The sequence below is a fragment of the Gallinula chloropus genome (genome assembly GCF_964237585.1).
Source record: "Gallinula chloropus genome assembly, chromosome: 1".
In the NCBI taxonomy this organism is placed as follows: domain Eukaryota; kingdom Metazoa; phylum Chordata; class Aves; order Gruiformes; family Rallidae; genus Gallinula; species Gallinula chloropus.
The window spans coordinates 88336546-88406956 of record NC_140085.1 but is presented as its reverse complement, the minus strand read 5'-3'; the positions used below and the strand labels follow the sequence as shown (position 1 = coordinate 88406956).

The 70411-nt window shown below is 48.8% G+C and overlaps 3 protein-coding genes across 3 annotated transcripts; 2 read left to right on the top strand and 1 right to left on the bottom strand.

Moving 5' to 3' along the window:
* Window positions 1-20216: 20216 nt before the first annotated feature.
* On the top strand, window positions 20217-23390 carry LOC311191132 (galactosylgalactosylxylosylprotein 3-beta-glucuronosyltransferase 1-like; the record flags this gene model as incomplete). Its single annotated transcript, XM_084263230.1, has 4 exons — window positions 20217-20328; window positions 20658-21196; window positions 22513-22809; window positions 23304-23390. 4 exons carry the CDS (start codon window positions 20217-20219, stop codon window positions 23388-23390), a joined length of 1035 nt encoding a protein of 344 aa, XP_084119356.1.
* Window positions 23391-35572: 12182 nt separating this feature from the next.
* On the top strand, window positions 35573-49465 carry LOC311205054 (beta-1,4-galactosyltransferase 3-like; the record flags this gene model as incomplete). The annotated part of the gene is made up of 6 exons (XM_084279343.1): window positions 35573-35810; window positions 42488-42723; window positions 44185-44375; window positions 44937-45059; window positions 47791-47895; window positions 48825-49465. 6 exons carry the CDS (start codon window positions 35573-35575, stop codon window positions 48964-48966), a joined length of 1035 nt encoding a protein of 344 aa, XP_084135469.1. The 3' UTR covers window positions 48967-49465.
* A 1196-nt stretch (window positions 49466-50661) lies between these two features.
* Window positions 50662-66737, bottom strand: B4GALT4 (beta-1,4-galactosyltransferase 4). Its single transcript, XM_084263463.1, has 6 exons — window positions 66420-66737; window positions 64613-64845; window positions 60342-60529; window positions 54251-54373; window positions 51828-51932; window positions 50662-51444 (listed from the first exon to the last, which is right to left on the bottom strand). The coding sequence occupies exons 1-6, from the start codon at window positions 66685-66687 to the stop codon at window positions 51303-51305; spliced, it is 1059 nt and encodes a 352-aa protein (XP_084119589.1). The 5' UTR covers window positions 66688-66737; the 3' UTR covers window positions 50662-51302.
* Between the last annotated feature and the right edge of the window lie 3674 nt (window positions 66738-70411).

The following is a 70411-nucleotide window of genomic DNA, read 5'->3' as shown; positions in this document are numbered from 1 at the left end:
AGCCCGTCTCCTGCTCCCACATGCCCTGCTCCTAGCCAAGGGCTGCTGGAGAGGTGCTGGCTGCGGCTGCTCGTGTGGCCGCTGCAGCGGGAAGCGGTTGCACTGACACCCCTCGCCTACCTCAGAGCTAGAGGGGAAACTGAGGCACGCGGCAGCGATGGAAGCCCTCCAGCAGCGAGTAGGGAGACCAAAGCCCGGAGAGAGGCACTGTGCCCCGCAGGTTGCCTCACGGTTAGTCAACCAGCCCTCACGGTCTGGGGCGATGGCAGGTGTCTGCTCCTCGGAGCCTCGGTGGGGGTAGAGGGGAATCAACCCGCACCCGGTAATCAGCCAAACGAGACCCCCACCCCTCTCCCCGGGACGAAGCCAAACATCGGAACCGCTTCGCCTTCAGCGGGGGAAACGTCCCCCTTCGAGAGAAAGGGCCCCGCGCCCGGCCCCTGCTCGGCCGCCGACCCCGGCTCCGCGTTGGGCGGCGCGGCGCTCCGGGCAGCGGAGCCACCGCTGCGGCGGTGCCCGGGGGGCCCCGCTCGCCGCCTCCTCCCTCGCCGGCCCGGGTCGCCTTCTCGCCACTCCTTTCCCCCCCTCCTCGCCGGCTCCAGCTCTCGCCCCTTCCCCTCTTAAGGTGGCCCCGCAGGATGCGCGGCGCGCAGGAATCGACTGCGGGCGGCCCTCGGCGCTCCCCCCACCCCCGGCACAGGGTGGCCTTAAATCGGCTCCGCGCCGCGCGTAGCCGCATCGCAGGCGCCGTCTGAAGGCGGTCACGGCCATCCGCCGGCAGCGCCGACGGGCCGGTCCCGGTCGCAGCCCCAGTCCCGCGGCGGCAGGGCCGGCGGGCAGGACCCACCTCCGCCCGGCAGGACCCACCTCCGCCCGGCGGCGGGCGATGCTTCCCCGTCAGCCCCCGGCGCGGTGCCGCCCCGCGCTCGGCGCTCCGGCATCTCCGCCGTGACCGGCGCATCTCTCCAGGTAAGCGGGACCCCTCTACGTCCCGGGGTTTTGGGGGGTGAGGGGGGGGAGGAGAGAAGCGCCGGAGGTGTAGGGGTGACCTTGCGGTCCCCCGGGTGCCCAGCGCTTGGCGCCGGGAGGGGTGCCCTGCCCCGCCGCCGGTAGCCGGGTCCTCAGACTTCACCCGTGCTCAGCACCCGAACCGGCTCCGCGCTTCACGGGGAGCCCCTCTCCTTGTACCCTCTCTCCCTCCGGGACGCGCACCTTCCTGGGGAACAACATCCCCCTCCCAGATTGGAATTTTCCAGCTGTGGGGAGATGCCCCCAGCCCTGGTGTTTGCCCGCCCGGGGATGCGGCAGCTGCCGAGTCAGTGCCGGGGGGATTTCTGACCCGGCTGTACAAACGCGGGTCCCGGGCACGCCGCTGCCCACCGGGGAGGTTTTGTTGCGCCTCTTCCTGGCAGGTACCGGGGAAGCAGGAAGACATAGGGGCGAGAGGGGGTCTGTCACACGCAGCCCCAGTGGGAAGCAACCCCAAGCGCACATCCCGGTGAGGAGCTGGGGGCTCCTCTCTGCAGAAAGGTGGACTGGGATGGGGCAAGAGCAGGAGGGCCAGAAAAGGTCTCTGCCCCTTTTCACCCCTGCCTGGCACACGGGTGTCTGTCAAGGGATGCACCTGCTGGGTTTCTGGAGCAGAGTTTGGGGTAGATGTTCCTAGGTGAGTTGGAAAGAACTTTTTTTCACCCTCCTGCTCCTGCTGCTTGCCCATCCAGCCTGGGGACAGGGAAGGAGGAGGATAAGGCTCCTCAGCTAGTGCCCAAGAGGGAGAAACTCCCAGGTGCTGCAGATCTGGAGAGAAGCATCTGGTTCCTCAGTAACTCCTTAGGCAAGCCTGCCAAAGGGCAATTTCTGTGCCTGCTTGGGGGAAGGGGTGTTCAGAACAGCGGGGCAGCATCAAGCATCTCTGTAGCAGAGCAGTAGTGACAAGCAATAAATACCCATCCAGCACCTCAGAGCCTGCTCAGAGCATGAGTGGGGGAGCCTGAACGATGCAGCCTCTGCAGGTGCTTCCAGAGCCTTTCCTGGACCCAGAGGAGGCCTCCCTGTGCAAGGCACGTATGCGAGAGTGCAGCAGGGCACCGTGGCTTCTCACACAAGTCTGATCACCCACCTCTGCTCGGGTTTAAATCTCTTCTGGTGCACAGAGGGAAAAATGGATGGTGCTGTTCGTACCTTGCAGCCCTGGACCACCGGACAGCCTCTGACAGGGCTAGGAACAGGGGCCGTGCAGCAAGTTGGGAGGTGGGTGCAGAGAGACAGCAGGACGGGATCCTCACAGGAGGGAGGCCATTGTAACTCCAAAACAAGATACGGAGGTATCTCATTAAGATGAGGTAGGAGATTATGGGGTTCATCGGTCTCAGGTAATTAGAGAGCTGGCTGCAGAGCAGGAGGGCAGAGCTGCGTGTGACAGCCTGTGTCACATCTGTCTGCAGCTGCGCTGCTGCCAATCCCCTTTTCCCTGTGCCTGGAAGCAGGGTGCGGGGGCCGGGATGGCGTTCGGTCGGTGCCTGCTCCGTGGTTTCCTGGAAGCTGTCTGTTATTGGGCACAGACCCTACGTGAGCGCCCGCAGCCAAGCACGTACGGTGCCAGCTCAGTGCGAGGCCAGGGGCTCCGTGGCTGTGATTCCTCTCCTCCCACCCCCACCCAACACACACGGTCCCAGGAGCCACTCCAGTATTGCTTTTAGGGCACTCCAGTCTGCACTGAATTAAGGCTCCACAGGGCAGCTGGCGCATGGAGGTAGATGTGCTGAGCTGCTGCCGCGTAGTATCGGGTATTTCAGGAATGGGATGAGGTCAAGTTAAACCTCTTGGCTTCTCTGGCACTTCCAGTGCAGTAGTAATAATAATAATAATAACTAGAATAATTGATAAACCATTTAGGCAACTTTGCAATCCCAAAGCAATTAAACCAGCTGCCGTGGAGATGCAGCCACCTTTACAGCAAAGGGCCTCAGCCTGACTTGCAAGGCGTCCAGCAGCTGCGGGATGGGAAGTGAAGCAGGTGGGCTGAGGACGCTTGCTCCCACAGCAAGGATTTTTAGTGAGCAAGGCTCCCGCACCTTCGGGCTTTGTTATGGTGTCATTTGGGAAGACTGTTGCCTAGGGAGCTGTACAGAGCTATAGAACAGCCAAATGCATGCAAGAGAGAATATACTACTCCAGTGCACAGCCCTTAAATTCGTGTTTTCTCCACGTCTCGGGAGTGTTTTGTGATCAGCACGTGTGTCATCTAATGGGTTCTTCCCTACAGACTGTCCAAGCTGGTACTGGACAGCTCAAGGCTGTGTCTCCTGTGTACCCAGCATCCTTTCTTCTTGCCTGTTAAGCATGGGTAGAGGTGCTTTCCAGCAGGGAACTTCCCTCTGTTTCAGCAGCAGGCCAGGAGATGTCCTTAGTATCTGTGAGCAAAATCATACCTAGCAGGCAGCCTGCTGGCAGGAACTTGGAATGGATTCACGGCATCCCTACCCCTGGATGGCTTTCATTTCCTCTTTGTCACAGTGATCACCTGCCAGTGCACTGTCCTGCACACCCCCTTGTTCCTCAGTGCCTTCATAGCTCGAGCCTCTGCTGCCCCTCTTGGGGTGCCAATGCTGCAGGCACAGTTGCCTCCAGCTTCCCACCGATGCATTGGGAGGCAATACTGCTGCCCGGGCCATGAGGAGCCACCCTACAACCTCATCCACCTCCTGGAGCTTCTTCTGAGGCCTCCTCTTCAGTGCTCCCAGTTGCCTTTCCTATTCCAGCTGGGCAATATTTGGGAGCAATAAAGAGATCTCTTGTTGTATGCTGCGAGCTTTCCTGTATATTCCTATGAGGAATGAGATATTCGATAGGCTCCAAAGATGCCCTTTACTGAGCATGCAAAATTGCTCTGAGAAAGCTCTGCAATTATTCTGCAGGATGTACACAGGAAAGATGATATCTGTCCCCTTCCTCCTTGCATTTAATTGTTCCTAATAAAAGAAGAAGCCTAAAAAGGTGGCAATAAGCTAGACTGGAAACTGGGTCCCATACACCTGCAGAGCCCTGGAGGAGTCTGGAACTGCTCTGCCCTTTTTGCTCCTGGCCTTTCTGTCTAATAATAAGCATTATCCTCGTCCGCACCGCTTCCCATCCAGTGATCTCAAAGTACTCTGCATACGTGATTAAGAGCACTCCCTGCCCACATACAGAGCTGTTTGTCAGGATGACTACCCCCCCCTTTAACAAGGGAGACACTGCAGCTGATAGCGTCAGAGCTGAGACAGCCCCAGATCGTCTGTCTCCCAGACAAGGCCCCTGCAATCTCTGGGAAGCAGCTCAGCCTAACCAGGCTGCGATGTGGAACTTGCCAGTACCATAAGAGACCAATAAATACAGTGCATGGATGAGACCTGTGGCTGTCGCCACCCTCCTCTCGGGTGCAGGCTCTTCAAAAAGGGAACACTTGGTCAGACCCCACTGAATTCTCCAGACTGGGCTCTATCTCCAAACTGCACCCTGACCCACGGTCAGCACGCTTACAAGAGTCCTTTATGTGTTCATGCTGTTTTAAGCTGTGCAGGCTCATAATTAAGAGCTTGAAGTCTCTTCTAGCTCACTCTCATGTGACATTAGTGCTCCCGAAGGTCTTTCCTTAAGAGCTCGAATTTATCTACTTTGCCAACGTTCCCAAATGCTCAATCAGCTGCCTTGTTGGCTCCTACCACCGCACAGTGCGGAGGGCTGAGGTCCTTCTCCCCGAGATAAAAACATTGCACTCTGCAAATTCCTCAGATTTATAAAAGGCTGGCGACGTGTCCTCTGGAGACATGGTTTCCCGGGGCTGTGACACAGAGCTGGGATCCGGAGCTCCAGCACAGGGACCTTTAGGTTTTGCTTGCTGTTCATCCCTCCCTTGAGCAGGTAACCTCACTAATGCGTGCATCAGGCACACAAGAGATTGAGATTTGTTAAAATGGGGCTAGTTAGCTCAGGGAGACAAGCGAGGAGGGACATCAGGGTGAAAGCCAAAGCCACCAGCAGCGTGCAAGAGGGAGAAAAAGTGCTTTTCTGCATTGCTTTTCTTAGTAGAGGAACTGGATTGCATTCAGAACGTGTGAAAGGTAGCAACTTGACAATAAAAGTAAGTATTTTCCTGTGCTGTGCATAGTGATATATGGAACTCACTGCTACGAGATGCTGCTGGTGCCAAGTGTAGGATTTGGGAAGAGAGGAGTCATTTTGATGGATAGTCGATCATTCATCGCTGGACAGGACAGTCCATTTGAAACAGATGTAAATCTTCAGGCTTCAACCTCTCACAGTTGTCTGCCATAGGATTTCTTGTACCTCCTGAAACCCACAACACTGATCAATGCACAGACAAAGGACGGAAGGGGACAGGCATGCTCAAGTGAAGATCACCGGGGCGTATTTTCATTTCCCCACCAGGGCAAAATAGATACGTGTTTTCCAACCTGCATGCTGACACTTGGCTCCCAAGGGTTTTTGTCAGCAGCAGCGGGTTCAGGTTAGGTTCTGCTGCGATTTGAGCTGGTCCAGCGGTGCTCAGGCTGCCGCTTCCCCTGCCTGTGCAGCGGGTTTGAGCAGACTGCCAGCATCCTGGAAGCTCGGTGTGGCGCTGGTTCGGGCATGTTGTTGCATTGCAGAAGAAAATGGCATCGTCCTGTTCTTCAGACGTTGCCCCTAGGCAGGGAAGGCCAGGGCATTTATTCCCAGTGTGGCCAGCCTCTAGCCAAGCGAAGCACTGGGGTTACTGGGAGCTGAACAGGGTTAGCAGTCGGACAGCCTCGGCCCCGGATGAAAGACTTGAGAAGCTGTAGGTTCTGTAAGTTCACAGCGGGTTGGCGTGTGGGAGTGCGGGGCGCACGGGAACCGCATTTCGCTAGCAAAGCAGGATTGCTCCTAGGCAGTCCCTGCGTGGGAGAACTTGGGGGAAAAGCCAAGGACCAGGCAGGCAGCAGTAGCTCGTGGACCCTGCTTCCCCAGAGGTGAAGCTGCCCGTGTGCCCTTGCAGGGCAGCCTGGCTCCTGAAGGCACAGCCTCCAAGGGCAGGGGCAGAGATGCGGTTTTAGCAAGGTCCTCCGTGCCTGTCAGAAATCCCCTGGTACCCCTTACCCCAGCCACTCCTGGTTGATCGTTGCCTGGCAGTAGAGGTTCTTGGCTCCTTTCCCTCTCTGTGCCCAGTCATTAAAAGGGTATAGTTAATATTCCTCTTGCCCTGAGCCTTCCTTGTTCTGAAAGCACGCTCAAAAAACAGCTGTTAGGGGTTATTTCTCCTACGATTGGCAGATTTAATTTATTACTATGGTTATGTCCATAGTTACAAGTCAGGCAGCAGCGCTGGGTTTCCTGAATGGGAGACTCCTTGGCTCCCTGGAGCCCTGGCTGTGGCCAGGACAATTTGAGTGCTAGTCATCAGGGGAAGGACCGGACAGAGTGCCACTGTGGAGGCCAGGGCTGGGTGAGCCTGGGTGGCAGCGAGGGGTCTTGTCCTCTCTGCTGTGCTGGGATGCCTTCCTCGCTAGAGGAAGCCCAGAGTGTTCATTGGGCCCTCCCCTCTGCTTTCTCCTGCACAGATCGCCAGGGTGATCTTGGCTTTCTCCCTCCTGATTCTCCATCCTCTGGACCCTTCCCTCCTGCAGCCCTTCCCCCAGCCCAGACCCACACAAAGGTGAAAAGGAAGGAGGCGCAGATGACTTTCCTGTATCTGCCAGCTTCCCTGTCCACCTCTGACGTGAATGAGGCCCTTCATGTGCTCCTCTTGAGCAAACACAGATGCTTTTGTTTTATGGGCTGGTGGGACGGGATGGAATTAATAAATCAGAGCGCCAGTGCTGTGCTGCCACATTCCTGCAATTTTAAGGCAAGATCACACACACAAAAAAAGGCAGAACTGAAATAGGCAATCTCTTCAGAGAGATCTCAGATGCTTTGACTGTGCCTCCTGCTTGCTGTACCACTTGGTCTCCTGCTCCCTCACCCTTGTTCATTCCTCCTCTTTTCTCCTGCTCTCTGTGTCCCTTTAACCTCCTCTCTTCTCCTGTTCCCCCTCTTTCCCTCAGGAACCACTTAATAACTCACTTAGACCCATTTTTTCCCCTCACCTTCCTTTTGTCTGTGCTTCCCTCGCACCCCTTATGCTGCCAAGGTCTGCCCAAGGCTTATGCATTCAGGTATGGAGCTCCATGGCCCTCGTGCAAGCTCAGGAGGCAGGAACACCTTGGCTCTTACTCTGTGAACTGAGTGTATACCGGCTTTTTTTGTGCCTGCTTCCTCTTCCCTGCCTCAGTTTCTCCTCATAAGGAGAATGGTGCTGTGTAGTTCAATGAATATCTCTGGGGATAAAAAAAAACAAGCACTGAGTATTACTGTCCTCCTCTCAGACATGGTATTTAACAGCATTCCCATGAGCAAAATTAGACCCTGCCCCAGAACTGGCGGGCCCTCTTCCTCCTTGGAGGATAACCAGAAATACTTTGCCAGGCTTTGCCTGAAATTAATTCTTTTGAGCCAAATGACAAGTTTTTAACATCTCTACCTTGCTACCATCAGGTGGTGAGGGGCTAGAGAAAATATGTATTTTTTTTCTGCCCTGTAGTTAGCTAATTGTATGCAGGCTTCAAGGAGGGCAGTGCTAACCCTGTGGTTAGTATCAGCTACTGTCAGGGGCTGAGACGCTTTTTACTTACTGCAAGGGTTGCTTTTGGTTGGTTGGTTGGTTGGTTGGTTGGTTGGTTGGGTTTTTCTCTTTTCTAATGAGCTTAGGCCCTTGCAAGGCCCCAGAGTGATTATACATTGTTGTGCTTATCTTACCTGTGGGGAACTGAGGCACTGGAGCAGGTGACATGATTTGCCCGGATCTGCGGAGTTGAAGCCAGAAAAAGAACTGAGAAATCTCGTTTCACAGTTGAGTGCTTTATCCTCTGACCTCAGATGAGGCCAGCAAAGACTTTTATCTTGTTTAGATGAGTGGATAGTCATTCCAAGAGGACGCTGGGGCAAGGGTATCTTTCTGTACTAACATGTGTCTAACACCAAGACTCCTGTTGCTAAGCGGCTTCAATGATAGATCATGCATCTTCTTGACTAAGCATTGAAATAATTTTTTAATCATTAAAGCTAATATAGAATCCTCAGAAACATCCAAATCTCACAGCAGGGGCTCAAATTAGCAAGCAAACAGAAACCAAATCCTCATTATCCCTCTGCACCTCTACAAAGCCCACAGGCAGCATCTGCTGAAGCCAAACACGAGCCCAGCTGAGCTGGATCTCAGGACTGCGCAGGGTGGTCAGGCAAGCTGACAAGTCCTACTGCTCCAAGGTCTACAGCAAGTTTCCTCCCTTCACCCTGGGATACCAATACCACTCGTGCTGTAGCAGCACCCAGCTTTCTCCATAGCTCCTCCAGTAATCCCAGTGCATTTCCCGTTCTGGTTAGCAGTTCCCATGCGGCTTCCTGTTTTCCTCAAGCCCACAGCATGCAGCAGCATGTCACCAAACGATAGCAAGGGCTTTCTTTACACCTGAAGTGATGTTCCCAACTTCCCTGTTAAGAACAGGACTCTGGGAGCTCTGAGGCAAGCACACCTAATCGCTCATGCCTCGGTACGCGTCAGCGGCCCCGTTACAAGGGAAGGCACGGGCTGCTGCTGCTAAGCACTTTGCTAAGATCCAGTCACCACTGCTGACCCGGCTGCTAAGAAGACTTTTGTGAGCAAGTATAGTGTACCCCAAAGGAATCTTTGGGAAAGGATAATTAAAACTTATCCTACCACCCTCCACGTGCCTTCGTGCGTGGCTCTCCCTTCTCTCATCACCCTCTGGAGAACACATCCTGCTGCTGTTGGTGTACCGTGGCCGGCATCCCCGCTTGCGTTCGCCTGCTGGGCAAAGGCTGCACGCTTCATCCCACCTCTTCTAGAGGTGCTGCAGAGGACACCCCGGAGCTTTCCTGTCAACACCTGCTGCCTTTCAGTGTTAGCTGAACTGCAAGCCACACATTAAGTTTTGTTCAGGGTCTAGCAAGCTGAGCCACACGTGGAACTGGAGCTCCCTGGAAGTCAAACCAAGCCTTGTAGCCATTAGACACTGGTGTGAAATAGTCACCGCACGTGATTTCTGCTCTTCTGTACTGGCACAGTCAGCTACAGTCTGAGAGTGAGTATTTCTCTCCTAAGCCCTGACCTGAGCATCAAATGGCAAACACAAATGGCCTGGAAATTAATCACAGCAGCAGAATCGGGAGGCTGGTTTCTTCCTTCTTCCTCCCCAAGAAGTTTTGGGATGTTTCACAGAATCACGGGCTCGTAGGGACCTTGGAAGGGACCTCAAGAGATCATCGAGTCCAACCCCCCTGCAAAAGCAGGTTCCCTAGAACAGGTGTCACAGATATCCATTCAGACAGGTCTTGAATATCTCCAGAGGAGGAGACTCCACAACCCCCCTGGGCAGCCTGTCCCAGGGCTCTGTCCCCTGCCTAGGAACTGTTGCTGACCCTTCAGGTGTAGTTTTTGCAGAGCTGGTTAGGGATGGAAGTAGGAGCACCCACACATGTGTGTGGGAAGCAGGGAATGCCTCACCGGGGTTGTTGACATCCTCAGAGAGGACTCACCCTGCTGTGGCTCAGGAACACCACAGTGTCTGTCGCACTGAGGATGCACTTACAAGCTAAAGTTGACAGCAGACCTGGCGTGCCAGCAAGAGAAGCAGGGTGTGTGCGTGCCTGTGGGGCTTTGGGAAGGGATGGGGGTAGGATCATCCTTACTAACATCATCCTAAGTATAGCCCATTTTGGGTAACACCCAGCATCCCTCTGCTAGGAGAGAGCGAGTTGAGGAAGGAGTGTTTACTGCAGAGAGAAAGAAAAAGAAAAGACTGTTCACCAGTCACATGCAGGATCCGGCTAAGGACAAAGACTGTGAAAAACAACCAGAAGTGTGTTCCGGGGGCAGGAGTTCATTGTCCAGCAAGGACAAACCAGGCCCCTGTTTTAAGACATTCCTGAGTTTTCTAGAGCTCTGGTTTCCAGTTCTGCAGCTGCCCCTGTCACCAGCATCGCTGTCTGCGGGGAGCCTATGCAACAACATGATGCTCACAAAGCTTTTAGATAACCAGAGCTCGTTTTCCTCCTCCTTGACAGGAGGAGAGAGATGGATCCACATCTAAGAGTTAGAGCAGCAGCCCATTTCTTGTTTTCACGAGAGAGACTACGCTTTGTCTGCCCTGATGTTTCAGGCCAACCTGATCTGCCTTTGAAGTGAGCTCAAAGGGCTCTCAAAGTGCAGACAAGGGTTCAAAAAAAAAAAAGAGCTTAGTCCATCCCTCTGCTCCAACCAGAAGTCTCTGTCCCTCAGCTGTTCTGCCCAAGGCCAACCGGCAGCCCGTGCAGGTGGAGGGGAGGTAGGAAGGACAGCACTCCCCAGCAGCAGCCCCAAGGGTGGAGACATGAGGGCTGGGGAGAAGGGTCTCATAGGATATTCTTGCTGGTATTTGTGCAGAGGTGCAGAGATCACACTCCCAAGCTTGAGGGGCAGGCAGGGCAGACAGAGCAAATAACTTACCAGCTTGGAGGGCAGCATCAGTCCAGGTCTCGAGCAGCTTGAAGCACACAAATTCACAGATAAGCCAACGAGTGCAATACAGCATAGACTGATGTGCCTCCCAGGAGAAGAAGGTTTGTAGGCACCATGTGCAAAGACTGCTTTCAGCCCAGGTTAGTTTTGACGTGCAGTGAAGGATGCCTATACAAGCAAGCCCTATAGCCAGCCCTATGCACTCTGAGAAGGACAGCAGAGTTTGTGTCTTGTGCTGCGTGCTCATCTGCCCTTAACTCTCCCCCAGCCTTCCTTGTCTTCCCAACAGACAAGCGTCTTCCAGTTTAACAGCACAAGACCTGGAAAAACAGAAACCAAAGCCCACACCTTTTCTTTCTGGTAGGACTGGATTGTCATCAGAAAGGGGCATTTGGCTTTTGCCGCTCCTCAGCTCTATCTGTTTGCCCAAATGCACCCACAGCATATTTTTTCTATAAGGAAAACCTTCTTTCTCTCATGATAGAGGATCTTCTGCCAGTGCTTGAGTGATGCTTTGACTACTGCACGAACTGCTCCCCTGGCATTCCCAGAAGGTGGGAATCACGTATGGGTCTCTCAATCTTAGACACTGTGACACCTAAATTGGATGTGCCTGCTTCTGGTCCAGAGTCAACAACTTCCCTGTTAAGAAAGGGAAGGACAGCAGGACAGCCTCAGCAGGAAACTGGCCATCAGAGAAGGAGACTCCACAACCTCTCTGGGCATCCTGTGCCAGTGCTTTCCTTCGCTCTCTTCCTCTCTTAATTTCACACACGGGGCGCAGGAGAACCCTGTTGTTTTCTGACTCTCTAATTTTCATTCTGGTGTCTCTTTTAATTGAATCCAAGCCACACAGATCTGCTGTGACATTCAAGGTACAAATCAAACAGCAGACCATAGCATATATCTGTTGCAAAAGACAATTCTCCAGGTGCCACTTTATTTCTCCAGCCTATGTTTGTTTTGAAAAGTGTCTGCACGACATTTGGACGCCGCACAGCGAGCGGCAGATCTAATGAGTGCTGATGATTTATTTGGAGGAAGAGGTCAGAATCAGCATTTGGGACATTCTCAGGTAGTTATGGAGCAAGTCTGTTTCACACAGCTCAGAGAGCTGCCACAGCAAAAATGTCCATCAAGGAGACCAAAGCAATATTTCTCCTCTTTTCACTTCTTTCTTAACCAGCACCTGCATGACGTGGTGGCAACTCAGCAGCGCTGGCCAGCATCCATTTGCTGTTAATCTGTGGAGCAGCCACCCATGAAAATGCTCTGCCTGAATTTGCTGTTTGTAGGATGCTTCACATTCCTAAACAAAAATTCCAGGGGCTTGTTGTTGCCTGGCCTGGCCAGAACCAGGACAGTTGTCCATACACCACACACATCCTCTGCTCACATTACCTTCTGTGCAGTAAGGAGTCTGGACTCTGATTCTTCAGGGTGCTGGCATGCACGTGTAGCCATTAAAAAGGCAGCATTTCTGCAAGTTTTGGGGAGACAGCAGACACCTTCAGCTATGTCTGTGTTTAAAAGGACGTAATTGCTGTTCCACTCCTTTGCAGTGTGATTTCATCCAGAGCAGCTTCTCCTTCTGTTTCTTTTGCCCGCTCTAAGAGTAACTGGGAAGGCCAGCAGGGAAGAGCATTTCAGCATTGCCTTTGAAAGTCAGGAGGAAAACAAGCTGTCTAAATCAATCAAGAGTGTGTATTAGTGATAGCATGTTCCTCTGGAGGTCTGCATTTGATGTCATATTGACACATAGCTAAGATCAAAGCCCATCTCTGCCTCCTGGCTGCTACCAGAGGAACAGCATTGGCCTTTGGGCCCCGTATCTTTACACGGAGCTTGTGATCAATGTGATTTTCAACCCGCCCCCCCTCCAAACGAGCACCTGTGAAATGTAATTATCCATCAAATGATGCCTAATGCACCTTCTCCTCTGAAAAAGTAATGCCTGTCTTTGAAAATGTTCTGGAAGCAAATACTATGGGTTTTTCCTTTCTGCTTTTGTAAGAAACCTGGAAAATGACAGCTCCCACTCCTACTGAACAGGCATCAGCTGTTAACTCGGTAGGGAAAGCTCTGGATGAAATGTACAGATACTTCAGAACATGCCGGTATTGTTTTTGCTGCCTTAGAATTATTTTGCCTCCTTGGGAAACAGAAAGCTTTTTCTTTTTTTTTTTAACTTTTCTTTTTCTTCTTTTTTTTTTCTTGGATAATGCAGATATGGGGCTGATTCATGCTGATACTTTTGGAATGATCATCCTGTAATAGTCATCAGCGCCTAAAAAGGACCTCAGTTCTGCCAGAGCTTGGCAGCTGGGGAGAGAAGTCGATGACTGAATAAGCCCCCGACTTCCTTTTCAATAGAGGATAACTCCAAGCAGAGAGGTCTCTCAGGAGAGAGCCGGCTTTCTCGGGAGACATTTGGGACCTCCCGCGTCTGTTTGGCTCTGAGCTGCCAATCTTTCTCTGGGTATTTCTGGCACCCCTGGATTATGGCTCTGCAGCACAGGTTCAGAGAAATTGGGACGGGGTGGAAAGCTGCGTCCCTCTGAGTCACAGCCCACCCAGTGCCAAAGCTCAGGGGGATGTAAAGGCGGTGACAGGTCGCATGGGTCGATCATGAAGGTCGTTTGGGTCTGCGCTGATTAAAAATAACCTGGTTCAGACCTCCTTTTGCAGGCCCTGGAAGGCTTCCTGCATAGCTGGGCTTTGCAGCCAAGTTCAAGGTCTAGTCTATATCCGAACTGGGTTATCTATGTTACTGCTGATATCCTGAATACCCTTGATGTACCTGGGGATAGCAGCCTGAGCCACGCGCTGTATCAAAAGTATTGGCTCCCATGGGACCTAGCCAGCAGATTTAATTAGTTTCATCAACATTTCTTTTTTGTTTTCCTTTGGGGATTTTTTTTGTTTTTTTTTTTTCTTTTTTTTTGTTCCTTTTTTTTTTTCCCCCCTAGCTTGGGAACAAAGCCCTGTATAAAACATCACCCTCCCCCACTCCATGCTGCTCACATCTGGGATAAGGATGCTCTCAGGAAAGGCACTGTGCTGAGCTGTTTACGAACCAAGGTTGGAGGAAGATGCTTGACTTGGGTTCGTGCGGGCGGTAGAGGGATGTGGGGGTTGCACAGCGCGTTCTCCCAAGGACAAGCTTGGTTTCTGGGCTGAAGTAAGTGCAGTCCCATATGGCAAAGGGATCAGAGCTGGCAGGGAGAGGATAAAGCCTTTCTTTACATCTGAGGAAGAAGCATGGGGGCTTGGGAAGGGCAGCTGTTTCACTGGGAGTGACTCACTTCCCAGGGAAGTTGTCCCCGCAGGAGCCCGCGCACCAAGTGACAAAGTGTGGATGGGGCTGAACCTTGAAACCCCACAGCTGCTGGTAGCTCCACTGTTCCTGCCCTGGGGAAGGACACAGCCATTCTTCCCCATATTGCTTTATTATTTGTAGTTCTCTCTGCAGTTTTTTCTCTCTCCAGGGGGCTCGCTTAATTTTGCGTCCCCACAAGCGGTAGGGAAGTACTCATCTCATTCAGATGGCTGGTGCTGCCTGCCCAGAGCCACTCATGAGGTCTGCAGCAGAGAGATGGTTAAGACCCCCATCAGAAGAGTACCCTTCCACCTTTGGAGAGGACCCCAGTGGCCTGAGTTGCCCATGCTACCGGGAAGTCATGATCCCAGTTCTGGGTTTAGGAAAGAGCCTTTCCCTTCCCTGTTCCATCATTGGCAGTTACCTTCCTAGGAAAAAAAATCTATTTTTTTTCCTTTGCTTTTCAGCCACCCAGTTCCAGCAGAGTTTAGGGGAAGAACTGCTGCTTATTGAGCAGAAACCCAAATCTCCCTTTTTCCCTTCCATTTCCCACCCCCACAAGCAGTACAGCTGGACATGAACCCTCAGGCACTGTCCTTTAGATCTAGCCTGTCCTTTCTGTCCTACATCGATGCTGTTCCTGCAGACCTGTCTCAGGGTCAGCGGAGTCCCGCTGATGAGAAATGTCCTGTTGTGGCTGTGTTTGCACAGTAATTACCCCTGCTTATCCCAGAGCAATAACCCATTCCACCCACTTCTGTGATTCCTTGAATCCATCCTCCCACTTTATTGTGCACATCTCAAACAGGCAGGAGACTGCCCGATGAGGGGAAGCGCTGCAGCATCTTTGGCGTGTCTCAATTTTAAACAGTATTGAAGTTTTGGCTGAAGGCTCTGATGGCCCCAAGGGAATTGGGGGAGGGAGGGAAGAGGGGACAGCAGCTTCCTGTGGATTTCAGCAAAGCAGAGACAGAGCTGTTGCTGATCACCACAAATACCAGCACTGCCATGAATTATGCATTCCTTGTTTAAAGAGAGGTCGTTCTCATCAATAATTGAAAGCTCCCTGTTCTGCCTTCAGCATCACGTCTCCCACACCGGGAGTTAGGGAACTTGCAAAATCTGCATGGACTTCCTCAAGGTGGCTAGGGGCTGATGGGGAGAGGCAGCAAAACGCAGGCAAAACAAACCAAAAACCCTGCCAACAGTTTTGGTGTGTGAAATCAAGAGTCACCTGCACCAGCTGGCAGCTCTGCTCCAGTCCTGCCCCTCACATCACTCTCTCCTCCCTTCTCCACGCCTCTCTCCTCCCAGGGTACGCACTGAAGGTTAGGCTTTGCAAACATGGTACAAAACAGGATGACAGGGTGTTTCTTGAAGCTTTTGGCTCATTAGCCGGGACCAGTTTCTTTTGGGTGCTTGCTTAGAGAAGGCTTTACACTGGATGGTGGGATCTTCCCCAGGGAAAGTTCAGGCCCTGAAACATGTCCCTCTGGGAAGATAATGACCTTTAGAGTCATACAGTCCCAGGGGTGGGGTTGGACTAACATTCAGGGTCTCGTAGGCCTGGCTCAGGCAGGCTGGCTGCCCTGAACCAGGGACTGCAAAATCATCTTGGCTGCAGAGCAAACTTTTGGCGGGGTGTGATGATTCTCATGCGGAATCAGGTGGGTGGAGGGCAGAACTGAAACTTCAGAACAGAGCTACCAAAGCCTGTGTGACCCTAGCCGTGTCAGAGCTATCAAAGAGGACATAAATTGAACAGCTCTCCAACAGGACGATAGGAAAATCGCAGGCAGCTGAACTCAATGTGTCAGCCATACAGACCCCAGTCAGCTGAGCCTCTCGCTGGCTTTCACCTTCCTCTACCACTCACCCACACACGTCCTTTCCGAATACTAGGCAACGCTGAGAGAGAGTCACATAGGAGACTTCTTACAGTTGTACTTGAACAGTGAGGCTGCCTGGGTTGTCTTCCAGCCTGGGGATCCTTATCCCTCTCCCAATATCTGAGCTGCTCTCCCTGTAGCAAACTGTAGTCTGTGTTTGGCAATTAGTCGATAGCAGATGAAGGGATCGGTCGCACGTGATGCTCTGAGCCTCAGCCAGATCTTACTTCTCTTCAGCATCAGTCTGGGGCCCCTGAGCTGGGGCTGGGCACTGCCCACCATGTGCTTCTCTCACGCTCCTCTGCTGAATCGCTTCAGATTAATGCCCCCTTGGATCAGCACATGGGCTTAAACAGAGACTGGATGCTGTCACATCCCATGAATTGAGAGGTCTGAGACAAAGCAGCGTGAAACCAGAGTAGTACAAGAAACATTTTGTCCCGACCATACTCCACTATGTGCTCTGTGTGTGTGTGTGTGTGTGTGTGTTTGTTTATTTTTTAATGGAGAACAGAAGATTGATGGATGAAATTAAGAAGAGGGATGTGTAATTGGAAAACAGCTCAAGAAGGCTACAGGCAGCATATTGAAGGCATCCATCAAACATCCAGCTAATGTTGTTAAGGGTGCGAAACACAAACGGGCTGCAGGAGACACTAGGGAAAAAAAATAGAAGGGAAGAAAAAAGGGAATAGGTAGAACAGGGGGAAATAGCAAGGGAGGAGAAGAGCCAGCAAGAGAGTACAATCGATAATATTTGTATTGCATTCGCATCCCAAGGCTCCTGCTGGGATGAGTGCAGGACTCTACAGGCACATTAAGAGACGGTCCCTGCCCTCTACAGCTTAAACCCAGGAATTACGGGATGATCACTGGAGATGGGTTTAGATGATCACAAAATTTTCTTCTGATCTTGAAACTCCCTTAATAGGATCTACTCTGTATGGGTTTAAAGGCAGAAGAAAGGTAAGCTGGTCATGCCAAGAACGCACACAGTAATGCCTGCCAGCCAGGCCTGCAATTAATCTGAGCCACCGAGGGGACTTTGTTTAATTATAAAAGAGTAGGTAGAACTATGTACCATCAACCTCTGTAAGCCCCACTGGGGCCATCAGCAGGCTACCTAGAGGCACCGACGTGTAACTGGGTTTTGATGCTGTGTTTGCAAAGGGTTGGGCCAGTGCTTTAATGGACTGCTTTGTGGGAAATATTCCGTGTGGGGTGGGCATTAAGAAAATGCAAAAGGCTTTTGTGTGGGGAAGGAGGGAAGACAAAGGCTAAAATTATTAGTGGGCCAAAGGATTTCTGTAGTCCTGGAAACAGGGAAGAAAAGACACTCCTAAGGACTGAGAAAGGACAGGTGAAAGATGTAAAGGAGCAGAGGAGAGCACAAGCGTGATGGATGCAGGGGGCAATGCCAACAGAGAGAAAGTAAGGTTTTAAAGAGAAAATAAAGTATTCCAAGACAGATTTTTCTGAAAACAGGGTTAAAAACAGACTGCTCTGTGAGGTTCATGAGTGACCTGGTGCTTTACATGGGGTTTCACTTCTTCAGCATCGCACGCTTTGGAAAAGCAATCGAGGGAAGGTGCATGTAGAGAGAAATGAGCAAGGACCACCAGGAGAGCTGTGCACACAGACAGCATCTCCGCTTGTCTGCAGTGTTCAGGAAGCCTGAACAGGGCTGGCTGTGGGAAGGAGGAGGAGAAAGAACTAGAAAGGGAATTTGTTAAAGCTCTTCTAACTCGGATCCACGCTCCTTTGTGCTCTCCTGGTAATGCAGCTGCCACCGCCGACGCCTCCTCTCCTTCCCTCCAGAAGCGACCTGAGGTTGCAGCAGCGGCAGGCCTGGTGCATAGGAGCTCTGCCTGTATAATTAAGACCTTTTACTAAAGGGGAAAGAAAAAAAAAACCCTGGGTGCCTGACTGTAGCACAGGGACATCTGTAATTGGAAGCATCCCAGGGGAAGCAAGAAGCTGCAATGGCCACAAGCCTGTGCCTGTCTGGACCTGCTGTCTGCTGCCGTTACAAGGCAGTGCAGAGCCCTCCCAGGATTTCTCTGGTGGCTTTTTCTGTTCTTGTGGCCCCAAATGATGGGAAGGTTTGCTCTGTGCTGCTGTGCTGGTAAGAGAAGGGATTTCCTGGAGGGAAAGCAGCCCCTGCCATGGGTAACATCATCCTACTGTGTCCACCTTAAATCTGTAGCTTACTAAGATCCTTAGATCTGTACCTACAGCTTTGGCTTGTGGAAAATCTTGTACCTGCCCAGGACCCAGCTACCAGAAAGCAAAAAAACCTTGCAAAGCCAGTATGTTTGCTACACGAGGCTCCTGCCAGCATCACCAAAACACTCCCATATACCCCTGGCAACACACGCTCCTTGGCCCACTTCTTGATTGGCTTTCACTAGCTTTAAAGTAGAGGATGGCCACTACGGTGTTGCCTTTGTGAGTCGGTCAGAAGCACTAGAGATTATCACCACACATGGTTAGTTTGGGGAGCCGTGGAGATAGGTTCCCTTAGAGGGATTACTCCAGTGTGGTATCACTGGCGTCTAACAAGAAAGGAGCTCGTGCTGCAACAATTTCTTTAATAAGGCTTGTAAGCATCAGCATGCCTGTGGAAGGCTTGCTGAGACATGCTAGTCTTCTGTCAGATTTGGCTGAAGTGGGTTTCATAGTTATTGGCAGTAGGGTACTGATGAGCCCTGCAGTCACATAATCCTTGTTTTGTCAGGAGCTCGAGGTGAAATATCAGGGAAATAATTAAAGACAGGTCCCAAGAAGGTCCCGGAGGACTGATTTAAAATAGCATCCCCTGATACCTTCCAGGAGTACCTTGTGACTGCTGTCACTGCAAAGCAGAGCCCTTCCGCACCAGACATCTTGTTTCATCTCACATGGTTCTCTAAGGTTGAAGCAAGGCATTCCTTCTTCCCCTCTGGACAGATACAGAGCTGCTGGGCCTAGATCCTGGGCAAGGACTCTCCTTTGCACTCAGTGTGCCTATATCCCCTTGAGGACCTTGGTTTTATACAACTAGCCTTCAGTCCATCTAGGAAATCCCTGGCAGAGCAGAAATTTAGAGCCAACCAATTTGAACTTCCCATTTGATGTTGGACTTCCATAAGCCATCTCTGAGATCTCATGCTTATATGACTTACTGCACGCAGGCTATTAAAGGTCTTTCAAACCAACAAGCTAGGACTGGGATCTCATCACACCACGACTATACAGAGGGCTGAGTTTTGTCCCCAACAAGCGGTCCGCAAGAGATGTTTAAGTACTTCAGTCTGTGTTTTCCTAACTGATCATTAATGTTGGATACTTTGGTGAAGGTATGGCCACCTTGAGAAGCCAGGGATCTGATTTCTAGAGAGTGCTCATGAAGAAGATGAACTAGTGGGACCTGGAGGTGTTCAACAATTGTGAAAAACCAAGCACAGGACTGCTGTAGCTTGGACCCTCTGTAAATAAACCACGCCCCTGTTGTTGATTATTTCTGATGCTTTTGTCCGTTATTTCTCTTTATTTTTCTCTGAGTTCCTCTCACCTTATAGAAGGAGCTTCAAAAACAGATGTTAAAACTGCTGCATTTTCACAGATCTCATGATCATGTACACTGCAGAAATGCCAATTAAGAAATTAAAGTATTCTGAGGTCTGTGATTTAAGCTAAATGCTGCATTGACCAAACACTGCAAACCAGGAGTAGAAAGAGATGTGGAATAATCAAACTTCCAGCAGCCGTAGCCAACAGTGTGGAATGACTGAGGCAGGGATTTCATGGAAAACATAGTAGGTGACAGCACGCACCACTGACTGCCTCGATGGTAGATAAGGAGGATGAATTAAGACTACAGGAGTGACAGCGATGCTGGCTATCGTGAGGATCCCTGACATTTTCTGGTTTTGTCCACTTGCAAATGCAGGAACACAAATCTTGCACACAGTTTTAAAAAAATCCAGCTAAAGAAGCTGATTAAGTGGTTGCCACAAACTCAGGAATGATACCGGCCCTGGAGAGGGGTCAAGTAACAGTCCTCTCTGGCTGCAGAATCAGCAACGTGAACAATCCTAAGTCAAGGACAGTGGGTTCATCATGGGGCACTGGGAGGTTCTTTATAGCAACATAAATCGATGAAAGCTTCTATTCAATAGCACAGGAGTTGGCTGGGGCAGTGGGATAATGGTTTGGGCCTGCAACATTAATGGGGTTCCCTGAAAACTTATATTCAGACAAACGCTTTGCTGGAGCAGGGCCCAACATTTATCGTGCCTCCCTCCAAGCAAGTCAAACTCAGTCTGTTAGTCTGGCCCCTAGACTCACTGTCCTAATGTCTGTGGTGACTGATACTCCATATACCTTACTCCCTATTTTTTTCTGCTCTGAAAGGTAGAGAGATGCCTGGGCATTGGAAGGTCTCTGCAGCATGCTGAGGAGACGTAACCTTCTTACCACGCTCCTGATCGCCTTGCCATGGGCTCTTCTCCTAACCTTGTGGCATCAGTACCCAACCACCCGCTACCTCAGCCTGCTGAGAAGTAAGTGCAAGAGTTCTGCTGTCAGTGTGCTGGTGGTTGTGATGATTGCTGGCGCAAAGCCTCCGTAGGAGGTGCTCCCTCATGAGAAGGGTTAAACAAAGACAAACTTGCCTGAAGGGCTCCTCAGGGTTTGCCTACAGCAGGCACACAAACTGTTCTTAAGAGTGCATTAAAGATGCACCTTAGGCTGGCTTTGGGGAGAGGATGCTGATGTGCTGAGCAGTGACTCCAGCCAGATGAGTCCCCAGCCACTCCCTGGAGAGAAGGCAGCACAGCAGTGATTAGTTCTTTAACACTTTTCTTCTTCTCCTTCCTTCCTTTTGTCCCAGAAGAGACAGATGAGAACGTGACCTCTAAAGCTCTCCTCAATGGTACATCTGCACTGAGAGACGAAGGCTTCCCATCATGCATTCGGCAGCAGCAAAGCATAGGCTCAACACCTAAAATCATCCAGAATTATGTGTACTCCAGGCCTCCCCCGTGGTCAGACACCTTGCCAACCATCTTCGTTATCACCCCAACCTACACCCGGCCAGTGCAGAAAGCTGAACTGACCCGACTGGCCAACACCTTCCTACACGTACAGAACCTGCACTGGGTGGTGGTGGAGGACTCTCCCCGGAGAACCAACCTGGTATCCAACCTGCTGGAGAAGGCAGGGCTCAACTTCACCCACCTCAACGTGGAGACACCCAAGAGTTTGAAGCTGGGGCTGTCCTGGATCCCATCCCACACACCAAGGGGGACACTGCAGAGGAACCTGGGGCTGCACTGGCTGAGGGACAGCTTCAGCAACACCGCACCGCCGGAAGGGGTAGTGTATTTTGCCGACGATGATAACACCTACAGCCTGGAGCTTTTTGAAGAGGTAAGAGCCATAAAAGTAAATGGGACAGAAAAGCAGGATACAGCTGCAAAGCCTCCTAAGGACAGATGCCCTTGCAAAGACCTCTGAGATAGGGCTATCACGTGGACTTTCAGCATCAACTGCAAGACAAGGGCTCTGGCATGCTGCCTAGAGCCCTCCTTGCCTGACCTGCACTCAGTGGGAGTGGGGTCTATAGAGCAGATACAGACCCATAGTTATGCAAACCCAGTGGACATGCTCTGGAGGGCCCAAAGAGCACATTTGGCCATGGTGTACACCACTGCAACAGCTACAGCCCCTTTTTTCCCCAGAGTCCAGAGGATATAGACTCCAGAATTTATACCTCTCCTCAGGGAGAGCTGACCTGATTTAAATAAGCACCAAAGACAAATTTCTGGCAAAGCACAAATGTGCACTGTTGTAGGGCTGTGATGGGTAGGGGATGTTAGGAACGTTGACCGACTTTCTAATCCACCTTTTCTCCTTGACTGCCCTTCTGTACTCTGAGTTCCAACCACCACCACAGGGCTGTGCCTCTGGGACTGCAGAAGCTTGCCCAGACTTCTGCTGGAAACCTGGCTTTTGTGAGATGCCAAGTCTACTGTAAACTTGCAAAAATGATTATTCATTGAACTCCCTTGCCACCAATTTAAGCCAAACTGTGCTACACTACTTGAAATACAGAGTTATGCACCGGAACACATTTCCGGTTTTCAGAATTTTTTAGCTTTCTGCTAAGCTCATCCTTTCTTGTTTCTTTCCAGGTCCTTCCTGACAGTTTCAGTAAAACCCCAATCTTTTAGGCAGTGGCCATGAATGGAAGAACAAAGCGGGGGGTGGGGGAGGAGTGGGAGCGTGGTGGAGTTTGCAGTAAATGAGGGCAAAGTTGCATCATTCAAAGAGGGAGATTATTTATGTGAGGGCGAAGATGGAATGAGTGGAGTTGATAATGTGGAGCTGGAGGCCTGGTAGAAGTTGTGTTTGGCATGTGCAAAAATGATAAAATTTAAAAAAAACCCCACTTTTAAAAGTTCAGATGATGATGTCTGAAAAGCAAAGGCTGTCCTTGTGAGGGACTGAACGTGGGCACAGCCAAGCAGTGAGCCTGGTGTTCAGAGAAGGAACGTGCCATAACAGCTGTAGCTCTTCAAGCAGTAGCAGAGGGAAACAGGAGCTCATGCTGCCCAGAGCTGTGTGGTTTTGTGGGAAGACAAGGGAGCAACAGGGCAAGACAAGCAGAGGATGGTGCACTAATGGGTTGGGACAAACCCTGTTGGGATTGAATTCTCACAGCACTGTCTCTTTCTGGCACACAGATGCGCTACACAAGGAGGGTGTCAGTCTGGCCAGTGGCTTTCGTTGGGGGGCTGCGATACGAATCCCCAAAAGTGAGCCCAGCAGGGAAGGTGGTGGGCTGGAAAACCGTCTTTGACCCTAACCGGCCCTTTGCTATTGACATGGCTGGATTTGCTATCAGCATCAAGCTGATCTTGGAGAAGCCTCAGGCCAGTTTCAAGCTGGAGGGAGTTAAAGGAGGCTACCAAGAGACCAGTCTGCTGAAGGATCTAGTGACGATGGACGGGCTGGAGCCCAAAGCAGCCAACTGCACAAAGGTGAGTAGGACAAGAGACCTTGAAGATGCATTCTCCTTGCCAGCTCCAGGCTGGTTTTGTGACCTGCTGCCATACTCCTCCATCTTCCACTGTGCCTGTCCTGTGCCAGCACCAAACAGTGCTGGAACAAGATGGGAAGAGCCTGCCAAATGCTTCACAGATGTGAAGCTCCTAGAGCACTGAGGAACAGTCAGTGCTATGCACTCTAACTATGCTAAGAAAGAGCCTCAGCTCTACAATCCACGCCCAGATTGTCTCTCCAAAATCCAGGAGGATTGCCAGAGGGTTGAGCCTGGGTTTTCCACCCAGAATGATCCCTCCTCCTTGTCACTGTTTCACACACCTGTGAAGTCTCTCCCAGGTTCAAGCTGTTTGAATCACATGCTTCAAACATCTGTGAGCTCTGGGTTGCAGAGGATCCCACGCGATGGATGCACTGCTCTCAGCGTTTCCATGGCATCCACAGCCCCTGAACTCTTTGTGATTCCATCTAGGTGTTGGTCTGGCACACAAGAACTGAAAGGCCCACTCTGGTTAACGAAGGCAAGCGTGGATTTACAGACCCCAGAGTAGAGGTGTAAGCAGAGAGTCAGCCCCAGGGTGTAAGTATTTTTGTCTTTATTGGCTTTGGCAAGGCAAATAATCTGCACCTTTTCCCTTATTTATGCCATTATTTCCTCAAATATTGCATATATGATTGTCCTGGTAACTTCCCTATGCCGCCCCTTGCACAAGTAGATCCTCATCTTTGCCCACTTATGGTCTTGGTTTCATACTCATTCAAGCCTCCTTGCAGTCCACATGGAAGCTTTGCCTGCATACAGAGAGGAGCAGCAGAAGAACCTTGAGGTTTCACTCAGTAACAACAACAAGCCAAATTCCTTGCTCCCCTGTTTCTGTCAGAGCCAAACTGTCTTCTGTGTGTGAGCTGTCCTACAGTGCATGGAAAGAGATCACACTCCTGCAGATAAGCTTTTCCCTAGCAGCCCCACCACCTCTGTCTGCAGTGCTCCATGCATCCACCTTCAACTTTTATCTTGTGTGAGCAACTGTAGTGTAACTGCAGCAGGAAAGGTCTGATGGAACACTCAGATGACCTCAAAACAGGAACCAGCAAAGTGTAAACGATGCAGATACTCACAGAGTTTGAGAGGCTCAATACCAACATCACCAGAGCCAGGAATACATTTGCTGCTGAGAAGAAACAGTGAAGGCACAAGGAGTGCCTTTGTGGTCCCCAGAGCCAGGTTCAGCAGCAGGAGGGAGGATTATGGCAACCACCCAAGGGCAGGGATGTATCAGAGGTCAGTGATGTGTGCTTAGAAATAGAGACTGATGGAGAATAGGCTCCAGAGGAGCTATGACCTGCCCTGCCAGCTGCCATGCCCTCTGATCCCTATGTCTGCCCTTGGCAGAGTCCTAGCTCCAAAGTCTCCAATTTTGGAGTACTCAGCTCTTTCTGGAATGACTCATATCTGTGGCAGGATACAGGATGCTGAATGATTTACTCCTGCTTTAGAAGATATTCTGGGGCTGCTTTCAGTCCTGACCCCAATATCCACTCCAGCTCGCCTCCACCAGTGGAAATAAAACTGGCAGCTTTTATACAGGTATTCATGAGTATTTCAGCTTCTGCACCGATGTGCTGTGTTCATTGCTGGCAGCTGCTCACAGTAGCTCCACGTTGTCTCATCCTCTCTGAGTCACAGAGTGCAAAGCAATCCCGGTGCCTGCAGACCCAGCAGCAGATGGGAAGGATGGGAGTCAGCTGCCTAAACATAGACACCTGGTGCCACCACAGGGACCCTAGGGTAACCTGAGTGTCCCTCCTATAGGGCACAAACTCTGTGCCACATCTGCCAGCTTTTCATTAGTATCTCGGATATCCTAGCAGCCCATAAATGATGCTGGACACCCACGCGTAGGCAGCGGCCCCTCTTTTAACTTGTGCTTCTGCAAAATCCCCTAGCAGTAACCAGCTCATTTTACATACCCACCCCTGCTGGGTCTGCAGTAGGCTAAAGCTGTGCTTGCCCAAACTCAGGTCATAAGGACAAAGAATCCGGTTAACTGGTCTGGAGGTACCACTTAATAAATAAGTAATAAAGGATGAGAAGGCTTATAAAAGGCTTATAAAAACTCAGAGAGATGAGACCTGCTTTGCCTACTCATCAGAGGAGGGGTTAACTGCTTTGCTACTGATGCAGAGTGGATGGGATTTTTCTTAAATGTGCTGTTTATGCATCATCACTTTTGTCCTCACCCTCTCTCCCTGGCCACTCAGCCACCCTCCATGAGACATGCCAGACACCTAGTATGGATTCTCAGGGGAATGGCTCCCCATAAGTCATTCGTTGTGGGAAAAGGAAGCAACTGGTCTGAGACATCAAGACACTGCCACTCATTCAGCAGCAGGACTAGAGCCATCTCCTCCACAGTGCTTTCAAGCCAGATTCTGGGCTGGGCCAACTCCATGGATTTTGAAGGAACTTTCCCACTTGCATTAGCAGAGAATGTGCCCACGATCCCTTTTGCACCAGTGTCTGCCATGTGGGGTGGCTGCTCTGGCCTGCCAAGCAGACAGCTGGCAAACACTCAAGGAGATGCCTGCAAGGTAAATTGCTTCACTGGCCCATCCAGCAAAACCATCAGATTGCCCCCTGCCCCAGCCCCCCTTCCCCCCTTTACAGTTTTTAATTGAGATCTCTGCTGATGGCTGTGGTGAGATTTGGAGATCCCTACCATCACGGCTGCTGAGCTTCAGAACCTTGACAGACATGATCTAGATAAGCCAGTGCTGAGAAGGAAAGAGAAAAAAAAAAAAGAGACAAAATTGCTCCCCTGAGGATGTCTGTTCTTAGATAAAGTAGGGAGAATATTTCTGTCTTTCCCTTCTGGCAATTTGTCCTTGCTGAGGATCAGATCCTCAACCACTTTAACACCTGCTGATGTGAACCAGGCAGACATGGCTCGATGTGGGACTTGGTGGTCTGTCAATCCCTCGTTAGACCACTTGCATGGCTGCTTGGCATGCATGACTGTGATTCTATGATTCTATGATTCTATGATCCTATGACTGCTTGGTGGGTTGCCACAGGCACACTGTAAGATCGGGCTTCGAGGGGTTCTGCACAAATAGCAGTTGTTTTGTCCCAGATGGAGTCCACTCTCTTCCTTGTCCACAGCCCCACCACCCTTAGCTGTGTCCAGCTGAGCCATGGCAGTGATTGTGAGTCTGAGGGAGAAACCTCTACGCCCCAAATTGAAGCAGATCCACCAAGGTGGGGCAATAAGACAGTTGGGGTTTTGCTTCTCATGACAAAGAACAACAAAAAAAAAAAAAGAAAAGAAAGAAAAAGAAGAGCCCAGTATTTAAAAAAAAGGAAAAGTGTCTTTCTTTTCTGCAGTAGAAATTCTGCTTTGTTTTGCTGCCCCGAGAACCACTGCACAAGATCTGAGTTGTGCTGGGATTGAGGATCAGGGGTGAGACCCTCAGCAACTTCCCCAGCCTCCTCGTGCAAAGTGGAGGTGCAGAAGGGACCAAAAGGGGGTCTCTGAGCCCATCTTCATCTGGACAAAGGCTTTCACTGTGAAGATACTGTGGAGAATGGCTCTAAGTCTGGTCTCCAAGAAACACTGTGGGGACATGCAGAGTAGGAAGGGCCATGTGGGGGATGCTGGAAATCCTTGGGATTGTCTGTATTGCGGCAGGGGCCAACCAAAAGCTATCACCTACACCTGAGCTGAGAAAGCAGACTGCCCTCACTTAATGTTGCTTTGGAGCAACCAAAAGCTATCACAGCATATGACCCTGCCAACTATATTGAAACCCCCTTGAAACACAGGCTTTGGTTTCTGAGAGCAAGAGGCACAATTTAATTTTGTACTTTTCTTTGTTAAAGCCCTGAAAATTATTACTTAAGGCTGGTGTTATAAGAACTACCTCTTCTTGCTGGTAACAGCTACTCATAGGCATCTGAGAGGGAAGAGTTTGCTTAGGTTGGCATAGGACTCCCGCTGCCTTGTGATATTTAGAAATAGGAAAATAAGTTCACCTGCATTTCAGAGCTCCCAGACAAAATGAAGAGGGATCCTCAGATCTTGTCCTCCTGCTCTCTCTTGAAAAAAATATCAAGAGGTTAAAATAATGATTTTATGGGGAGAAGCAAAAAAACCAAACCCAAACAACACAACACTTTTAAAAACCTTCTCTAATTCATAAATAAAATATTCCATCTAGGACTCTGCAGTGCAGATGGAACAAGCAGCTCTTCAGCCATATCCCAGCCCAAAGCTGTATGTAGTGACATTGAGGAACCTGCTCGCTGATGCCGGCCTGGTGTCTAACTGAGCCAGAGGACAGCCTTGTTGGAAATGTGCTTCAGACCCTGTTGTACTGGGTGTGGTATCGACACCTCTATCTCCTTCTTACCTTACCTTGTGTTTGCTTTGACAGAGGCAGCGGGCAGCAATTCCTCCTGAAGTCTGTCAGCGACCATAGCAGCTGCTGTGTGCCCTGCCTGTTCTGCCCATCCCTCAGCTCCACCACTGGAGGATGATAAACACCCCTAACGTAGCCATGCCGATCAGCTCCCACTGCCTGAAAGGTGGTAACAAAGCAGGGACAGAGCTGATGTGGTGCCCTGCGATCCTACAGCTCTTCACCTTTGACTTCATGCACTGGCTCCCGTTCCCTGCCTTGTAGAGGAATACTTCCCTTCCTCTGCAGGCTCTGTGTTTTTAACCATTCATTAAATTTATTAGATGCAATCTCCATTCTCTGCTGTGCCAGCACAGAGGTTGAAATCTGGGGTGGATGTGGGTGCCTCTGAAGAACCCCCTGGCCTATCATGAAACCCAAGCTTCAGTACAGCAGCTGCGAGCTGCAGCGGCTCAAGGCTGGGAGTTGTCTCAAAAGCACAAACGTGGACCTGTCGTCCTGAGGTTGGTATGCTCTCAAAACAGCTTAAAAACAAAGCTAGCCTGAGAGAGGCTCTCCCTCTGAAGGATGCACTCAGTTACCTACCTGGATCAGCCTTCAGTGTTGGGGAGGGAGCTGTGCTGAAGCACCTCATTTGGGGTTTGGGAGTTCAGAAGGGATCTGGTGCCTACACCTCAGCTGAGAACTTGAACTACCCTCACTTAAGGCTGTTTTGGAAAATTCTGTCCTGGATCCCAGGCCCAGAATTCTTTCAATAAGGTTCCTCTCATGCCCAGGGAGAGCCAGCAGGTACTGCACAGCGAAGACCATGCCTCTGCATCTCGCTGCAGAGACCAGAAAGCAGGGGCAAAGATGGGTGGACTTGAAAATCTTGTTCCTAGCCTGGGACCCTGCTGCAGCACCATCAGGCCCTCCAGTAGCCTCAAATCACACATACAGACCTGCTTCCTAGACCTCTAGCGAGGAAGACACCTCTCTGGGGCGGAGGTGGGTGAGAAGTGCTCAGAGAAGAAGAACCCTCAGATTGTGCTCATCTCCTGTCAGAAGTCGGGGAATGGGGAGAGACATCATCAGGAAACATGCCTTGAGCACACGGATGACAGCTGAAATAGCAAATGTGACAAGGTTTTCCAGCTGGGCTTTGAAAGGCGTGCCTGATGCTGTGAAGAGAGAGCAGACAGTGTCATGAGGAAGGGTTTCCCTTTCCCTCCATGTAACAGGAAGACAGCCAGGTGGAAGGCAGCCCACAAAGAAGGAGGTGGCAAATGAGGACTGAAAGAAGGATGCGCTGGATTAAAAGCACAAGTGTTGGTACCATGTGTGCGTGCGTGGGGAGTGGTGTCGCTGTGACTTTTCCAGGAAGATTCCTTGAATGACCCCGAAACCCCTCTGAGCATATCCTGAAAACCGTCCTCGCTCAGGCCGTGAGAAATGAGGCTTTTAGGCATTCAAAACACATCCAGGATTTCACAGCTGGGGGAAAGTTACAAGCAATTGAATCACACACCCCCACCCACCCCCCACCTCCGCAAATTCTGGGCTGGCTGGAAACTTATTTATTTGTTGATTTATTTATACTAGAATTCTTCTCTGTCTTGTTTAGTTCTGGTTTTTAGCTTAGGTCACCTGACATGCTCATGGAGAAAGAATATTTCCTCCCTTGCCCCAGAACAGTAGAGCCTGGCATTCACCAATGAATGCCCTGTGTTCTGCGCTCCCTGGGGTTTCTTTACAATGATGTCTTAAACTGGCAAAATAATCAGAAGCACAGCAAGGAGGGGAGTACAGTGAAGGGAATTACAGTTCCTTTATGCAAGAGACGTGGGTGGCACTAAGTTTCTGGCTCCCGAGCAATTGCAGCAAGGTAAAAACATGTGGATAGTTCCCATGGGATCTCGGGAAGCCTCCATGAAAGAGTCGCTTTGGAGGGTATCTGAGAGGGGGAATGGGTCCAGGTCCCCTCAAATGGGGAATGAACAGCCATGTATCCTGCTGTAGGAGAGGGGCTAAAGTAGAGGAAAGGGCAAAGGGGATGAGAGGCCTTGTGGCAGAGAGGGAGGCAGGAGAAATCAAAGAACAGGCAGCAAGCAGAGAAATGGAAACTGCGTTTAGTGAGGCTTAGGCCTCTTTCTAGATGGACCCACCTGGCACAACAAGGCCACCCTGCCACCCATCTCAACATGCAGAAATACAGAGTGGGCCGTGAATACAGTGTCTTCTCTGGGCCCTAGGGAAGGTCTACAGAGCAAGGCCCAGCGTACTGGCATAGTAGATAGCATGAAGGAAGCCCAGCAGCCACAAAACACTTTAATTCTCCATTTGTCAGAGCTTTGCTTGCTGTCCTATGCAGGAAGTAACAGGCCTTGCACTCCAGTGGCCTTTGCCAACCCATCCTGCCACCAGGTAGGTAGGCTCAATCCTTCCACATGGCATTAAACCAGGATTACGTCCCCCTTTCTTGGGGTTTCAATGAGTGAGCAAGATTTATGATCTTCTGGTTTTCTCCTCTGAGATGGGCAGGGTTTCTGCCCGTATGAACAGGAGGGGATAACAGCAATGAATTCCCTGGCACAGGCCCTACATAGGGTTTTGGTACTAAAGGTGGGTGTTTGTAGCAAGGATCTATTCCCATTGCAAAAGATACCCCCACACATGTGTTTTCAGACAGTTTTTCTCTTGGCATCCCTATAAGAAAGCAAAATTATTATTCCTGGTTTTCCCACTGGGGACCTGGATTCGGGTGATATGCACTATACTGTCAGCTCAGTGCCAGAGTCTGGTCTTAAGACCAACCCTACTGCACCATCTCCCTTCTTGCTCTAGCCTGGCCCCATGGAGGACAGTTTCTGTGAATCAAGAAAGTCTGTCAGTCACTAAATTGTGTGGGACCCAGACCTTGTATGGACAGCATGGATGTAGATGGGTGATATTCCAGGCTAGCAGACATGTGGACCTGTTCAGCACTATACTCTTTTCCCCATAGAGCAGCAAGGACTGCTGCTGGCCAAGGTGTATCAGCTAAGGGTAGGTGACTGACAGGCACCACAGGTTAAGGTAGCTGTTGGCACTGCTGGGTGGGAGAGCCTAGGAGTGGAGCAGTGGTCAGAGCCACAGGCTTCAGGGAAGGTGAATGTGGTGAGAAAGGGGAGCTGCAGACCAAGGCTGAAGGATTTAAAGAAGAGAAGGAATACAGTGGCTGTTTTTTACTAGCATATTAGCACCTGATATTCATGTTCTCTGAGATTCATCCAATTCACCAACCAATGAATATTACTAACATTTCCTGTTGCAGAAAATACTGTTGATGAAGGAAACAGAATGTCAAGAAAGTACTTTTTAATGGTTATTTATTTATATTGAATGGTATAAGAGCGTTATTAAATATTATGTGAACTGTATGATATTGCACCTTTGTCTTGTCTTGCAGCATAGGTGCTTACACCTTTTCCAGGAAAGCAGAGCAGACTCTCTAATGGAGAATGTATTGGTTTAGCTGTTCTTATTTCAAAGGTACCTGCTTCAGTCTCCTGACCTTGCTACAAGAGAAATTCAAGCAAAAACCTTTCAGGTCCCTGAGACTGGTACTTGCATTATGGTGATAGAGAGACAGAAGGAGATGGGAGAATATAGGCTAAACTCTGCAGTCTCATGGCATCTCTAGCTATCATTTTAGTGACATGATGACCATCCCTGCTGAGGTTGCTCTGCAAAGGTGCTGACCACAACTCAGAAGTGAGTGGTGGTCAGAACACCGAGCAGGCAGGCAGTTCTCCATCGCAAGGGAAAGGGGAAAGGTGCCACAAGCTGTCTTAGTGGAATGGCAAGCTTCACTGCATGGTCATCCTAAACAAGTAGCTGCTGGCAGTGTGCAGGCTGCCTGGTTCTGTGGGGGTCTGGTGGGTGACAGGTGGGTCTGCTCTGCACAGGCACAGTGTCCACTCAAGCTCTGTTGAGCCAGGCAGCTACTATGTACTGTCCTCCCCTCTGGGAAGAGCCAGGGCAAGCTTTCCTGGCAGACATAAGGGATCTCCCGCAGGAATGCGGTACCACAGTCTCTCCCAATAGGTTCTGGAGGCCATGAAACCTCTTAAGAGACTCTTTTCAACTTCCTTCCTTCTGGAAGAGGATCAGTTGCTTAGGACATTGCATGATTGGAAGCAGGGGAGGGCAATAGCTTAAGGGCCTTTGCAACACAGCCCACTGCATCCCACCCTCCCAGAAAAATCAAAGCACTTTTAAGAATCTTTTGAGTAAGCATTGCTGAAAATTTAGCATACTAGAGTACAAGCCAAGTCCATACCTGTGTAATAAAAAACCACATTCACAGAGGTGTTGCTTCAAGTGCAGTGTGAACTTTACAAGACCAGATCCTGTGAAAGGCTGAGAAAGAACTGCTGTGGCCAAAGGTACCCGAAAGATCCACCTCTCTAGAAAAAAACAGCCACCCCTCAAAAAAGAGGGGCAACTCTGCTTGGTGGTAGTGCCTCGAAGTTTCTGCAATGCCTGTACAAGGACTAACGCTACCCTTCTCTTCCCTTGATAGAAACCCTGGGTGTTGGGAGGGCAGTAGGTAAGACTGTCTCTGCATGAGCACCCTGCTTGGTATCGCTCTGTTACACCAGCACGTCGATCCCCCTTCTCCTTGGGCCCTGCATTTTCAAGGCCACGCTTCCCAGCCACTCTGCTGTGTTTTCAACAGGGATCTAGTGCAGGCCCCAGGAGACCAGGCATGGAGGAGAAGGGGAAAGAGAAAAAAGCAAGCAAGAATGAATCTTATTAAATGGAGCAAGGTACCTCTCTCGGTCTCTCATCACGCTTGAGGTTGATTGGAGGTGAAATTGCACTTTGAGGGAGGGGGAGCCCCCTCCCCTGGGACGATCCAGAGGCTCTTGCACAAACTTAATTTCAAGCTCTGTTGAAGACGGTGTCTTTTTCTTTTTTTTTTTTGTATGCATTCAATTTAATTTCTCAGACAGACGTGTGAAAATGAGAAAGGCAGACCTTTGACTCTGAGGATAGCTTGGTGCCTGCTTCTTACAGATCCAGTCTCACATTGTTTTCCTCCATCACTGCCCTCAATAAATCTGCACACAGGGGTTGCTAAAATGCCCTCCACCTCCCTTCCACGCTTCAGTGGGCACAGGTAAATTTTTATACTTCTTGTTGTTGTTGCATTTAAGCAATCCAATTCATTTTTAATTCAAAACACACCCTAGCTTTCTGTTTAAAACAGGAGCATCAGGACCTTGAAAAGGCTCGGACCTGCTGACGCCATGAAGTTCTGATCTGTATTCCTCCCCCCAGTCTGCTTGATCTTTAATCGACAGCTGGCTGAACATCAGCCAGCAGTGTGCCCAGGCGGCCAAGAAGGGCCACGGCATCCTGGCCTGTATCAGGAATAGTGTAAATGGCAATAGTAGGGAAGTGACAGCTCGTTATACTCAGCTCTGGTGATGCCTCACCTTAAGTACTGTGTTCAGTCTTGGGCCCCTCACAACAGGAAGGATGTTGAGATGCTGCAGCACATCCAGAGAAGAGCGACAAAGCTGGTGAAGGGTCTGGAGCACAAGTCCTGTGAGGAATGGCTGAGGGAGCTGGGGCTTTTTAATCTTGAGAAAAGGAGGCTGAGGGGAAACCTACCTGCAAGGTGGTTGCAGAGAGAGGTGGGGGTTGGTCTCTTCTCTCGGGTGACAAGCGATAGGACAAGAGGGACTGGCTTGAAATTGCACCAGGGGAGATTTAGGTTAGATGTCAGGAAGAATTTCTTTACTGAAAGGGTTTTCAAATATTGGAATAGGCTGCTCAGGGAGATGGTGGAGTCACCATCCCTGGAGGTATTTAAAAGGTGTGTAGATGAAGTCCTTAAGGACATGATCTAGAGGTGGACTAGTCAGGGTTAGACTCGATGATCTAAAGGGTCTCTTCCAACCCTGGCCATTCTATGATTCTATGATCTCTTGTGAGAAAAAGGCTCATGGTGGTTTCTGATTCACCCATTTTGGTGATGATGGCTGAAGAGGAGTAAGAGGAACTGCATGTGGTTTTGGAAGGCTCCTGAGGTGCTGTTTGGCTCCTCTGCGGGCAGTTCATCTGGCTACCTGTGTGTGAGTCTTCCAGTCTTGAGAGGATATATATACACGCAGGTGAAAACAGAGATGGGGGTAGGCTGTTGCCTTTCCAGCTGACCTGCTTCTTATGCCCAGGCACTGACACAGGGTGACAATTTTTGCAACTGAGTCCAGACTGCCAGGAATCTAGCAGGGCTGCCAGTGCAGGACAGTTCCAGTGGACCCAGGGCTTCTCCCTTCTGCAAGACTGATGGAGGCAGATGGGCCTTGCCCAAGTTACTCCTATGTCACAATTTCCTACTGCGGTCCAAGGAAGGATTGCAAGCAAAGCATAAAGTACTACCAGGCTCTAGAACAACTGCTGTCTGCTACCCCAGGCCATACCACAAAAACCTTGGTTCCCCTGTTTGCTTCGTGGCCGACGCAGATATTAATATTCTTCTGTCCATGGCATTGTACTCGCTGTGGCTTTCAGCAGAGCAGTTACTTTGTTTTACCAAGGGGGCAGGCCAGAAGGGTGGGTTTGCTGCGGTCACAGGGGAGATGGCACAGGGAGAACGTAAACGCTGGAGATGGAAGCCATCGTGCAAGAGACGCAGCCTTTGCAGGAGCAGCACTGGGTGGGTTTCAGTAAAGCAAGGCTTTGCCCAGGCAAAAGGAATGCAAAACACATTTTTTGTTTTAAAACCCAATTCGTTTAAAATTAAATGTGGAACAATGACAAATTACAAGTAGGCCCTAAGCGATCCATGGGAAGTGAACAATGGCTTGTTCTGCACAGCCGAGTGTCCCTACAGACATACCCCCTACATCCTGGCCCAGCTCTGACACGTAAGTACCCCCAGCTTGCCGTATAAACCCCACCACCCTCTCCCCCCCAACTCTTTCCCATGCCACCCTGTCTGGAGGGCAAACAGCAGGATGTATTCGCCTGGAGCCGGGCCAGGCTGACGTGCCAGCACATGGGAGCCGGCTGCTAAGGCTCAGAGCAGGGTGGGAGGTTGGGCGAGGGGTGCCTGCCCCCCCTCGCAGGCACAGGCTCCCTTAGGACGCCCTCACCTCAATACAAAGCCACCCGCTGACTCTTCCCTGATGGATGCCTCGTGGGGATTTCGTGCCTGTACCCCACCTTCCCCCGTGCCAAACGGCAGCGAAGCCAGGCAGCACGCGAAGCATCCGTCAGGAAGGCAGGCAGACAGACGGACAGCACAGCCCCGTACGCCCCGTCTCATTAAGGAACCAGCCAATAAAGGGGCGGGTGTGAAAGCCAAATTTGCGCGGGCGCTTGTGGCCACGGCGGCGGCTCCCTCGCTATGGAGGCCACGCCGCTGTGCTCCCTTCAGGCGCGGGGAGAGACGAGTGTATTCTCTCTACTCAGGGCCACACGCCGTTCGGAGTAACGCTGCGGGTCAGCAGCGGAGCAGAGCCGCTGGGCAGCTCCGCAGCCATCCTCCGACCCACAGCGCCGTCACCCGGCGGCCACGCCGGCAGCGGGCCCTATGGCGGCGGGCGCTGTGGGAGGTCGGGAACTACATCTCCCAGCCCGCCGCGCGGCGGCACCACCCCATGCCCGTGCCCGCCCTGTCCCGCTTTGCATGCTGGGAGTTGTAGTCTCCCCGGAAGGCGGGAGGGGATGCGCCTGGGCTCCTCCGCATGCCAACGGCGGCGGGGGCGGCTGCGTGACGGTGGGACGGAAGCGGCGCCTGGGCCGCGGGGCGAGGGCGCTCGCTTCCTCACCATGGGATGGGGCGGAGCGGAGCAGGCCGGGCTGTAACCCCCCCCTCGGAGCCTCCCGGCAGCCCGGCCTTCCTCCGCCCCGTCCGTGTGCCGCTCTGTCCCCGGCCGTGCGAGCGGTCTTCTCCCTGAAGCTGCCGGGCGTGTTTCCCGCCGCTGCCTTCGCCTCAGAGAGCCCGTCCCACGGGGGAAGGCGTCAGGGCGCGGGGGGGCGGCCGCTGCCCCCGTGGTGCTGCCTGCCGGGCCGGGGTGCCGCCGTCCCCCTGGTTCTCCTGCCGTGGGTCGGCTCTGCCGGCTCTGCCTCTCCCTTCAGCCCGCGGGAAGGGGCGGCTTGGCTCAAACCTGGAAGAGCAAGCTGCCGCCTGAGAAAGTTTGAGGAGGAGGAAGAGGAGAAGGAGGAGGAGGAGGAGGAGGAGGAAGATTCCCTGCGCGGCGATGTAGCCTGGAGCGTGGGACGGCAGCTCGTCGAAGGCAGCTCAGCCCCTCAGCCCGCCTGGCACCAGAGCATGGGCTAAACGCTATGCCCCTCTCCCGCGTCGACAATCGTTGTTTTCTGCTCTCTCTGCTTGTCTTCCAAGCAGTATTTATCCTGATACTGTACCGAGGGGGGCCTTCCAACGTGTTTCGGGGGCTCTTAGACTCGCATCAGGTCCTGGATTACTCCAAGACTCACGATGTGTATACAAACCTCAGCCTGTTCACCCGGGCGCCTAATGAGGAGACTATGCCCTACTGCTCCGTGCAGTCACCGATATTCGGTAGGTGCCAACCGACGGCGGGTGAATGTGCCTGGTGTGTGTCAATGCCGAACGCTCCCTGTTCTTCAAACTTTCCCCTTTTCGCTGTCACACCGGTATAATACCTGCACTAGCAACGCTTCTCTGTGTTAATTAACTTATCTTTAATGGTTATGCAAAGGGGGAAAAAGAAAAGTATTTTGGTTACTTCCAGTATTAAGGATTTGGCTACGTAGGGGTTGTGGAACAAGAGTGACAACAGTGTGCTGCTGGTAACACAGTAACTTTTATTTCTTGGCAGTACTATATGAAATGGTACTTTGGCAACTGCAAAGTATTTCTCTCTGACTCACTAACTCCCAAGTTCTTTGTCACAGCCTTTTATCAACCCTGTATGTTGTCCAATAGAAATTGACTGAGTTGGTTTTAAATATCCTTTGTATGGGAATGCAGCTTGGCATCTTGCTCTTTACCATGATCTATTCTGGTCTGTGATTGTTATCTGTCCTTTGTTATGACTTAGAAACTTCTCCTTCAAGGTCTGGTCACAGGTTGATTTGTATTTACTCTATGACCAGATCAGAGCTGATCTTGGAGGCAGCATTAACCCGGCTACTGTACTACAAAAACAGTGGAGACATTTTAGGTAAACACAGAGTCAAATGCATCAAGCAAGTTTGTTGGTAGTCAAGTGGCACATCTCTGGTAGTAGTAACAAATCCATGCTGCTCAGCCAGCCAAGAGTGGATGGATGGGTGAGTTCTGTGAGTATGCCCTTCCAGCTGTTTTGGGGATGCCTGCTTCGTAGAGTACTGTGTGGTAAGTTACCCTTTCTGTTCTTCTGTACTGCATGGATTTCAGCATGTCTAAATCTTGCGTGTAACTAGTCTTGGAGCGCTACCCAGTAGTTGCCCTGTCTTTCTAAGAAAGCTGGTCACTGCAGGTAGAGCATAGTGAGAGCAAATGGCTGACCTTGGTTCACAGGTGGAAGTGTTGTTGCTGTAGTTACTCCTGTGTTAAGTTGCTGGCAAGAGGCTAGAGAGCACTGCTGGGACACTTTGGATGAGCCTTTTTAGACTGTGGTCTTTGTAGTGATCCTTGTTCTTCATCAAAGTTTTCTTCCTTCCTCTGTTGCTGAAGTTCAGTGAAACACATGCAATATGTATGATGAAACGGTGTGATAGCTTTGGGGATTAGGCTTCTGCATTTCTCTTGGAAACAGCCCTCCTATGCAAATGCTGAAATACTTATTTTTTGAGCCTTTTTGCACAGGTGCCAGTTGTCTTAGTGTAGTCTCTGCTCATCACTCACTACCAGCCAATCAAAACTTTTTGGGGGAGGCTATGGTTCTGTGTTTCCAACTTAACTGTTCTGCTTGAAAAGCACAGCAGAGATGCCCCTGCACCATGCCTGACAAACTGTCAGATAAGCAAGAGTAGTGATGTCTATGGAGGAAGCAGATGCAGAGTAAAATTTCAGTAGTCAAAGCTCTTAGATCTGTGAAATCTCTTTAAGGCCTCTTCTGCCCATTCCTGGGAGTGCACAGAACAGAGGGGATGGGTCTGCATGTGGTGCTTCAGAGGTAAAATGGAAACATAATAGACGGAAGCAAACAGTAAGTTGACTGAGAAGAAAAAAAATATACAAGGCAAAGTAATTGTGGAAGTTTTGCTTTGTGAAAAAAATGGGAGTGGAGCATCTGGAGCATTGTTGCGTCGTTTGGAGCATTCCTATGGATTCAGCTGAAGAAAAATGAGTCCTCTGCTGCAGCTTAACTTTTACTCAGTGATATTTGCCTTTAAATATAAGAAGTAAATTATTCCTTCTGCTATTTACTATATGCCAGCCTCTTCTCAGTGGTTGGGTTGTGGTGTGTGTTTTAGGGTTTTTTTTAACCCAAGAAATGCATGCTAATCTGCAAGGTGGTTGCCCTTTGTTTTGTATGTGATGGGCACATGTGAATAGGTATATAAATGCTTTATAAATGGTTATCTTCCCTCATGGGACTGATCTCTCTTGGAAGCATTGTATCTGAGAGAATGATGCCTCTTAATTTTATAAATTCCATTAAATGAGATTTCAAATCAATTCTTGAGGACTCAGTCTCCGATTCAGGGCTGGTAATAAGTCCCTGTGTCCTCTCCAAAGCGTGTTAAGGTAACTGGGAGGAATGCCAAATGCCTTAAATGGTTTCTGCATCAGGGCCTTAATGAACTGCAGCACTTTTCCCACTTGTGTGTAGAGTAGATCGTTTTGGTAACTGTTTGAATGTAAGATTGGCTTGCAGCTCATCTGTCTCTTTCCTGCCTCCTGAATCTACAGCATCTTGGTTCTGCCAGGGCTGCAGAGTAAGAATTAAAGTATAATTGCTAAACATCTCCAGTTGCCTTGGAGGAGCTAGATTCTTGTCGTTCTAATGTCTTTAATGCTTAGTGCTGTCCATGGGACCTTTTGTGACTGACAACTTCAAAAGGTTTGTGCTAGATTAGATAGTATATTCATTAGTATTACGAATAAATTGCTCAAGTTCCCTTAAAGGCTGAAGTTTCTACATAAGTAATGAGTTACCTGTTTCATCCTCCTTTGTTTCTGGAAAAAGCAAAGTGTTTATATTTAAGAACTGTGCTTATTCAACCTTATCGAAGTAGCATTTAAATTCAAAATCTGACTTCTTTCAGTTCAGTTTTCAGATCTCTTGCCAGGAAGAAGCTTGATGCCAGAAGACTTGGGATTTTTTTTAAAAAATTTAAGAAATAGCTGATTTTGTGTATGGTATTTTCAGAACAAGTTGGTTTGGCCCTTGAGGACTTAAGTAGTTGAAAGTTCTCTCTGTAGCTCTGCTGTTTATAATTTGCTTATGCTGTGGAAGAATTTTTTTCCAAGCCCTTCTTATAGTATTTGCTCCCTTTCACTCCCATCTGTCATAACCTTTTCATGAGTGTGACCATCTGTCGTGGTAATGAGTGGCTCCTGCTCTGTTTTCTAATGGATGCTCTCCTACTAGACTTTGTTTTCTTGGGTTTAAAGAGAGGCAGAAAGGTGGTAATGCTGAGAAGCAGCCTTGTGTTCAGCCATTAGAAACTGCTGGTTAAATTAAGGCTGTTGGTCAACTTTTTATAATCATCATCATTATTATTATTATTTTTCTTCCATGTAAAGAGTTGTAGAGTCACACAAATGTGTCTCTTGACGTGCTGTGGGGTGCTGCCCTTTCTCATTGAGGCATTCACCCATGCTGGTGTTCCCGTTTGTTTAGCTCGCAAAGTCCTGCTGCTTCTGGTTGAACTCAAGTAACTACAGCTGTTAACTCTAAAGGTGTATCAAGGGGGGTAGTAGTCATGTAGCTTCTTTCTTCAGGTGGGATGGATTTGGTCAAAATCAGTAGATACCCTCCTCTACCCACCACCACCCCCCCTCTCACCCTGCTAATCAAACCTAGGAGGCCTAGGAGGCAAAGCAAGCAGGGAGTCTGCTGTCGCTGGCACCAGCTGGCAGCACAGGGGTATCAACTCTACTCACTGCTGTGTTACTGAAATGATCTGCATGTGATGGTACAGGTGTGGAAAGAGTTTCGGAAACAGGCTGTGGGGAAATGGCTTGGATGCTTCAGGGCATTGATTCTGTACTGTGTCAGAACTGGGGTGCTGTGCTTTCCAGTATGTCTGAGGTGGCCTTTTCCTCCTTTCCCAGAGCTGCACTGTGAGAGTTTTTATTTCTCCCTATTCAGTGCAGCTTGCAGCTGCTCTGTTCCCATCTGGGATTGGACTGGGTTACAGTGCATTACCCTTTGGGCAGAAGGGGAGACCTGAGAGCTGGAATTTATCTTGTAACCAAGGAGCGCAGGGCAGCCAGAGGTTTTGGGGTGCAAGTCACAGATTAATTTGTTTTCTGTGTTTCCTTGGCATACACTAGCTTGAGTTTCTTGCTGAGTTGTTTGAGGTGTAGAGCCGGGCACCTCAGGAGAATGTAACATCTTGAAACACCTGAAGAAACTGCAGATGTTACCCTCATGATTCATGAGGGTATGGAACCCTGCCTCTGTGGGACAGCAAAAGGGATTATGGAATCATGGAATGGTTAGGGCTGGAAGGGACCTTAAAGATCAGTAAGTTCCAACCCCCCTGCTATGGGCAGAGACATTAGACCAGGCTGTGCAAGGCCCCATCTGACCTGGCCTCGAACACTTCAAGGGAGGGGGCAGCTTATGTATTTTTTCCTTGGAGCAATGATCTGTAGTTGAAATCTGGTCTGAATATGGCATTTCTTTAGCAAGCTCATCGAATCAGTAGTTAATGGTGCTTTTGTTAAAAGATCTGATAACTGGGGAGTTCTTAAATCTGCAAAGCTACAGGTTAAAAACAATGTGGGACTAAAAGATCTCAAAGGCAGAATAGGACACTCTTTGCCACCAAGTAGGTAGTAACATCAAACAGCCTTCGTAGCAAACACGACCTAGATTCAGGGGTCTGCAGCAGGATCTTTTTGGTTTCAGGTGCAAAGGTACAGCAGTGTACCCCAGCTTCCTACTGAGGATGACATGGTCAAAATGAAATTCCCCGTGCGTTTAGGGAAGGGGAATGTGATGTGTGCTTAGGGAAGGATGTGATGCTTAGGGAAGGAATGAGAAGTGATACTTAGCACTGCACAGTCTTGCTGAGGAGCGAAATTCGGGCTTTCCTTTTAAAACCAGACAAAACCCAAAGAACAAAAGCCATGAGGCGGGATCCATATTGGCCAGACCTCGCTGACAGTGTGAGGAGTGGGCTGTTCAGACCAGCCTTCAGGAAACCCCATCTCCTGTGTTCCTGGAGGAGGAGGAGACACAGTGCCTATGGGCTGGCCCATCAGAAATACCAGCTATGCCAACTTCCACATGCTGGCACAGTGTTTCCCAGTTCGGAATGGACAGCTTGGATTTTATGCCAAAGTTAGTCCCAAAGCCTTGTTAGTTCTCCCTCCCTTCCCCCCCAAAAAAAACCCCTCCAAATAAGAAAACCATAAACAATAAAACCTGTGAAGGGATGCTGCCTCCCCCGTGCCAGTGAAACCGGATGTGGGTAAACGCATGCAGGGTTTCTGTTTTCTTTCTTTTTCTTTTTTTTTAGAATTTTAGCAGAACCTTGAACATAGGAAGAAGGGCTGGAGAAAAGTATCTTCTGGACACATTTGCTGAACTATTTAATTAGACTTAAGATGCACCTATACCTTTCCCTCATGCTCACATGAAACCTGCTGAACACCAGGCTGAAATACTTGCTCTTTCTCAGGCTTCGTTATCAGAAGTTCTTGAGAGAGGAATTCATTCCAGTGGTTTAAGAAGGAGTTTGACTTAGATACTGAAAACCTGCTTCAGGTTGAGCTTGGACTGAAAAGAAAAAGCCATTTAAAAAAAGCCCCAACAAACAAACGAAACCCCCAAACCAGCCCAAACCCCAACAACTTTCCTCACAGCGCTTGTGGAGCAAAAAAATGTTTTCTCTTTCGGTAGCATGACCTGTAGAGAATTGTCAGGCCTACTTAAAGGTGTCGTTTGAAATTGTCAGCTTGAGATTGTGATTTAGGTCAAGGTTGATGTAAGGAATAGATTTTGATCTTGTCCTGCATTTGTGTCGTATGTCCTTAAAGTTGATAGTAGTTGCAAACCATCAAAACAGAGACTTGTACATAAAACTAACTATCTTGCTAGTTCTGGAACCTTTTCTCACTCCCCAGGAGGACAGGCATTTAAATTATTGTGGAATTTGTTTGTTCATACTGTTGCAACGTGAGACTGGTGTTAAAATGGTGACTGATGCTTTATGTGGATTCTGTCTTTCTTGTGACTTGTCAAGCTGCTTCCATCTGAAGAATGAAAGAATTCAGATTACAGAAAAATAATAATTCAGCGTTTTAAATTAGGTAAAAACTGTTAGAATGTGCTGGATATGTTCTGCATTTAAAATGGAGGTGCTGAGTGCAGGAACTGCCACATGTGGTTCCTTCTGCTACCCTGTGCCTGAAGACACGTAACTTTTTCTCCTCTTCCTTCTCGACTCTCATCTGCCTCTCCCAAAATTTTGAAGTGCTGTCTGCTTCCCACAGTGTACATCATTAAATAATACAGCAAATGCAGCCCTTGTGGCATGAGGTTGTAACATCAAATTGAACTTGATACCCTTTGTTTGTTTGTTTGTTTTAAATGAAAACACTAACTTTTCCTGAAGCGTTTGTATTTGGGCTTTAAGCTATTTCTCCCCATACCTACTTGGATGGTCTTCTGCACATCCTTGTCCTTGAGCCTCCTCTGAAGGAGGCTTAGAGAGTTTCTCTGCATGGGTAGCAAAAGTTCACCTTGATTTAAGTGCCAGTGCTGTTCTTGCAGGGAATACATTTATTCAGGTATCCTGTCTGGGCAACTCAAGACCAGAAGGTTTGCTTGTGTAGCAGGGAGCCACTACCAGGAAAGAACAAGCTTGGTGAGGCTTCCCAGCTGTGCTGACACCCAGGATGCTTCTCTGGCTGGTCGCCTGGCGGGGAGGTGACCAGAGAGAGTGGTGGAATTCATTATGTGGGCACATCCGTGTGGCATTAACTCTTCTGGGCTAGGGCAGGGCAGGTGTCCTCAGTAATAAACCTGTGTGCACTGATAGACATGAATGAAGGTGGAGAAACATCACTGACCTTTTTATTATGACTTCTTTTTCTGTCTCTCTCTACAGTGGGTCCATTAACCATCTCCTTCAGGGCGTTCCCTAGTGAAAGAATGATCATCCAGAAGAACCCTTTTGTTCAGTCTGGTGGCCGCTACAGGCCCCCTCACTGCTTGGCCCGCTACAAATCAGCCATCCTTGTGGCCTATAGGAACCAGGAGAAGTACCTTCACCATCTTCTCTACTATATTCATCCTTTCCTGCAGCGCCAGCAGCTCAGTTACAGTATCTACTTGATTCAGCAGGTAAAGCTAAACCAGATGTGCCTCATGGTGTAGCTGAGCTTCCCAGTTAAGGGTTAGGTTCTGAACAAGATCATCAAGTTCCAACCCCCTCTCTCATGGGCAGGGACACCTCCTACTAGGCCCGGCTGCTCAAGGCCCCATCCAACCCGGCCTTGAACACTGCCAGGGAGGGTGCAGCCACCAGCTCCCTGGGTAACCTGTGCCAGGGCCTCACCACCCTCGTAGTGAAGAATTTGTTCCTAAGAACCAATCTAAATCTACCCCCTTCCAATTTAAAACCATTCCCCCTCATCTTGTCACTCCCTGCCCTTCTAAAAAGTCCCTCCCCAGCTTTCTTGTAGGCCCCTTCAGGTACTGAAGGCCACTGTAAGATCTCCCTGGAGCCTTCTCTTTGGGTTTGAAGAACCCCAACTCTGTCAGCCAGAGATCAGCTGCAACGGGAGTCGCTGCATAAAGCATGGATGAAAATCATCACAAAACTCTCCTAACTCATGAGCCAGCATGGGAGGCTGAAGCAACAAGCTGCTGGGAGAGTATTTTCCTGGCAATGCAGTCATATCATCACCCATCCCTTGGGCTTTTCATTGAGCTGTTGCCTGCCAAAGCCAGGCTGTCTGTCTGGGTCCACCTCTGGACTGGCCCAGCAGAGGAGTTTACATGTCCTGCTGCATTCAGTGACATGTGTGGGGTGAGAGCAGGTCGGTTTCCTGCTGTCCCATCTTCATGGCTGCTAATGATTGCAATACCGTATCACTTGTGAAGTTCATCATTCTGCTGTTGATCTGCTGCTATTTGGTTGGGGTTTTTTAAATTTCTTCTAGGGGGGGTAACATTGTAATGAAGTGCTAACTTGTATTTTCAGTTGTTTGAGTTGATCGTGGCATGTCTGTACCTGGCCAGTGCAGCTACTGAGCAGAATTATTAAAACTAAAGTGAAGTTGGATATTTTTTAGTCTGTATCAAATAAAAATACCTGGCAGGACCCCTCTGTGGGCCAACCCATGCAGATCAACCAGCTGTTTTTAACTGGTCTGGCCTGGTATTGCAGAAGATCAGTGGTGAGAGAGCAAGTTTGGGATTAATTAAAAATGCTGCCCCGTTGGGAGGGAGAAGCTGCTCTGCTCGTGACCGAGGTGTGTTTTCACTTCTAAGCATCAGGAAGCTGTACTCAGGACAGAAACACCCACGTGCAGACATACAGCTGCAGACAGACTGACAGGTCTCTGAAGTCAGCCTCCCTCAGCAGCCTGTGGTCAGTACTCCCTGGCAGGGCACAGCTTACAGCTGCTGAGCTGTGAAGGGAGCGGGTCAAGTCTTCAGTCTGGGCTGTGAGACCTGCAGCCAGTACTCATTCCTCCCGGTGACACTCAGTTCAATACAGCTTTTTTTTTGAACTAATGTGAATTTTAATGGACTGACCCTCTGCTGCCTGGGTGAGGAAAGGTGGGATGTCTTTTCCAGGCGGGGAATGGCACATTTAACCGAGCGAAGCTGCTGAACGTGGGTGTCCGGGAGGCGCTGAAGGATGACGACTGGGACTGCCTTCTCCTGCACGATGTGGACCTGGTGCCTGAGAACGATTACAACCTCTATATTTGTGATGAGTACTATCCCAAGCACATGGCTAGTGCCATGGATAAGTTCCAGTACACGTAAGTGCCTCCCTTTGCTCTGGATGTATATATGCTAATTGGTTTGTTTCCTGCATCCAAGTGTGAAAAATCCATCCTGTGAGAGGCTGGGTGTTCTACACCAGAGACTTCCCCAGAAAAGGGTATTCCTGACCTAGGCAATGTGGTCTTGAATGGCTCCTTGCCTGCAGTTCCCTGTTCCGCTGTTAACTCAGCTTGATGGCAAATAACTGGCAGATTTCCATTCACCCTTCCCCCCCCCCCCCCCAGAATAAAAGCACAGGGTGGGAATTATCAGATCATGTGGAACGCGGGTGGTGGGGTGTGGGGTTTTTTTGAATGCACCCAAGAGGTGAATTTCAAAACCAGCTTTACTTTGGTCTGCTGGCAGGGGGAGGGGGAGTGGGGAATGACACATGATGTTACAGGATAAGAATTATACTGGTATGGCTTTTGTGGGTTTGGGCACTGTTACAGGCCGTCGTAAGGTATGTGATTAATGTATGCATGACTTGGATCACTTCAAGTTTGTCAGTGACTGGTGTTAGCCTCCAATATTGATACTTCTTTCTTTTCTTTTAGTCTGCCATACAAGTCGTTTTTCGGGGGTGTATCAGCTCTGACTCCAGAACATTACATGAAGATGAACGGTTTTCCAAACACATACTGGGGCAGCGGGGGAGAAAATGACGACATCGCTACGAGGTACTAATGCACAGGGCAGGCTTAGAGTAGAAGCAGGCACGCCAGGGAAGCAAACAGGGAAAGGAACTAAGATGGGGTTCCGTAACGTGCTCACGCTATCGTTGCAATCCACAATGCTGTGGCCATGGGGAATGCTGATGTCAGAAGATGCTCAGAATCTGTGAATCCGATCATTGTGTGCTGGGAGGACAAAGCTTTCCTCAGACTCCGGAGGGTGGAATGCTCCTTCACCTCCTTGTGCCTTCACTCACTCTGGAGTGTGTCCAAGGGGTTATAAGCACCAGTAGCTGACAAGTGACTCCATTGACATTAACAGCCGCAAGGGAGGGAAGGAGCCTACGAGCTTGAGGAGTAAGAAAACCAAGAAGGTACTGATTAATTCTCTGGCAGTTGGCAGTTTAAGTGCATTCTAGTATTGCATAATCACCAGTACTTGGAATTAAGGAGCACAAGGCATTCTAACGTGTGCCTCCCGTGCTGGGTGATGGAGAAGGCTCTGTGCTACCGTGAGTCAGTGACAGGGAGATCTGATGCTTTTTTCCCCCCCTTGTACTTCAGTTGTCATGGCAGCAGCATGCTATAGAAGTGAGCACAATGAGTTCAGTTCCAGGTACTCTGCCTCATGCGAATGCTTCAAGTAGAGAACCAGGGCCGTAGCTGCTTTGTTCAGCTGTGTGTAGCCGCGCTGTGCACCTTCGCCACACCGTGCTGAGGCGACCTCACGGGGAGCCTGTAACACCAAACTGCCAGTGAAGCCCCGGGTGTTTCTTGGTCTTGCACAGCGTGACAAGTTCGACGGTTTCAGTGGTGTTTTCTGTTTGAGGGCTGTAGGAGTTCTTACGAAGTGGTGTTCTTCTGGGAACTGAAAGTCGGGTTTTCTAACATAGAGAGCCGCCTCCTCCTTTCAGCAGAACCTAACTAAAAGGGTCTGGGATTGTTCAGAGATTCAATGTTTACCTAAAGAAATGGAATGCCAGGAAAATAGGTCTTTAAAACAAACACTACAATGCTGTGTCTCTTCAGCTGTTCTTAGTGTAGCATTTAATGTGCTTTCAGTACCGGTAGTTAGAGAGTCTTACCATTTATGCACAGGAGTGTGCTTCCTTACAGAAATATCTTAAGGCAAGTGGGTTACATTGGTCCCAAAATAGCCCTTTCTTGAAGGGAAGTTAATCATGTGTTGTTTCTCTGAAAACTTACACTAATGACTAGCAGTGTCCTGGCCCATAGGCACACAGAGGCCACGGACGGTGCCTGTTAATGATTCATTCACATGCTGAAGTCTCAACCTGCAGAAGTTAGGGGTGAGCTGCCAGGTTTTGAATGGTCAGCTTGATGCCCTGAATGCGATGTGGATTTTTAGGAGGTGCTGCTCAATGTAGCAACAAAATTAGTATTTGAAATCAGGTATTCAATAGAAAAAAAGAAAACAACCCTGTGTAAAGATTTTATGCTGAGATTCTTAGTAAAGCAGAGGTTGGGGGAGGGAGTGCTGGCTGCTAGTTACTTGGCAGACTGCAGTAACCTGGTATTAGTCCTAGCAAACACCAGGTTCCACCTGGCTTTCTTATTGGAAGAAAACACTGCTCTTATTGAAGCCACTCACATGTTAACATCATCAACTACAGAAAAGTCTGTTGGGTTCTTAACAGTAAATTAATACATTAACTGGTTCATACTATGTCTTTAATCTTGCAATGCAGAAATTGTAACAGCAAAGCTAGTTTAGTCTTCCTGCTTTTTCCATGTCTTTTTGATTAAATGTGCAATAAGCTTATGTTCAGAAAACAAGAAGCCTTGTCTAAAATTCAGCCTGAAATAATAGCATGTCATACTGTCAACAAAGTGTTGTAATCAGTTGATTGCTCTAGAGTAACAAATACTGCCAGTTCTGTAGCCTCTTTCAGCTTTTTAACAAACATTCCTGCTTCAGCACAGCCTGCTGCTGTACCAGATCTCCACGGCAGGGAATCAAATGCTACAAACATGCCAGTTAGATAACCTCAAATGAGCAACCATCGTTATATTCAGAGGAATTTCCTCTGCCTAAGAGCAGCCCCGTGATAAGAGGCTTGCTAGCCCTAGCCCTCTTATAGGCACTTTTTATGGGTAAACTAACCTAGGTGCCGTTGGCAGTGGGTTGCTTGAAGGTCACCCAGAATGCTGGTTTTAGGAGCGCTCTTCTGGAATTTTGAGCCTTCAGTTCACTTTTCCCTTGTGAGCTGTTGAGCTGCAGAACAGTTAGGCATTTGTTTGGCTAGTGGTGCCTGTATTTATCACTAATCTATGAAGCCAGTCCTCTAAATGAATGGCATTTCGCAAAGAACAGGGAAGAGCTTAATCTGGATCTGAAACTGGGGACTGGCGGCCTTCCAGAAACCACCGAGCCTGGGTTGGTTTAAAGTTTAGGTGATGGGCCTGTGTGCAGCAAGAGCTGTCATCCTACAGGGAAACAACACTAACTCTGGCTTGTCAGATGTGTGGCAATTGCTCTTGAATGCTCCATGTGCTGCTGTTTGCTCCCTGCTTGGTATAATCCTCTTCGTGCGCTGCTGAGGTGCGCTGCAGCTGGGAGCTTTCCAGCCCAGTTAGAGCTGGGAGAGAAGAGAATGTGGTGTCAAACTCACTCCTTTCAGCTTTGATTGCATTAGCACTGACTGAAATTCCCTGTAACTGGGCGTAGGAATTGTGTCCTGCTGCCCAAGCCAACGGTTTGTTTGTTGGTTTAAAGGATTCGGCTGGCGGGAATGAAAATCGTCCGGACGTCACCTCACCTGGGGCGCTACAAGGTGATGGACTACAGCGAAGAGGAGGAGATGCAAGAGCCTTGGAGAAGGTAACTGTTCTGGGGGAAGGTGAGCAGCTAGGAAGCGAGGTTGACTGTGGCAGGGTGACTGTTGCCACTGTCTTCCTCAGAACTGCCACTGTTTTTCTACTTAAAGGTGGCCGTTTAAAGGAGGCTCCCAGTCAGATTCAACTGAGAATCCTTCAGCACCTGTCTCTGCATTTGAAGGGCTTCTCCTGGATTCCTACTGTTAAGGATATGGGGTAGTGAGGAAGCCAACTTGTTACCAAATTACTCAGGGAATAAAACTTAAATAAAATACTGCCTGTCTTATGAGTAGGGAGAGCTCAGATTGGGGGGGAGCTTTGTTACAACCCCCTGTAACAAAAACTGGCTCTTCAGTCTGAGGCTTTACAGCACACCATTAAAATACTAGAAAGCAGCGTTCTAGTTTGAAGAGGTGAGGAAGGTGCTATGAGAGACCTGAGCAGAGACCCAGTTTTACATAAAAGAGATGGAGGAGGGTGTTGGGTCAAGTGTGGTAGAAGTGTCTCCTCCTGACAGCACACAGCTCCCTTCTGTCATGTCAGAACTCAGGTTTCCATAACAACCCTGCCTTAAAGCCTACGTACAGCAGCCTGTGTGCACCATTGCTGCAAGGCTCTGTGGTGCACGCCCCAGGTCTCTCTAAGCTTGCTGCTTTTCAGGTCATACCTGCCACCTCACTAGTCTCCCTGCCTGATTGGGTTCCAGTCCAAGCTGTCCTCCTTTAGAATACACAGGGTGTACCTACACCAATCTGCTGAGTCTAACAAAATGCCTTCTCTTTCTTGCCTGTCTTCTGGGAAAAGAATTTACTTGGGGCTCTCCCCCTAGCAGCTTTCACCTACTAGAAGCCCTTGCCCCCCTCTGGAAGTAGCTTCAGCTGCAAACATCACCTTTGTTCTTCTCTCTAAGTGGAGGTATTCTTCCTTCTCCAGGCCTACTCCCCACCATGACACCAGGAAAACATGGAAGGACGATGGAATGAATTCATTAGAGTTCAAGCTCCTTTCCAGGACCAAGCATCCTCTTTATACCAACATCACTGTGGACATTGGATACGTTCCCCCCTTTGCCTGAGAGAATGAAAACAAAAGCAGTTTGGGCACGGCCTGGCAGCAGGCACGTGGGCCTTTGGCCTCTACCTCCTCTTGCAGCATGAAGCCTGCACCACCTGAGACTAATCCGTTTGTCTTTCATATGTTTCACTTCTGTTTAAGATGTAGAAGAGGCCTGAGGAGCAGGGTGTGACAGCTAACACAGTTCTGCCTTACTGTAGGGATGGTCAGAGCACTGTAAAACTCACCCACCCTCCCAGCCCTGGGGGATGAAGGTCTCCTTGACAGTAAGCTGACCCAGGTCATCTTGAACCTTTGTTCCATAGCTGGATCACTCTGTCCTCCTCCTCACTTAAGTGTTAATTGGGATGCAAGCCACTCTGTCAGAGGGGCCATTCAAGTGCTGAATTTTGAGCAAGTGTTGCAGTTCTGTAAATATCTTTTGTGAATTTGAGTAAAACAAGAGCGTGTGTTTAGGTTAAGAGCTTATTAAATATTCTAGAAGAGTATAATAAAGGAAGTTGCCCTGAAACCAGACAAAAACCAGTCCTTGTTTTTTCCTGGCCTGAACCATTGGTATTTAATTGTTTTTATTGTGGCTCAAAGTGATTCAGGCTGAGCTGTTACCTAGCTGAACCTTGTGTGCAGAGCAGGGAAAGTAATCTAGTATTTCAGCTGTCACTTAAACATTAGTTACCTCCTGAAGGTTGCTCTGTCTCCAGTATAACACAGTAATTCCTTCTGCATTTTGTTTCCCCAAAGTCAGTTAAACATGTCAACAGCAGGGCCACGACCCTGGCAAGAATGCCTTTGTACCTACCTGATAGAGAATGTCCAAATGAGCCATCCTCCTCTCTGAACCCCTCCTTTCACTGCACTGCCAGTCAGTGGCACTGCCTGCCAGGTTTTGGTATGTATGAGCATGAGTGCAGCTTCTGTGAGAGCAGGGAACTTCTAGTACATCCCACTAACAGGAATTTATGTAAAGCTTCAGCTTTTTCTATGCCTGGAATAATGAGTCAACTAGCTAGGGACCATTCTTTTGTATTAGCATGTTGGGGTTGCATGGCAAGGGTTTGGTAGTGGGGGAGGGCTAGGAGTGGCTTCTGTAAGAAGCTGCTAGAAGCTTCCACTACATATGACAGGGCCAGTGCCTGCCAGCTCCAAGCTGGACCTGCTGCTGGCCAAGGTCGAGCCAATTTGGAATGGTGGTAGTGCCTCTGGGATAACATAGTTAAGGGCAGGGTGGGGAGGGGGAAGAAGGAGAAGCAGCTTTCACAGCCAGGGAAAGGAGGAAGAACGAGGGGGAAGACACCCTCCAGGTGCCACAGCACCCCTGCAGCCTGTGGAGAAGACCATGCCAGAGCAGGTGAGACAGCTAAAGGAGGCTGTGACCCAATGGGAAGCCCATGTGGGAGCAGATGTGTGACCCTATGGGGGACCCACACTGGAGCAGTTCCTGAAGAACTGCAGCCTAAGGGAAGGGCTCATGTTGGAGAAGTTGGTAAACCCCACACTGGAGCAAGGGAAGAGCATGAGGAGTCCTCCTCCCAAGAAGGGAGGAGCAGCAGAGACAACATCTGATGATGTAACTGCAACCCTCACTTCCCTGTCCCCTTTTGCCACTCAAGGGGAGGAAGGAGATAAATCAGGAATAACGTTAATCCTAGGAAGAAGGGAGAGGTCCCACAGGAAAGTAAGTTGAGCTCATGAAGCCTTTTGATTTCACTGGAGTGTATTTACTGAGAAACTTAACATCATCTCCCCTACTCCCATTATTGCGCTTCCCTCTCACAGCAGCAGTTTTTCCTCAGGCTGGAAAAAAATAAACCAGGTTCTCTCAGCAAGTTTGTGGTTGCTGAGGAATTCTTGTGCTTTTAATGAAAAAGAAAAAAAACCTGTCCCATCCCTTGTGAAGACCCAGCAGTGTTGGCAGCGCTGGGCTGCCTTCCCCTACAAACAAGTTTATGAATCACTGCAAGAACAGTTAGTTTGGGGGTTGGGTTTGTGTTTTTCCACCCCCAGGAGACTTAGATCAAGTCCTTCCACAGGACCAGCCCAAACAAGGACACTTCTGCAAGCGCCCCAGCAGAAAGTGCATAGGAGAACACAAGTCCCTCTCTCCAGTCCCCACAAGAGTTCACTCAGTTGACCAATTAAGATGCTGTGACCAATGAAGTTGGTTGACCAATTAAGACTCAGTTGACCTCACTCAGTTGACCAATTAAGATGCTGTGAAGAAAAAGTTTCTTCTGTGCTACTGAAGTTCTTTCAAGCAAAGTGCCAGGAGCCATTTGCTGTACCAGCAGCCACCACCAGGGCCTATCGCCACGTCCTGTAACCTGCGTGCTGGTTCCCTTAGGAGACCTTCTGCTCCCTGCTGAAATCCACTGTGAGGTTGATGTACAGAGGGTTGTGCTCCACTGAAAGCAGTTTGTACGAACAAGAGTTCAGCCCATCTGTTTTCCACGTTCTAGATACCTGACGCAGAAGCTTCATCCTGAGGGAAAAAAAAAAAGGAGAAAAATCTTCACTGACACACATAGGAGAGTTTTGAGCTCTTTCCCACTACTGAACTTGGGACTACAGCCACTCTGGACTTCCTGTCCTCAGCAAGGACCATTACACATGGGGGGGAAAATGTCCTTTGGTTTAAACTCTGAAATCATTTGCTCAAGGTCACATCCATGTAACTATAACTGTGGAAGTTTTGAAAGATAACCCATGTACAGCACAGCAGCTGCCAGCTGTGGCCCAGTGGTGCCTCCCAGAGCCTCTGGGTACCACAAAACACCTGTCTGGCCTAAAGCAAAGAACTTGGTTCTCAGGTCCCTGGTTCCTTGCCACACATGAAGACAAAGTGAAGCACTGGTTTTGACTTACCTCTCACCATTCTCCTCATTACCATGGTCTCGTTTGTGGAAGATCATTGTGTACCTGGCCACATCAGCAGATGGCCTCACCACTCTCATCTTCTGCATCTCAACCCTGGGGGAAAAAAAAAAAAAAAAGAACAAGGCATCACCTATAAACAAGCTCTCCTAAGGAAAAACCCACAACAGTCAGTCTTAATCCCTTGGAGGTGCCACCAAAGCACACACAGAAAAGACTATGAAGTCTTAATTTCTCCAACAACTCATTCTGCCAGAGAAACCAGGCTCAGAGATGTGTTTCTGGAGAACCAGTCCAGCAAGGTAACTGGCACCCATCCTTTGGCCAGAAGGAGGTAGCTACTACAGCAGAGATCATGTAGAGCTTTAAGCACACAGAACACACGTGTATCAGTATTGCCTGGTCGGGTTGGTACTGCCCAGGAGGCCTGTAGCAAGTTTCCCCACTTGTTTTCCAACAGGTTCATCTCAACTACAATAAAGCCCCTATACCTGATAGTCCTCCACAGAAAAAGTTTGTTTTGTCTTTTAGTAAGTGTCAAGACAGCTACAAAATTGTTGTTCTTCGGCATGAAGAAGGATTTCTGAGGGCAGTGCCAGGAACACTAAGCCCCACGCACGGATGTCGGTGTCCGACGCCAGGTTCTTGGCTGGAGCTTTCACCTTGAGCACAATTTTGTGCTGTCTGCAGAAGGGGTTAACTTCCTGACAATGGAATTAAGGAATAGCACAGGCTTTGCTAGTCAAATCAGCACCCAAAAGAGCACCAGGAAGCCAACTAGAGCTGAGTTGCAATAGGTTTCCAGTGGCCGTTCGTAGCAGTAAGTTATCAAAACAGTGATCTGAAAAGGGTCATGTGATACACGCCTTCGGAGGGGGCCCAAAAGGGGCCTCACATTCAGCACAGAGGCAGAACAGCGGACCCAGCTCTTGAAGATACTGAGGGGGGTGCTGCCATCTGCTGTCTCCACGGAAGGTGGCGGCAGGGCTGTTTCCACACAGCCACCCACCAGGACAGCAAGCTTCCCCTTACCTGCCCGGGCCAAGACCACCTGCTACCCGAGAGGACAGGCACAAGCCAAGGCCAGCTGCAGTGTGCGCTCTGGGTCATACAATTTGGGTACCACACCAAGACCACAACAGCTGCAAACTCATGAGGTGCCACACACAAGCAAGAATCACTTCTGATTCCAGCCACTTGCAAACACAAGTTGCTATCACCTTCGCTTACTCGTTAACTGTGACGCTTCCCAGGAAGCTGGGGAGTAAGATGGTACCAAGCCATCCTCTGCCTCTGTCAAAGCCAGCCCCCATGAGGTCACAGAAGAGGGTGGTGTGTCTAGCTCGAGGCAGAGAAGGATAAAGAATTGTGATTAAGGGTCAGAAATTTGTGTCACCAGCTCAGGTTAGGGTCAGACCTTTTAGGTATCTTGAAACAGAGCTGACTGATCTGCTGAACTGATGGAGAGAGCCGCTTTCATTTGGAAGTTCCTAACTTAACAGGCTGGATTTCACCAGTGCCATTATTTAATATCACTGGGGTATGCATTTTGTGTCCCCCAAAAATCTGGTTGGATAATTAAGCAACTGAAAAGGATAAACACTTAGGAATGACAGAGTTCACCCAAGTTAAAAATTGACAGGCTCTGCCAGCTTGAGTTTTGCTTGTTTTTTTCCTTCCTCAGGTAACAGCAATGCAGGATTAGAGGTTTTATCCCAGGCAAAGGGCAAAAAAATCGACATACAAGTTTTGTTGACTCCTGTCCCAGTAAACCTCTCAAACTAAGAGCTCTCTCCCACCTTCACAGGCACATCTGCACAACTAGTTCCAACAGGAGCAAAGGGCACATGCTCATACATGCAGCCTCTCAAGATGCCAAAACAAGTTGGATTTTAAACTGCCATGGACACCCCCATACAAACTAAGCCCTGCTGGAATCAGTCGTGGTACTCGACCGTATCCTGACCCCACCACAGCCAAACCAGTCAGGCTCTTGCAAAGCACTGGGACTCAATGCACACATGTGTTTTTGGCAAATCACGCTGCAGACTTCAGCCTTGGTGTTTCAGTTACAGCCAATTCCCAAGCAGGAAGGCAAATACTGTGTGGCCAAGACACAAGCAAACCCAACCAACAACCACCCCACAAGCAAAACCCCAGGCCCACAGCCACCCCAAACCCAGAGAACACCACCCCCAGGACGACCACCAGCCCTCAGGGGTGCCTCACCTTTTCAAAGAGGAAACTGTTCACAGAACTGCATCTCCCACTCTAACTCCCCACTGAAATACTGCTTTGCACTGAGGGGTTCCAGCTTTGCAGGCTAAGTGTGAAGTCACACCCATTTTTTTAGATTTTGGATCAAGTCTTCCCCCTCTCAGACCCATTTCCCTGTAGCCTTTTTTTATTATTACCTGATCCGAAGGTCATCATCTTCTCCACCCCAACCCCAGTAGTTGTTAGAGAATCCATTCACCCTGGAGAACTGGTCTCTTGTTAGAGCAGTTACACCTCCAAAATATCCCTGGTACCGTAACCTAGAAGCACACAAGAAGAGAAAACCAACAATTAAAAGTCAAGTTCCACCAAAAAAAAGAAGCATCACCCTGAAACCTGGGATTCTAGACATGTCTTTCAGAGTTAAGGGTGCATAAATCCACAAGGTAAGTCCTGCTCTCCTCCTCCTCTCACAAAAAGATGGTGATTCAGTCTAGACCAGAACTTCCAACTAAGCCAGCACTGAGTTTCTCTCTCTCTTCACACACCTCTCCCTGCCAACCAAAAAGGCACTTCACCCCAAGGACTCAGAGGGGGAGAGGAACAAAACTACTCATTAATACAGCAGAAGCTCTGCAGGATGACAGCCAGCCATCAGCTGTCTTACAGCTGAATCTGAGAAAACTTGGAAGGCAGGCAGGTCACAGCAAGGGGGCCCGTGCTACAGGAGACTGTGGGACCAAATCCAGGCTGAGGTACAGCACAAGTTACTCAGTAACGGAATGGAACGGAGCTCTGCTCCAAAGGAGATTAATTTCTAACTTCTACCTTCCTTCTCCTGGAAGCTGCACCTACTTCAAAAAGGCATTTACATACCATGCTTATGTACCTTCTTATCCCGTTTTACTAATGGCTTTTTATACCATACCCTCCTCTTTCTTGGCCCTTAAGGTAAGTATTACAACATCGCTGCTGCCAGCTTCAGAGGCGACGTTCACATGGCTGCAGATGACATTCTGATTTCTAGATGCATGCAGATCTAAGCAGAAGAATAAACTGCCAGGACTAGAAAGTATCCAGACAAGCAAAAGCACAGCACTGCTTATTGTTTCTTGTTTACCACTAATCTAGTTTAAAAAAACCCACCAAAACACCCAACCAGAACCCCCCACCACCACCACATACAGCCTCCACCACAGACTACTTCTCCTGGCTGATTTTTGCTCCTGCCTTAGCACCATGGGAGAACTGCTCAGGTTGAAAGGGCCCACTGGAGATCAGCTAATCCAACCCCTCTGCTCAGAGCAGGGTCTACTAGAGCAAGTTGCTGAGGACCATTTCCTATTCAGGTTCCAAGCATCTCCAAGGATGGAGATTCCGTAAGATCTGAGCAGCAGCTTTTCCCAGTATTTTACCACACTAAAAAAATAAAGCAGCTTTTTGTATGTATTTCAGTTTGTGCCCATTGCCTCTTGCCTTTCACCAAGGGTCTGGCTCCACCTCCTTTAGTCCCTCCCATCAGATATGTGTATACACAGACAAACCCCCTTTGCTGCTGCTGTCCCTGCTCCAGGGCCCCAGCACCCTCAGCCTCTCTTATCACGTCAGATGCTGCAATCCCCTGGTCACCTTCACTGCACTTCTCTGGACTCGCTCCAGTATGTCCCTGTTCTCAGTGTGCAGGAGGGAACCCAGAGCTGGACCCAGCACTCCAGGTGCTGAGTAGAAGGGAACAGTCACCTCTCTCAACCTGCTGGCAACACCCTCCTAGTGCAGCCCAAGGCACTACCAGCCTTTGTGATGAGGGCACACTGCTGTAATTGCTTTCCAGACAGGTGGCCTCCAGCACCTCCTGGTGCAGGGACTTGCTCCTCTCTAGGTCCCCTTTGTGGAAATTCTTTACATTCCTATTGGCCACGTTCCCCAGCCTGACAAAGTCCCTGGCACACGACCCACCTCTCCAAGATCTAAAAAAATCTGCTGTCCTATCCTCCAGGTTAATGAAGACAGTAACCAGTACATATGAAGGTATTAATGAGTACCAGCCCCAGTATCAAACTGACTTAAGCCACTAGAGACCGGCCTCCAGCAAAACTTGTTCCAGTGATCAGAATCCTCTGAGAGCAGCACTTCTGCCAGTTCTCAGTCCACCTCACTGCCAGTTCACTAGTCCATACTTCATTACTTCATCAGTGGGGATGTTATGGGAGACAGCCTTAAGTCAAGTTAAACATTACCCACTAATTCCACCCTCATCCACCAAGCTAGTCAAATCAGAGAAGGCCATCAGGTTGGTCAGGCATGACTTGTGAACCTATTTTCTTCATAACCCTCCCAGGGATTACAAGGTGAGGTTGGCCAGCCTGTAGTTCCTCAAATGCTGCTTCTTGTGTGTCCTCAAGAGCCTCCCCCAATCATCACGGGCTTTCCAAGATAACAGAACAGCCTCACATTGACAGCAAAGAGCTTCAGTAGCATTCATGGATACATCCCATCAGGTCACAGGGCTTTATCACATATGGCCAGTTGAAGTATTGCTTAATTTGATCCTCTTCCACCAAGGGTACGTCTTGGTCCAGACTTCTCCACTTGTATCAGAAACCTGGGAATCCTGAAGGCAAAATCTTACCAGTAAAGAGCAAGGCAGATAAGGCATTGAGTATCTTGACCTATTTATTGTCTTTTGTCACCAGGTCACCTGTCACACAGCAGTCACATGTTCTCTACACTTCCCAACAGCTGATGCACCTGTAGAAGCCCTTCACATTGCCCTTCATGTTGCTTGTGAGGTTCAATTCCAGAGGTACTTTGGTTTTCCTAACATCATCCCTGCATGCTTAGACAGCATCTTATGTGTCCTAACAACTGCTTCCTGACACTGCTTCCAACTTTTTCTTATTTCCTCTTCTCTTCAAGTTCTCAGGAGCTCCTTGTTGATCAATGCAGGCCTCCATCCACCTTTGCTTAACCTCTTCCACATCATATGGACCATTCTTGAGCCCAAAGGAGGCAACCTCTGAAGAGCTACCAGCTCTTCCAAACCCCTCTTCCCTCCTGGGCCACTTCCCACCTGATTCTTCCAAGCAGATTCTGAACACAAAGCCCATGGTTGTGATCCTGTTATTTGCCTCATTCCCTCCTTTGGTTCTAACCTTTGCATCCCTGATGAGTTCTCCCTTGTTTGTAAGTTCAGCAGAACACCCCCCTTTATCAGCTCTGATCACCCGTGTCAGGAATTTATGAGCAGTTCACTCAGAAATCTCCTGATCACTACTGTGTCACCCTTCCAGCAGATATCAGGACAACTCAAGTCTTCCATGAGGACCAGGGCCTCCATACATGAGGTTTCTTCCAGTTGTTTGAAAAAACCCACCCTCAACTGTCACTTGCTGGGACTCTGATAACATGCTCTTTTGGGAAGTATATCTATATAAACATATAGAAAAGGATTGTTCTAGGCAGATGTAATCTCTCACACACACCACCTGCATTTTTTTCTGCCTCAGGAATTGTTACTCTTCCTTGCTCTCTCCATTTACCTCCTCTCCTGGAGGAGACCTACCACAAGGTAGCAGAGGCCCTATCACATTTTAATTATGCATCATCCCCTTGAGACTTCTGTGGCTGCTCTAAAGCACTGTAGTGAACAGTAGAATGGACAGCAAGGAGGTCCCATCAACAGCAGGGAAGAACCCTCCCCAGCCATGCTTTCAGGCTGTACTGCCAGTCACCAACAGTCCCAAATCTTTCCCCCAACCTTCATTCCAGCAGCCTGGTAGGGTTTAGGGACTGACTGCCCACCTACACACATATACACACACCCCACTGCTTGCTTATGCACCTCATAATTACCCTGCAGACACCAAAGGAGCAACCTGTAACAGAACAGTGCTGCCCATGGTTTCACAGAGTGGCAGGGGTTGGAAGAGATCTCTGGAGATCACCTACTCCAACCCACCTGCTAAAGAAGGATCACCTAGAGCAGGCTGCAGAGATTTGTGTCCAGACAGGCCTTGAGTATCTCCAAAGGAGGAGACTCCACAACCTCCCTGGGCAGCCTGTGTCAGTGCTCTGCCACCCTCACACTGAAGAAGTTTTACCTCACTTCCTGGGTTCCAGTTTGTACCCACTGCCCCTTGTTCTGCCCCTGGGCACCACTGAGAAAGGTCTGGCCCTATCCTCTAGACATCCAGGCTTTAGGTATTTACAAGTGTTGATAACATCCCCTCTCAGTCTTCTCTCGCCTAGAACAGCACCAGCTCTCTCAGCCTTTCCTCATACGAGAGGTGCTCCAGTCTCCTCATCCTCAATGTGTTGGACTTCCTCCAGTAGCTCCTTGTCTCCCTTGAGCACAGGAACCAGAACTGGACACACAACCCAGGGCCCAGGGACGTATTGCTCCCAGCTGACATCATCTGTGGAATGCACCTCGAAGTATTCAACCACCTCTTCCCTGGGGAAGAGAGAATACAGACTCCTTTGGGATTTTAAAAATTGGACTGAAGAACAATACAATAGAAATGATCATTAGGAAAGGATGATGTGCTGGTCTCAAGGAAATAGTTTAAGATAAAAACCATTTTCCTACCCTTGCCTTCAAAGTTTTAACATATAAACCTCTTTTCTAAAGAGCCTAAAAAACAAGTTATAGTTTGTCTCACTAAACATAAGGTACTTGCTCTCGAAAGGAGCATGGCTGTTGAGATTACCATACACTGCATCCCAACAGAACACATCCCCCTGGTAGAAAGACAAACAAAAACCCCTGTGAAACACACAAACCCCTCACATTCCTGCCCAGGACATTTTGTATGAATGCAAAACACTTATGACATCAGCTTGCTCAACCTCACCTGAGCACCCCTCGTCTTGGTGTGCCCACATCAGCCTAAGTAAAGCACTGAGCTCACCCAACTGGGATTTCAACCTCTGGTCCCAGCACAGTTGAGGTGTTCTTGAGCTCAGGATCTGAATTCCTGCAGACATAACCAGGTATTGCCTTGGTAGCAGAATATGATTATCCCCCCTCTATGGATGTATAAACAGAGACAGTGACACAGAGAAGTATGGATCTAATCCAAAACACCAATATCCTGGTGAAAGCCGGCGAGGGTATTCACATCAAAACCCATTTTGTCTGTACTCTTTTAAAACCAAAGCTTAAAGACCAACCTGCAACTAATGGTTCCTTTCCACAGACAGGAGAAACCTGAGGAAACCAGTAGTTAAGACACCACCTTAGTAAAATAATAACTAAAAAAGTAATCCATCTGCACGCTTAACTAAGCGGAACACTTGCAGCAGAGGCACAAGAGGTTAAGTAAAGCACCTCAAGCTTTGTGTCACGTCATTAGCCTAGATGCTACATGCCTGCCAAATAACCATAGCAGTGACCATCCTGCAGCCCTCAGCATTATCTGCAAGGTACAGCACTCCAAAAACCTGTCAGGAGCCTAGTTTATCTGTGCTCAGGCCCGTTATCATTAAATGACTGGAAAGTGAATGTTAACCTGTGTAAGAATTTGTATGTCCTCTCTCCCTCATATATTTAACAAAGGAAACCCAGAAGGGAAGCAGGGCTTCAAAGTACACTCTGATCAGCATCTGAAAAACTCCCTTCTAATTAATATTTAAAGTTACATAAGAGGTGAATCTTGAAAGAAGTGAGTTCAAATAGTCATTAAATTCACCAAACTGAGGAGCCTTTTCTTCCTCTGAGGTGGAGTGATCCTGACTTTTCACTTCAAATTATTTCTATCACAGCAGCACTTAGGGGACCCATTTAAAAATGAGAACAATCCTGCATTAGGCAATGTCCAGCCAAATAATTAAGGACAACCTTACCCGTTGGAAATTCTCACACTCACACTCTCAGTATCAGACATCACCTCTTCAACAGCAAAAGGTAAGCAGCAAGTGTTATTAGAACAACAGTAAGACTGCACCATCAGCTCACTGACTGGGAGCCTGCAAAGGTATTTCTAGCTTTGACAGAAGGTCCCTGCACAACCTCTGGCATGTTGCTTTTCTCCCAGAACAACTTCCCCCCTCATCCCAGAAAACAGGACGACAGTGATCGTTCATACAGGTGACTACAGAGCTGACTTCAAAGGTGTAAGAACAGTTATCTTCTGTCAGAAGGCACTCCAGAGAGGCAAAGAGGTACCACCAGAAACCTGGTGTCATGAGGAAGAGTAGATACCAGCACACAGCTCCATCAGAAGAGGAACATCATCAGTAACGCAGCATTTCCCAGTTGGTATTCCTTCCATATCCCTGGTTTCCTACCTGTATCCAGTATTGTTCCTGCCAACTACAAGGTGCTTTGGTTGTCTGTCACACATGTAAATGTTTAAGTCATTTTCTGGCACCAGATCCACATCATGGAAAATGAAGCAGTCCCAGTTTGCTTCTTTTATGGCCTCTAGGTATCCTACATTCAGCAATTTAGCTCGATTAAATTTGGTGTTGCCAGCCTGTAGAAGAGAATGAAAACAACAAAACAAAACAGAACTCTGAAGGAGGTGTCAAACCTTTTGAACTGAGCCACTCCTGGGCATTTATTCATGTTGTGTTCTTCACAACCCTATTTATGTGTCACAGCAGTAACTACACAGAGCTACTCGAAGAGAGGCTGAGGGAGCTGGGCTTGTTCAGCCTGGAGAAGAGAAGGCTGCAGGGGGACCTCATTGCAGCCTTCCAGTACCTGAAGGGAGCTTTAAGCAGGAGGGGATTCAACTTTTTAAAAGGATAGACAATGGCAGGACAAGGGGGAATGGATTAAAACAAAAGGAAGGAAGGTTTAGATTAGATATTAGGGGGATGTTTTTTACAGAGAGAGTGGTGAGGTGCTGGAACAGGCTGCCCAGAGAGGTAGTGGATGCCCCATCCCTGGAAGTGTTCAAGGCCAGGTTGGATGGGGCCCTGGGCAACCTTGTGTATATCCAGGCCTGAGGTTGGTGTCCCTGCCTGTGGCAGGGGGGGTGGAGCTCTGTGATCCTTGTGGTCCCTTCCAACCCATGCCAGTCTATGATTGTATGATTCTATGATAACATTAGATACAGCATCAGTGGCCAAGGAAGCAAAGTGTTTCTTCAAGTCTCTACTTGCCATGAGCATGCACAGCCAAGGCCAGGAGAGCCTATGGTTATCTGGGTACCAGAAACATGCACGCTGCATGATGTGATTTTACTGCTACGGCTGCTCCTGCCCTGGTGTTCCCATGAGGCTACAGAACAAAAGAGGTATCAGTAAACAGTTTAGAAACTGGATCCCTACACAGCTGCACCAGTAAGGCTACTGAAATTTAAAAAACACACAAAGAACAAAAAAAAACCCACAGCAAAAACCAACACAAAAAACCCCAGAACACTCCCCAAAAACCATTCTTCCCATACTAACTGCCTTGTAGCTGTCAGAACACCTGCCACCGATGACTTATGCTTGTCCACGATGCCGAGAGGACAGCAATGCTGGAAGCCCATTGCATTGCCGCAGGTCCCACAGTAGGTGGCAGAGTGGGAAATAAAAAGCTGGTCTCTTCATTTTTAGCTCCCATCTGTAACCTAACGATTCCTCTGCACCAACTCCCCCAGCACAGAGCTTCACTTGATTTTTACTGATCTTCACTGTCTGTTTTCACTCTTAAGTGCACCTGTGCTTTTCACCACTGTGGCAACACATATACACCCCCACACCTGACACATCATTCACTCTCAAGCACCAGGCATGCTCCAGGTTGTTTATCTTGCCATTTATTGTTTACTGTGCTGTACACAAGTGACAGCCCAGAGAAGTCTTTCTGCTCCTGAGGATAAGGCAGTGAGTAGCCTCAAGTTCCCACCTGGAGTCAGAGGGCCAAGCCCTGTGCTCCCAGAAACTAACAGGGCAGCCATTTCCCACAGCTGGGAACCTGGTGAGCCTGAACAAATAAAAAAGCCATTTTTGAAAGAAAGGGATCATTTGTCAGAAGCTGCCTGGACTGCAACAGGCACCATGGATGATGAGAAAGGTGGTGGTGTCCCCAGACTGCAAGAAGTTAGCTGTAGGGAAAAGCAGTCGTACACAAAACCTGCTTTAGTTACTCTTAGAAAGTAAGGCTTTGCTCTGAATGGGCATTTGTTGCAATGGCAACATCTATCTGCTCCTGCACAAAGAGGATTTATGGGAATCATGGCTCCATACTTGCAGTTTGGGAAATACAGCCCAGTGCCTGCTCTGAGAAATTGAGAGGGATCACAGAATCACCAAATTGCAGGGGTTGGAAGGGACCTCAAGAGATCGAGTCCAACCCCCCTGCCAAAGCAGGTTCCCTAGGACAGGTCACAGGTTGGCATCCAGATGGGTCTTGAGTATCTCCAGAGAAGACGACTCCACAACCCCCATAGGCAGCCTGTCCCAGGGCTCTGTCACCCTCACTTCTGCATATTGGTGCAGAACTTCCCGTGATAATGAATTGCTTTCAATTCTCAAGTCAGGGAAGGAATTTTCCAAGATAAGTTTAGACACAGTTCACACAGAAACCTCTGACATCAACTTTCTGATTACTTTGGATTTTGTGTGGTTTTATGGTGTCCTGTATATGAAAATATCCATCAGATAACCACCTGTGTTTTCATCATCAGGAGAAAACTGAGTGACTGTAACAATTCAGATGCCTGGTAAAGAACACACAGAGAGCTTCACTGGCCTTGGGTATCAACCCCAGCCTAGTTCAGCAAGAGCACACACTATCTGCTGCAGTTGTCTCCCCCATCAGCACAGTCACGCCCTACAGACCCCTTCCCACACAAAGGCAGCCAAGTCACAGCTAAGGTCACTTTTCAATGTTCAGTCACATGCTGAACAAACAACAATGTTTACTCATCTTTTATTAGGGAGAGACTTGCCCTCCTTTGTTTCTGTGGAAGAAAGAACATGACCACAAGACAAATTTACATTGCAAAAGAAATTATTCACCCTGCAGGGATCACAAGCTTACTTTTTTTTTTGACACTGCACTCATGTATGCAGGGAAACATAATTCTGAAGATGTGACACACAGCCCATAAAGAAGGGATCTGGAGTATGCCCTTTAATAGCTCAGAGAGAGAAATATAAAGGGGGCGTTTCTTAATCTTCTTCCAAAGCAAGCTATTTATTTTAAGAGTGAAATCCCAGTTTTAACTTTCCACAAAAGATACTTAACCAATGACATCACAAATGATGAGTGACTTGCCTTAAGAGAGCATTGTTAGATCCACTTCAGTCTTCGGGTATCCCTGTCTATAAGGAAAGGCTAAGCAGAAGCTTCCTACCTTCCCAGTAAAAACTATGACAGCGCAAGTCCAGATGCAACACTGCTGCTCACATCAGACAAGACTCTGATCCTTCCACATTGCTTTTCACTAATGTGATGACAGCTGTTCTCCCCCTCACTTATTCCAACAGTCGAGGAATACCTGCCCATTCTCCCAGGGATTTGTTTCTAACCACTGCTGGCCAGCTGGAGCGAGCTGTTATACGTATGGTTACAGCACCTACTAACGCAGAAAACAGCCTCAGTTTTCCCACTCTGGGCCACATGATGACTCTAAGCAATGCCAGAACAGTCCATTCCAGCTGAAAGCACATATCCTGCCATGACTTTTGTCACTCTTCTGCTGTGCCACTGAGCAAAAGCATAAGCTTTCGCCTGGAACATGCTGCTTCACACCGGTTAATTGCCTCTGGCCTCTTTACACAGAAAGGAAGAGAAACTATATTGATTTATCACCTTTTTCCCCCTGCTGTCAGAGATCTGTTCGGTGTCAGAGCAGAACACTAAGTGATAGAAAAAGAAAGAAAACACGATAAAAGCCTAAGGCAGACATACTACAGAAGAAAAATCTATACTGCTTTTAGCTCATGTGACCAGGATATAAGCACCTTGGATGACATGCAACGTGGCACAAACCTGTATGCTCAAGTTCTAGCTGCTGATTCAGCAGATCTAGAAAGAAGGTAAATGAAGAAATTAATACATCTTCCAGGGACCATATGCTCTGCCATGACTACTTCTTCCCACGGCCTTCGCTGCAGAAGTGAAGCACCTACAAGCAGTAGCTGACATGGTCAGCTTGAGACAGCAGAGTAAGAACCACCACAGGATACATACAGCTTTCTAAGCACAACAGCCAGCAAGCAGATGGGAAATAAGAGCTAGATACAAACTGAGGTCTTTGATCCAAACAACTCCAAATTTAAAAGACAAAACCCATGTCAGCCTAGTTACACATGGGCATACTGCAAGAGGAGTGAGTTGCATTAGTAATGCAAAAGATGCTCACCTCTAACTCAGTAAGTTACTTAGACTGACAAATGGGCACCAATAAAGACAGTTTATTAGTAGTTCCCAGCTTTGCTAACAGCAGCTGAGACCCTGTAGCGCTGCCAGCTATGGCTGCATGCACTGTTGCATCCCTCCAGTAGAGGTGTTGGAAGCAGGCTTGGAGGACTGATGTTAGACAGAGGCAGCAGCATGCCTCTCCTTGGACTGACAACATCCCCACTCAAAGACGTGTCTGCACCAGCTGCCTCACCTGGTGAATAACGTAGATGCCGTAGTCCAGCTGCTGCCTCTGAAGGAAGGGGTGGAGGTGGTCCAGAAGGTACAGCAGATGCTTCTCTCTGTTGCGGTGTGGGATGAGGATGGCCACACGCTGCAATGCTGAGCACTCTGTAGGATGATATCGGCCCTTGGCTACCTGAGGGTTCTCCTTTTGCACTTCTTCTAGTGTGAGAGATGCTTTGAAGGTGAGTTTGCTGGCACCTCCTGTAGGAGAAGCACAAGAAGCTTTCCCGAGCCGTTTCTGGTTGTGGCCAGTGCAGTCACCTAGTGAGGCACTCTCTAACCAGCATAAGAAACCAGGGTTCAAGCCCCAGTTGGTTTCTCAATCAAGAGAAAAGTAATGCTACAAGGTCATTACACAGACAGTGGAAGCACTGGGTATCAAGCATTGAGTTGCTTAAACTGATTATAGAATAGTGATGATTAAAATATATATTAAAAATATAAAAATCAAGATATTCCACCCTACTGCAGTAGGATTGGCTAGAAACAGCTGCCAGGGCAAAGCAGAAGAGAAGGAAGTGGAAGGAGACAGGAGGACTATGGCTGTGAAGTTTCCTCTACTTAAAGCATGAGCAAAAGTATCAAGAGGCTGAAGGCTATAAATTTGTAAGGCAAAGTGTACCAAGACTCCTTGTAGCCAAATGATATTTCCATCACTTCTCTTGCACTGAGCTATTGCTACAGCCCCTCTGGACTCAGCCAACTCATGAAAGAGAACAATGAAAGCAACTGTGATGGCTACAGCCACGGTGTGTTTACTTAAGCAAACACATCCTGTGGTCAGGGTGGAGGGTGTGCAGCTAGACAGCAGCTGTTTGGACTACACGGGGCAGGAGGGAAGACTGCCCTTTCCCAAACAAATCCTTCATCAGGTTCACAGAAAGGAAGTTGACAGTGACATGGTACTGCAAAGCACTAGCCTCCTACTGCCCACAATACCAAGACAAAAAAAAAAAAATAGTAAACTAAAAAAACAAATGGGCAAACCAAAGCAGTCACCAATTTGGACCTTCACCATAAGTACAACTAACAGCAATGCAGCTGTGAAGTCCTTCAGCTGTCAAGACAGAGACAAAAGTAGACCTAATAACAAAAAGGCAAAAAATTGAAAGAAGATGAAGAGACTTGTGATTGAGGTAAGATAGTTCAATAGAAATAGCAAAAGTGGCACACAAGGCAAAACAAAAAGAGGAATTCGTTCTCTACTTCCCATTGGCAGGCAGATGTCCAGCCATGTCCTGGGAAGCTGGACCTCAGCATGTATAGCAGTTGTTGGGAAGACAAACATCATCACCACGAGCACAACCCTACCTTTTCCCTTCCCTGAGCTTTTATTGCTTAGCAAAATAAACGGTATGGTCACAGGGTATGGAATGTCCCTTTGGTCAGTTGGGGGTCAGCTGTCCTGGCTGTGTCCACTCCCAACCTCTTACCGACCCCCAGCATACCAGATTTTAGGGGGCCTGAGAAGAAAGAGACAGGGCCTCAACAGTGCAAATGCTGCTCAGGAGTAGCCAAGTTGCTGGTGCCTTACCAAAGCTGTTTTGTCCACCAATGCAAAGCAAAGCACTGTATGGAATGCTGCCCCAGTCAGACCCAGCACAGGCACTCTGTCCCACATGTCACTTCCTCACCCACAAGCACTTACTGCAACCAGTTGCATTGTATTTCACAGGAAAAGCATTTAACTGTAAAGCTACCAGGAAAAAAAACAAGTCAGCAGTACCCAAGCAGGTGTAACTTGATAGAAAGGAGAGGAAAGCACCATCACTTACGCAGGTATGGAGATACAGCTGGGCAGGGACCCTGAAATGACTTCACCGTGGGAACTTGTGCAATCGATTCAGTCTTCTCTTCCTTCTGACCATCCTCCAGGCTGGTTACCCTTCTGATATCCTCCACCATGCTCTTAGCTTTAGAAATTTCCTGTCTGGAGTCCATAAAGTAACTGAATGTGGCCCACAGCACCGTCAAACACAAAGTGAGAAGCACCAACACTTTGAACTTATAGAAGAGGTGAAAGGTATACAGGCTCAAGGCCATGGCTCCCCCTGAACTGCTGCTTTTGCTCTGATGCAAAGGCAGCAGCACACTGTGTGCCCCGTGGGGCTGAAACCAAAGGTCCAGAGAAGGACGTCACAGAAGGGAAGGAAAGCCGGAGGTAGGGAGGGCTGCCACACTTCCTGCAGTTTCACAGCTCATGGAGCCACGGTCCTGTTCGCTCTTCAAGTGTCAGAAAACACAACTTAACCTGGACAAATGAAAAAAGAAACAAGAGAGTTAACTTCTCCTGCCCTCCACTGTTGCACCTTCACAGACTTCACATAAAGAATTTTGGGCAAAACACGAAAAGCAACAGAAACCAAGACGCTGAGCCTCTATCCCAGCTCAGCCACAAGCCAGCTGCATGACTTTAGGCAAATAACTTACCCGCTTTGTTCTCCACTCCCAGTCTTTTTTTTTAGATCAGAAAGTGCAACCACCACCCTGTGTTATGCCTGTGTACACTGCCTGGCAATACACAGGCTTTACTACTCCTATTTGCACCAAAATTAACAGTTGCAAGGCAAGGGATTCTGCTGGCTATGAATAAAGTCAGCTTCCCCACACCAAAATGAGACACATCAATGTCTGCAGAACTAAACTGTCTTCTGAAGCATGTGTGATTGATGCTACGCACAGCACAGTATGAACACCACAATATTTGGCATCAGAAATCATTTCTCTCTATCTGCCATCTACCAGTCCCACCACATGGGGCTTTGCCCAGTACTACCCTCTCACAGGCTGCTGCAGGAAGCAAATCTTCCTGCTTTTCTAGGGAGAGGTTCGGGTCTTCCAGTGGTAGGTTTCCTACCCTCTTAAGAGCTCTATTTACATACAGGCTTTCACTGCCATCATGCTATAAAGTTACCATGCTAATACTTTTGTTTGCTATTATAATCTCATCGCAGAGAAAGAATGAAGTTTTAGTAAAAGGGAACTTTGATACAGAAAGCTCACAAGAATACTGCCACATGTGAGAAGAACAAGGATTGAGCCTAAGTGAAGTAAAAGCAGTGGTTAAAGACAACACATACATATAACAGGCTGGATCACAGAGAAGAAATACAAAGTCATGCAAGGTCATTTTATACCAGCTCTCAAAATATACATGAGACCCTGAAGAGATATTGCAGGCAGAAGGAATACAATAACTCTACATTCCCCCAAGTTTTCCAGTGCCTTCTGAGAAGTTTGCAGATGCACAGGGATGTATGTGGGAGCCAGACCTAGGACTGACAAGGTGAACTACTCAATGTACTGCCCGAGCTTCTCGGGGTTCCCTGGGAATGAACAGCAGCTGTCCCTCCCAGCAGGTACAATGTGGAGCAGGTAGCCTGCTCTCTCCATTCACATGCATTGTGCAGTGCTGCTCTAAGGAAGAAACACGAGTTTTCAGTTACCTTACCACTGAGGGTGAGGAAGATAGTATTACAAGAAAAAAAAAAAAGAAAAGAGGTATTTCTCAAGAAGAAAAAAGCACCATGAATTCATACTAATAACCACAGTTTCCTAGGGAGTTTTGCTGGTTTGTAGTTTTTCTGTTTTCCTCTTTCCTCCTCTGGTCTTCAAGAACACATGGACAGAATCACCAAAACACACAAAAAAGGAAGCCTGAGTTCCTCTTAGTCCTTCCCTCCTTGTGTCCTGGCCCTCGAAACCACGTTTTCTGATTAACTTTTTCTGTTCTTAGGTAGATTACACTGGAAACCACTTGGGTCTCTACCTCATTGTTTTAAAAGGAACAGAAAAATCAGCTTAGAGCTCTCATTTACATCCTTTCTTCCATTTTCCATGTGAGAAATCAGAATAGCCTGTAAGGTACTGATAGCACAGGTCTCTGCTACTCTCCAAAGGCAACCTGAGAGCCAAAAGAACTAGTTTTCCTTCTGCTGATAGCCAATAGCTCTGTTGTCAGAACAAGAAAGAAGACACCAGCCAGAGACCACCACCTAGCATCCGACCTACAGAATAAGGCAGCCCACACAGTTCAGGACAGCTATATACATCTGGGAAAAACATAAAAAATAAAATCAAGCAGATCAGCAAATCTTAAGCTACACGTGGCTGGCATGCTACTTTCCCCTGTCAGCCTGTAATAAACAGCTGGAAAGCAACTTCAATGGGCAGTCAGGAACTCATTTCAGATATGGATTAGTTGTTTCTGAAGGTAATTCATTTTATTATGCTAAGAGCAATAAACCAGCATCCAACTTCTGCACTATCCAACAGAACAAATATAGACTTGAGACAGAAATGCAAGCAAATCTCAGGCATCAGCGTGGTGGTTTAGCCCCAAACAGTGGCTGAGCACCACATACCGCTTGCTCACTCCCAGAGGAGAAAACAGGCAGAGCCTCCAAGGGATGGGGTAAGGACAGTTTACTGACAAAAGCACCAAAGAACAATAACAGCCAATTACACTCATACCTGGTGATAACACAGGGTACCTTATCAACCTTACAGTGCTACCCATGCAAGCACCAACCAGATGCCCCAGATGCACTCAGACTGCCTTGGAGGCACTAAGAGATCCCCTCCCCAACCAGTCCCTTTTATTGAGAAGTGGTGTCAGATGGTGTGGAAAACAGCCCAGGCTCAATCAGCTCACCTGTGATGGCTGCTTGGGGAGGTTGGCTCTGGCCTGACCAGAACCAGGACAGTCCGTTATCAAAATCCTAACACTCATTTCGCATGCCTCCTTGGTGTATTCATACCTACTGAAACAAAAACCATACATCACTTCTCTCCCCATACAACCAACGTTGACAACAGAAGAGCCACCTAGAAGCTTCTTCTGCATCAGAGCTGTTCAATGAATTCTTACTGCAGATTTAGCTGGCAGAGGTCTTGCATTACCCTAAGGGCACTGTTCCCATTGCTGACAGCTATCCCAACCAAGCCACGCTTCTGCAAACACTGAATACTCCTTTCACCACAACCCTGAGACAAGCAACACTCAGCCTCAGCATCACACTATGTACCAACACCACGCTGGCAGGCACAATACAGTCTCACACTAAAAATACACATACAAAATAGTAACATCTCAGAACCACCACGTGTCCCAGAGGAAGCCCGTCGTCCCAAGTATTTTAGGGCATGCTTTCTGACAGTCTCCTCCAAACACCAGACAATGCTAACCCTGAGCAGCATACATATGAACCTGTCTGCATCAGGTCACCCAGCAACCTAAATCTCTTTCCAGTACCTGTCACCACAGTTGGTACTGACATGGTTTGGGCTCAGCCAGCAGCTAAGCACCATGTAGCCACTTGACCACCCCACCACCACATATCTTGCTACAATGGGGCTGCCCAGATGGCTTTGCCTCTGTGCTGCCAGTTGCTCTGCTGCCACTACTGTGACCACTCCCATGGAACATTGGCCACCATCCACAGGTCAGTACAGAGCTGACTGAATGATGCATAATAAGACTGGATAGACTAATACGGATGCAGCTTAAGAGACAAATAATTAATATAGATTTAATATAAGGAGAATAGAAAGTATTTGCATGCTTTGGATTTTAGTAGAATGTGGCTGTAGCCATTTGAGCTGTTTTGCTAGAGCAGCTACAAATTTAACCATAACAGTGGAACAGCCTTGAAGACAAAGAAAGTGAAGACAGGGGAGTAATAAATGAGACCGACAACCAATTAAGGGACAGTATATCTTGTTTTCAGCTAAAAGGTTCCTAACTAGTTCGTGCAGGAATGTGGTT

Coding starts and splice junctions, on each gene's coding strand:
- B4GALT4 (XM_084263463.1), bottom strand. CDS start 66,687: ATGGCCTTGAGCCTGTATACCTTTCACCTCTTCTATAAGTTCAAAGTG. Junction 60,530..64,612: donor GCATCTACGTTATTCACCAG/GTGAGGCAGCTG, acceptor TCTCTTCTACAG/GCTGGCAACACCAAATTTAA. Junction 54,374..60,341: donor AGGAACAATACTGGATACAG/GTAGGAAACCAG, acceptor GTGTGCTTCTAG/GTTACGGTACCAGGGATATT.